General features: G+C 38.4%; 1 protein-coding gene across 3 annotated transcripts; it reads right to left on the bottom strand.

Annotated features, from left to right (window-relative positions):
• Positions 1 to 1391: 1391 nt before the first annotated feature.
• SEL1L2 (SEL1L2 adaptor subunit of SYVN1 ubiquitin ligase) lies at positions 1392 to 54452 on the bottom strand. 3 transcript variants are annotated; one of them, XM_063075235.1, is made up of 17 exons: positions 54388 to 54452; positions 49836 to 49998; positions 32873 to 32926; positions 32379 to 32438; positions 32207 to 32288; positions 30684 to 30838; positions 29995 to 30051; positions 23983 to 24051; positions 23097 to 23174; positions 18905 to 18967; positions 18250 to 18337; positions 15871 to 16019; positions 14558 to 14723; positions 14376 to 14450; positions 9941 to 10113; positions 2088 to 2216; positions 1392 to 1511 (listed from the first exon to the last, which is right to left on the bottom strand). In XM_063075235.1, exons 1-17 carry the CDS (start codon positions 54435 to 54437, stop codon positions 1392 to 1394), a joined length of 1731 nt encoding a protein of 576 aa, XP_062931305.1. In that variant the 5' UTR covers positions 54438 to 54452. The 3 variants fall into 3 exon arrangements, with proteins under 3 accessions (XP_062931305.1, XP_062931313.1, XP_062931296.1); XM_063075243.1 differs by lacking the exons at positions 9941 to 10113; positions 14558 to 14723; XM_063075226.1 differs by lacking the exons at positions 9941 to 10113; positions 14558 to 14723; positions 29995 to 30051 and having other exon boundaries at positions 1392 to 1514; positions 54388 to 54437.
• Between the last annotated feature and the right edge of the window lie 6496 nt (positions 54453 to 60948).

Genomic DNA, 60948 nt, shown 5'->3' with positions numbered 1-60948 from the left:
CCTCACAATTCTCTAACAAGGTAGGAGTTAACCCCATTTTATGAAGGGAAAACAGATTTGGAAAAATTCTGCCCAACATCACAGAGCAACTGAGGGACAGAGCTAGACTTCAAGTCCATGTTGTCTGGTTCCAAACTCTATGCACACCCACCATGTCATTCTACTTTCTGATTATGATTGACATGTGAAATGAACTTTTCTTGTCCCTATGTTGGATTTTTAAGTAGGCGGGCAGAATCTTTTCCTAGTCAAGCACCCAGCATTCTGTCTGGAGAATTCACTTCAGGGCACTGAAGTTACACAGATTGTTGTCAAGGCAGCTGTCCCCCCATTCCAACCTATTTGCCATGTATTATTTAAAGGATATTAAAAGTTACCACTTATGGAGCTCATTCTAGGTGCCAGGCCCTCTGCTACTCCCTTTGTATACATTATCCCATTTAATCTTCATACCCGCTCTCTAAATTAGGTATTATTCTTCCCATCTTGCAGATCAGGAAACTGAGGCTCAAGAAGTCAAATAGCTAGAGCATAGTGCAGCTGGGATTCAAGCCTGGTCCTCAACCTAAGTCATGGGCCGCTTGCACTCTACTTGCCCACCTCTGTCCTGCAGCTCTGGGCCCCTGATCTGCCTGTCAAGGGAGCCAGAAGATCTGGGCCTTTTAGCTTCTGTCCTAGGACACTGGTATCATCCCCCTCTGTGGGTGCTCCAGGGGGGATCCTCCAGGGAGAACAGATTCTGATGCAGGATGAGGGGAGGAATACAATGCTGGAAAGGTCCCAGATGGGTTTGTTCACTGCACAACTCCTAAGGAAGTTTTCATAGAAAGCCCCTCAGGAAGGAGTCCAGGTCAGCCCCATTCCCCGCTTCCAGGCACAGCACGCCACCAGGAGCTGTTGCTCATTAGGGCTACAGGGAGGCCCACAGGGTCTTTCCTCCAAGATCTATTAGTACAAGATGTTTGTGAAGTTTTTGTGTTTATCATCTTCTAAGGAATCTGAACTCCTGTTTTCCCAAAACTCCCGCTTCTCCTCACCTCAGTATGTCTGTAGGAGCCAAGAAACCCATTTTGTCCCCTTGGAGAGGTTGATATAACAGCATGAAAATGAAAAGTCTTTATCTCTAACTCAGGACTAGATCACCAAGATGACAAGTTTGTAACAAAGTCTTAGGTGACTAGTCCCAGGCACCCCCTAAGTGGCCCCCTCAACTAAGCAGGAAGTCTGAAGTGGTTTCTCCAGGATGGGCATAAAGCTTTGTCCATTTTCCATCACAGGCTTGAGTGGGAAATCTGCAGCAGACTCTTGATTTGGATAAGGAAATTCTTTATTTAGCTAAGATATCTTGAAGCAAACTGGTTCCCAAGAGCATGTTTTCTATGACCCAGATCCTATCCATGGTGATTTCTAAGCAAGAAGATCAGCATGGCGATAATTAGTCCAATGACAAATAAATCCCAGTATGGTCCAAGGGTGTTGTCCAATTTCATCCATTTCCATCTCATTGTAAACTGCTGGCAAGAGACAGTCAGTCAAAAAAATCCAAGCCTCCCACTCCACTCAAAACCATCAACTCCACCGACCCTCCCCGCACCATTCGCCTTGCTTCCTTCAGTCTTAGAAGACATAATCTTTGCTAGCTTACGGCTCTCACAGGGGGCTTAACTAGCACCTTTAGAATAACCCCAAGATTTATGACATTTAATTTTTACTTTCTTCAAACTGCAGCTGTTTTTGGTACCACTTGCCACCTGCCATCTGCTTACCAGTCTCACATATTGATGGCAAAAACTATGTTTTGAACAAGTATATATAGTACATGTCACTTAGCTTAAGGCTTTGAACATAGTATGTGCTGAAAAGAATATCTGCCGAATGAGCTCATTGGTTGTACTAGGAAGTATCAACACATACTCAATATAACAAGCAGAATTGCTCTGTATGGTGAGTACTGTAGAAGACTGAATTCCACTTATCAAAGGAAAGCCAGTTCATAAAAGACTCCCCTGGTGGTCCTCATCACTTTGTCCCTAAGAGTTGCTCATTGGAATTTTCAGATATTTGGGACCTATTTGAGGCAAACTTACATTAAAAAACAGGATATCCCGGAGGAAATGCATAGTTTCCAGTTTCATGAGGGCCAAGAATACAGGTATGTGGGCATCTGGACTTGTCTGAGCAGCCATGTCATATAATCTTCTGGCCAGGTGAATGTCCTAGAAATAGAATAGCCCATACTCATTAGGTGCAGATTCTTTAGGGGTTAAGGAAACAGAAACCATTTTTTGAAATATTATAATTTGTATTTGGTAGGCAGAGTGGCCCCCCAGAGATGTTCCTGCTGTCATCCCTGGAACCTGTGAATGTGCCTTGTTCTATGGCAAAGGGGACTTTGCAAATGTAATTAAGATTACAGACCTTGAGACAGAGTATCTTGGATTGCCCAGGCAGACCCCATATAATTATATGAGCCTTTAAACACAGGGTTATCTCAGGGCTGAGGGCAGAAGAAAGACAGATAGATGTGGTGGAAGGAGAAGTCAGCAAAATTCTAAGCATGAGAGGGACTCAATTCACCATTGCTAGAGGGGGGCCACATAGAATGAGAAAGAATTCGGACAGCTAGCAAGGAAATGGGTACTATGGTCCCACAGACTCAGGGAACTGAATTCAGCTAACAACCCAAATGAGCTTGGAAGTGAATTCTTCCCTAAAGCCTCCAGTAAAGAACATGGCTTTGATTTTAGGCTTGTGAGTCTGTATGCAGAGGAGCCAGACAAGTCATATGGACTTTTGACCTATGGAAACTGTGAGATAGTAAATTTGTGTTGTTTTAAGCCACTGAATTTGTGGTTATTTGTTATGGCAGCCACACAAAACCAATACAATCTCCAAAAAGCTTTCTTGGATACCCCTGGACTAGCCCTTAGTTGTGATTGTAATGAAAGGGGCAGAGAACAGCAGATAATAACAGTGCAGTTCCCTAAAACAAATAAAAATACAGATCGTAATAATCATTTAAAATTTATAATTATCTTTATAGTACTCATCATACCTGAAGCTGAGGAACTGGTTTATTTATTTGACTGTCTCCAGGTCCTTGAAGACATGAATTTGAACTATCTGTCTTGCGACTATCCTGGTGCCTAATAAAGTGCCTAGTACATGGCAGGTCTTTGATAACACTTATACAATGAAAGAATAAATTATTTTGGCTCTCAGGTTGCAATTTGATTCCTCAAATAATAAATTACTTTATTTTCAGGGACATTAAACTATGCCATCGCAGATAAAAATTTTTTATTTTTCATCTACTTATAGCTTGTTTTATTTGTTTTATTTTTGTTTTGTTTGCCTAAACAGAGTAATAAAAAAAGGCTAAAGAGCATTGCTTTTTAAGATTGAAGTGTCCTGGGCAGGTCCCAGAATTTTATTTTGCTTGAGTGCCCATCTCATATGTTCAAAAGAAAGGGAAGAAGAGAGATTTTTTTTTTTTACAAATTGTGGTCATCTAAGTATCTTTCCTGCTCCATCATTTAGACTTCAATAGTTGTGAATCCTTGAGGCTTTTACTAAACCTATTTCTTGGGTGGTGTCTTCTCTCAGCTGTGTTCTACTTGTCATTTCTTAAGTTTTTCCAGAGCTTTGTAGTCTGGTAAATTGATTTGTTGGAGAAAGAGGAACGTTCTTGCTTAAAATACTTAAAATTCTGGAGATTGCTTGGAACAAATTTCCTGACAACAGAAAATAGATGTTGTAAAAACTCTAAGTTGTGTCTCTAATTCCAACAAATTTGGTGGGTGTTGGTTTGAAAGCACCCTGCACTGTTATAACTGCCATGTCAACCCCACACGTGATATGCATGTAAACTTGAACAGGACATTCAGGGAGAGGCAGGCTTTGTTATTATCCCAGACATTCATTCTTGTTTGAGGCAGGCAATAGTTATTATTTCTGGAGATACAAGCATCACAATGCAGTCACTTAGTTTATAATAAAAAACAGTGAGAAGTCCGGCCCCGTGGCTCACTCGGGAGAGTGCGGTGCTGGTAGCGCCAAGGCCGCGGGTTCGGATCCTATATAGAAATGGCTGGTGCGCTCACTGGCTGAGCGTGGTGTGGACAACACCGTGCCGAGGGTTGCGATCCCCTTGCCGGTCAAAAACAAAGCAAACAAACAAAACAACAACAACAACAACAAAACAGTGAGAAGTACCACTAAAATGAGACGAGCTCACCCTTGCCCAGGAGATCTCATGATTTGCAGTGGTGTGAAGTGGGATATGAAAGTTTTCCTTTACAATTGCTAGAGAAAGAAATTCTTGAATGCTTCTGGCTGATTAGGGCAACTCAGGGGCCATTAGGGCCATTTGATGATGGCCAGGGTTCATTAAATGAGAAGTCCATTGTATACTTAATCCACTTAGATTTCATTTTTTGGTGGTATGTTTGTATTTATTTTGCTTTAAATTCAGTGATTTAGGTGGTTATACAAACCAATCTGCAGCCTCTTCTTAAATAATGCATTTCTAACTAAAATGTCAGGTGTGCTGGAATACTGCCCAATATTCAGATGTTCAAAATAGCTTCTTTTAATTCAAAAATACAGATTTTTCCAGCAGTAAAGAACATGGCTTAAGAAAACTGTTCAATTACACAATGCAGGAGTTTCTCAGCCTCAAATCTTTGGCTGTTATGAAAAATTTCTTATTCTGAGACAGACCTTGTGAATGGGATGGTAGTTTTGAATAATTTGTTTCTTGTTTTCTTATTATAAATATACCATATATTAATTAGGGGAAACTTCAAAAAAGCTAAGAAAGAAGCCACCCACAATCTCACTATACAAAGATAACTACTGATAATATTTTATATACATTCTTCCAGCATTTTTATATATGTTCATATATATGTACTTTTAATTTAGGAAATTTTTTACTCCACATAAAATTTTGTATTCTGCTTTCTTAACCTAACAATATATCTCAAACAATATGCCATGTCCTAAGATATTTCTCTAGGCTATAATATGACTGGTACTTATTAAATGTGTGCCAGTCACCACTGTCACTTACTCCTCATGACAATTCTAGAGGACAGATGATATGATTAACTCCATTTTGAAGATGAAAATACTGAGGCACAGAGAAAGAGCCACTCACCCAAATTCATATCACCCGTAAGTGGAAGAGCCAGGATTCAAATCCAGATCGTCCGTTTCTAGCCCACTCACTTAACCACTAGGCCATAAAATGCATAGTGGAACAGTGCACTACCACACAATAATATGTAGAACATGGCTTCTATTATGGAGCATTTCGATTGTTTGTAGAGTTTTTGGTTTCGGGGTACAGTAATAAATAAAGCTATATACACATGAAATATTGTTTTGCATACTTCTGACAATTTCACTAGGTGACAGATGTTTATTTCATAAAAGGTTATGACCATTTCTAAGAAGCGTGTGTTCTGTTCAAACATATTTCTGAGAGGGCCACTTAAATACCTAACTTTAACTTATCCTCTTCAGAAGATTATTCCGTTCTGGTGTTTAAAGCTTCTGCTTTAACACTCCATAGGTGGTCAGACCAGACAAACGAGAAATAAAAATGTATTGTTTCATAATTACTTTTATTTTTGACAGATTTATTTATAATTTATCTGGTAGATGTGGTTTTGTTTTCTCTACAAGACCCCAAAACTGTGTTATCTCATAGATATAAATATATATTTGAAACTCATCTCCAAAGGATAATTTTCCCCCACCTCTCGTCTTACTTTAGGGTAGCTTTCCTAGTCATTATCTTTAAACATGCATATTTTCTTCCATTTAAAAAGGTTGTCATATATTTCTCATATTCCATGTTACAAACACATTTTTGAATGGAGGCCAACAGTCCTGATTCCCCACCTGAATTAATTGTTTTCTATTTAACATGTTTATAGTACTTTATTTCTAATTCTTTTCAGGTGTGTGAGCACAAACACATGCTTGCCATTCTGGACATTAGCTATAGCTGTGGACATGTCTCTTCCATAGTGGATTGTGAGCTCCTTGAACACTGTCTTGTTCTTCCTGTATCCCCAGAACCAAGCAGTGCTTCCTGACACAAGACAAGCATTTGGTAAATATTCAAGTGAATAAATAAATGAATAAAAAGCAGAGCCCAGTACCATGGCAGTTTAGAAGTAGATATTTTTTAATCTGGGGGTTCCTCGAAGGATTCATAGAGCAGATGACGTTGGGGCCGTTCTTTGAAAAACAGACTGATTGCCAATGAGCAAAAATATGGTGGAAGATCATTCCAGCAAAAGGGGTGATATGACAAAAGGTCGGGACAATTCAGTTCAAGGTCTCTGAGGGAAAGGGACAAGTAGCCTAGAATATATACAAGGGGAAAGTGGTATGTCCAACCGTTACACTCAAGATAGGTTAGGTCAACCTAACCTATGGGGTGGAAGTCTAAACTTCATTAGGCAATACAAAATAAATAAGATGCTTTTTATTTGCTTCTTTGCATTTTTGGGGTGGTTTTGGTGGGGTGGAGTGGGTAACTATATCAGAGTTACATTTTATCAGGAATAATCTGGTAGTGCTTTGTTAGATGGATTATGTATTAATTAAGGTAATGCTAACATCTGTAACAAACCCCCAAATTTCAGTGGCTAAAACAATTGAAATTTATTTCTCTCTCATTCAGCATTCCAATGTGGTTGTTACTGGTTGGTGGTGAATTTTCTTCATGTGATAATTGAGGGACCCAAGCTCCTTCCGTCATGTGGTTTTGCAGTCCCTAAAGCCTCTGTGTCTTCTGCTACATCCAGTCAACGAAATGGGGAAGAGACTAGGGAGTAGCTCCATCTGCCTTAACCCAGAAATCATGCCCTTGACTTTTACTTCCATGTCATTGCTGAGAACTAGTCACACAATACAAAGGGAGCTGGAAATGAAGTCTCTGACTAGGCACACGCACCCTGCACTGGGGTTTACAAGTCTTTGGTGGACAGAGCCATCTTTGCCACAGATTTAAAGGGAGAACACTAGAATGGAAGACCCCTCAGTAGCCTTTACAACAAGCTGAGGTGAGCAGAAATTCAGAGCTGAATCAGGGTACAGATGGAAGGAGTGGCCAGGAAGGGATGGGCGACAGGTTTTGCTCATGGTTAAATTTCTGAAGTACTTACAAATCAAGGGAAAATTGAAAAAGAGTGACATAACAACTTGTGGGCTGAGTACTTACATTTCTAACTTAAGTCCTCTCCCAATTCCTCCCCACATATTATTTCATGTTCCCAGAACAACGATGCAGTCAGTCCTGGCCCACAGTTTAAGTCAGAGAGCTCACTGAGCTAAGATGCTTCTCAGTGAGGCTACTAGGATAACTCATCTACATCACCCTAGTCCTAACTTCCTTTACTAAAGACAAGTGATAAGAACAATAATATATATTTTTATGTTGATTTATACCTCATTTTATTCCCCAAAGGTCTTAAATGCAGGGTTCACAAAACATAATTCCACACCACCTTCTTTGATTCTCAGAGAAACGTTGGTAGTGATAGTATACTCATCTTTCTCCCTGGTTTGCACAAGGATTAACTAATAAAGAGGATTTCGTAGTGCCTTGTTGAAGAAATGCTTTTAATTACTTGATGACTTAAGTGCTGGGAAGGGCTACTCTCCTAATCTCTTTGCTTTCACTGGGACAAACTTCAGGCTTTTAATTATCAGGATATTCATTTTACAAATTAGAAAAGGTGATAGCTCCTTGTTAATTTGATGATGAGTTGGCAAGATTAATAAACTGTGCTCCCGTGTACTCAGTTATTTTTCTAATTGCTAAACAGAAGAATTAATAAAGACAATGTGCAATGGTCCCTCATTAGCTAAATGTAAAATTCTCATATCCAGGTCTGAGGTTAAGAGCAGCCCCCATTTTTCTACATGTAGAGACTTCCTGTAGGAAAAAATACACCTGCGATTGAGAGAGACTGATCAAAGTGAACCAACAGGAGCTCCTGCAGAAAAGAACAGAAAAGTGGTCAGAGAGAAACTTCAAAGTTTTTTCCTGACTGTATGAAATGTGTTTCTCCACAATTGCTATTTGACATTGTGAAGAAGTGCCTAGGAGAGAAGTCTGTGGTCACTCCAAGGAGAAAAAACAAACCCTCTGACACAGTCGGCCGGCTGGGCAACAGCAGGCAGTGCATCCTCTCCTGCGTTGTTCGCCACGTGTCCTGAGAGGACACCCCTTCCTGTCCCAAGGCAAATGGTCTCACCATGGTGAGGACATGGCTGTCAGGGGGACCAAGTCCTTCTTGAATCACACGTGGTGAGAGAGCTAACAAATGTAACGTATGGAGTGGGGCCACTTTTATCCTTTCTATAGACAATGCTCCTCTCACATTACTATGTTTTGCATGGGGAACGATGAATAAAAGCTTTAATCTTATTGAAGTCTTATTTAGCAGTCGCTCAAATTTCCTTCTGATATAAAGAACAATCATTCCTCACACTGTTTTACTACAAAGCCCTTCCATGAAATAGTTTCAACCTCAAAGCCTTGGGGCAGGGCAGGTATCACTAGTTCTGTTTTACTGACATGGATGAAGGTGGGGAGTGGAGGGGTGGCCAAATACCATCCAAAGAATCATCCAATTTAGCTATTCTATGCAGTCTCATTCTTCCCCCAATTTTATAAACATGGGAAGCTTGCACCTGCTAGTAATGGGGAAACAGACTGGACATTCTTTCTAGTGCTTAGGGTGCCAGAGCTGATAAAAAATGATCAGTCAAAATGCAGGCTGCCAGGGAGGACTGGATGGCAGGGATTTGCACTGCTGGATAATCGGTGCCTGAATAGGAAGCCCCTAGCTGCAGTGGGCACCATTAGCAGTTCTCAGACAGGAAATTCCCTTCCAGCAATTCTCAATTATTAGAACAATGGAAGAAAGATGAGAGCCTAAAAGAGCTGATAATCCCCACATTCTTTGGCTCTAGAAATGCAGTCAGAAATATAAACACTGAACAGAAACAGGCTTGAGCACTGGAATGATTCAATGTGGGGCCTACTCTTTCACCAAAAGCCCTGGGGTCAGACACAGGCCTGGGTTCAAATTCTAGCTCCACCACTGATGAGCACTGCAAGCTTGGCCAAATGACTCACCCTCTCTGCACTACAGTTTTCTGAGGACAATTGTACGGCTTATCTCACTGAGTGGCTGTGTGATTTACATGACATAGTACATATAACACACTTAACCCAACACCTGGCTATTACTATTATTATCATCTAATACACCTTTCTCACTCTGCCAAACTCCATGCCATCTTCTGCCTTAATTATACTCACTGTCTAAGAGATTTATCCAATACCACCTACCAGTGTTAGCTTCCCTTCTTAATGAATATGCCTCATCTCAAGGGTAGTCTTGGGAGGATGAAGATTCACTCTCTTGGGCCTTTTTAGAGTGCTCAATACCATGTCACATACACAGTGGGTACTTCATAAGACATATCTGGATAAATGCCATCTTGGTATCCAGCTCTGGTCTAATTCCACTTTCTCCTTATTTCTGAGAGCTTGAGAGCCAGTGAAAATTTTAATGGAAAAAGGCCTAGAGGTGGAGGAGAAAGGAGGCAGGGCCCATTGGAAAAAGTATGTGCTGGAAAAACAGAAACTTATGAGTCAAATTGACCTAGACTAGATTTCTTCTACTCATTTTTTATGTCCTTGGCATAAATGGAGAAAATAATATCTGTTTCATAGGGTTCACATTAGGGTAAGCAACATGTGTTGGCGTTTTGGGACATAGTAAATATTAAAAGCTTTTCTTATTTCCTCTACATTGGTGACATCAATGAAATGTAACACATTTGTAAATTTTCCCTTCCCACACAGCTGTCATTACTAGGTTTGAATTATTACCAACATAATTACCTTTGCGATACCTAAGCCATGTTCATACATACAGGCCAGATTGAACATGGCTTGTGCGCTGTGGTATTTGTCTGCTGCAATGCTGTAATGTGTGGCTGCTGTTTCATAGTCTTTCTTAGTCCCGTAGCCATAGTAATGGTAATCTCCAATTTTTACTCTAGCAAATGCATTGCCTGGTAGAATTATTAGAAAGAGAAGAATCAGAACTCGATGATTTCTGTATAGTTTCCACTAAGTCAACCTAATGATTTTGTTTCAGTCCTTTATATATATAGGCATTCATATGTGTGTGTGTGTGTGTGTGTGTGTGTATGAAAAAAACACACTCAGAATCCCAGAATCAGGATTAGAAATACTTTATGGAATACAAAATATAACACTGTATATAACAATGCTAGCTGTCTTCATTGTAGGATAATACAAACATTCTTATAGAACAGAAAATTATTAATTTTACTTGTTAAATTCATTGTTTGAAGGTAGGTAACTCTTGGGAAACTGAACCTATCCCTCCCATTCTCAGACTTTACTCCTGAAGCCCTATTCTCCTGCATCACAGTCTCTCCCTCTTTTCCAGATCAATCTCATCAGCTCTTCAAACATGCTCTAGTATCTTCTATGAACAAAAATAAACCCTCTCTTTAGCTTGTGGTGTCTCCTTCTAGCTCATGCCCCATTTCTCTGTTCCTGTTTACACTCAACCTTTTCAAAAGTGTGTTCTACACTCACTGTCTCCAAAGCTTCACGTGCCATGTACTTTTCAACCCACTCCAATCTGGCTTCTGCCCCCTTCCCTGTGAAACTGCTATTTTCAAGGTAGTCGATGACCTCCATACAACCAAATCCATTGACCACTTCTTTGTCCTCAGCTTACTGGGCCTCTGAGGAGCACTGGAGTCACTGGACCCATCTGCCCAAGCACTTTCCTCTCTTGGCGTTGATGGCATTGCATTCTCTTGATTTCCCTCCTACCTCCCAGGCCTCTCCTCCTCACACTCTTGCCTGACTCCCCCTCTACACAATTCCTAAATGTTGAAATGTCAAGAGCTTGTTCCTAAGTGCTTTTTTCATTTCTTCTTTTCCTTCCTTTCTCTTCTCTCTTTTTCCCTCCCCTCCTTTACCACTCTCCTCTATCTCAATTCTTTCTGTAGGTGACCTCGTCTAGTCCATGGCTATCTTTATGTTAAGTATTTCTGAATTTATATCTACAGTCCTGTCTCTCCCTAAGGCCCAACTCTTATAATTGCCTTCTTGATTTCTCTACTTGGATCTCAAAGGTGTGTCAATTGAGTTTTCTTAACACCCTACACCCCTTTGCCCAAACAAAATAATCCATATCTTCCTTATCTCAGTACTTGCACTGTCATTTTCCAGGCCATAAATCTAGGGGAATTGTACCTAACGATTTTTTCCTCACCTCCATCATCTAATTCATCAACAAGTTCTGTTGGTTTTACCTCTAAAACACACCTTTCTCTTGACAACTCCTGCACCACCTAGTTCAAGACTAGAATATTACAATAGCCTTCCAGCTGTCCTTTTATCTCCACTTCTCAATCCACTCTTTATACAACGGCCAGGGTAATCTCTTTAAAATGTGAAATCAAATCATGTTATTACCCTGTGAAAAATCACCCACTTCACTTTGCACTTAGAATAATACCCAGATTTCTTACCTGAACTACAAGCCGTGCCTCACCTGCCTCCTGCCTCCCTAATTTCATTTCATGTCACTTTCTAGACACACAGCCTAATTAATATTTCTTCAACACAACAAGCTTATGCCTGCACAGGATCCTGCATTAAGATTCCTCAAGTCCCTCCACCTGGCATGTTTGGAATTCCTCCAACTCTTCACGTGGCTGGTTTTTCATCATTCAGATTGAGCACAAATGCCACTTCTTCTTAAACACCTTCTCGGACTCCCTGGTCTAAAGCATCCACTCAGCCCCCACCCCAGTAGTTATTTATCGCATTTCCATGTTTTATTTCCTTCACAGCACATATCAGTGTTATTTTATTTGCTTACTATTGTGGTTTATTTTCTCTCTTCCACATGAGGGCAAGAGCTCCATGATGGCAAGAACTTTGAAGCTCTTGATCAATTATATAGTCCCAGAACCTAGAATGGTACTCGATAAATATTTATGGAATGAATGGATAAACATGGTAGGGAACTTTTTAGAAAATGCTTTTTCGATTTAGAATATTACTTTCCAACAAACATGGATATGTCAAATAGAAAAAGGTCACCTGATTTTTTAAGATATGAGATTTCAGTCTTTTGAAGGCTACTTAGGGATGACTGCTAAGGGTCTCCTTGGGGTTCATGTTTCCATGTACTAGGAGAATATTGATTGAAAAAATGAAAGAACACTCCTCTAGGACATCCCTCTCTGTGATGGATGCCAACCCTTCTAGCATAGTTTAGGCTTACTTGGAAAAAGAGAAAGTACCCTTATCACTAAGTGATATAGATCTCCTTCCAAAATTTTCTCCCCATTTAGCCTCGGGCAGTGACTAAAATCCTTTGGAATTTATTCCTTTGGGTACTGAAGTTCTTTTAATTTTCTAGAATCCCCCATTAAAATGTACATACCTCTAAGAGATGTAATACAATGAGCCATCTTTAGTTCTCTCTGAGTAGAGCTAACATTATAAAATCCTTAAGCTGTTAAAGATGTTAGTTATCAGGATTTGCTTCCCAGATGCTGCAAAATGTACAGGTAGCTGGGAGCAAGGCCTTATAGGAATAGTACCCAGGAGAGGGTGGGGAGGCCTGGAGAGGCAGGAGGTCTGTGAAGCCCAAAAGAGCTACCCACTCCATCTCTAATTTTGCCCAAAGCTGCCCTCCTTTGACCCCAAGGTTCCTTCTGGGCCAGAACCACAAAGTGATAGGATACTTCTGTGCGTTTTCAAGCTTTACAAGCTGTAAGCAGGATCCCTGAAGTCTCTGAGAATGGAAGGCAATGAACAAGCTGGTTATCGGGAGGATTTAGCTCCACCCTAATGAGGGGAACTGTTTGGGGGCAGGTGGCAATCCTGATAGGCTCTTGGGGGCATCAATTGACAGTGGAGGGATTTCCACTTTAATTTCCCAGCCACAAAGTTGTAACTGAGTCCTGATAGTTCAGCACCTCTTCATAAACAGTAACTGCTAAAAGAAACAGCAGTAACTAATTGGAAAATTTCATTATTAGATTTTCTAAACCCAGATGAGCCACTCAGCAGCCATATCTTCAGGGACACTTATGCCTGACCTCTCTTGTGACACATTATTTTTAGCAGCTTGACTTCTTTATATTGGGAAAGTCATTTAATATTAATGTACCCTTGTTTTCAATGTCTCTTTGTCTTGGTGCAATTTCCGCACCATTTCCTGGCTTGGAATAAACCTGGATTTATTGCAATTGAGCTGATTTGCCATGGCTGAGAGGTTGCTGGTAGTGTTTCTCCACTCCAGATTAAGTCTTTACTGCATTTTAGAAAACACAGAATTTTTTTTAGGGAATCTCTCACTAAAATTGCATGATGGCTTGCTGCTGCATCACCAGCTCAGCTGGGTCTGAGAAGGCACCACTCGGAGAGTAGGCACTCCACTGCTTCATATTAGCATCGGTTGAGAATCATTTTTTATTCTATTCACTTCCTGTGAAAAGGGATGATTCAGTCTTAGCATGAGACAATCTTAAGAAACCTAATTGGAAACAAAACTGCTCTCTCATTGCAGGGAGTTCCTCACCTATTCAAATGTGATAGCTTTGCAGTATTTCTCTGCTTTTAATAACATGATTTTAGGAGAAAACATAGATGAAACGTAGTGATTCAAATGCCACCTGCTAATGCTTTTCCCATCAATGGTATCTTATATTCCTTATCAAATGTGATCCTGATTAGTGGGACATGGAAACTCTGGGACAGAGGAGAGGACCTTGCCATTTATCTTTGTTTTATTTTTTCTTGTTTTTTTGATTCTAACACACTAATGGTTACAGTAAAGATCTGGAATTTGTGGTAATTATCAATGTCATGTTTTAAAGCCATCAAATAAGTCTTAGATACACAGGAAATTTTGTCTATAAATTGAAAAGTAGGTCACATCTCTGATTAGTTCAGTAAACAACTCAGCAGTTGAGTGACTAAAGCCAGACTAGGAAAACTGGTTTCTTAAGTAAAATTGTCATATTTCAAAAAACTCTTCTGGTGCCATGGAGACAGAGCCATAAAAAAAATTCCTTGAGAATAATAAAGAAAATAAATTCCTGGAAACAACCTCTAACTAAAGACTGACCCTAACATCAGTATAGTTTAAATGCCATCTACTTGATATTCTGCAACTTTCTGCCTATGTGCCCAAGACCATAGCTAATGCAAATCAGATGAATAATCATGGACAGGGACCAGGTATGTGCTTATTTTTATCTAGGTTCTATACCTTGAATGGCAGCTCGATTCCATAGGAGAAGTGCCATTGGATACATCTTCTCTTTTTCAAGGATTTTAGCCTTCTCTAGAAAAAGGAGACATTTCATTAGGAAGGCTTAAAATGCCTCTGTAGTAATGTTATATATGCAGGTATATGATTGAAGAATTGCAGAGAATTTTAACCTATCTTACTAGATTCCAAAATGAGTGCTGAATTGCTCTGAGCTACTTCATACCCCATTTCTGCAAGCAGTGCATACTGAACAAGAGAAGAATCTACATCACCATCCTTATAGGCAAAGTAAGCTGTCAGGAACTTCTCATCCCAGGGGCCTAGTTCACAGACAACTTTGTAAAGCTGTATATGGGAAAAGAAATCAAGCAGATTAGTTAGGCAATATACTTCATCCCAGGTAAATGATAAATGAAATCAGTCTTCAGCTCCTGCTGGCTGGTTAGTCAAGGATTTTAGGTCTAAAGCATGGCTTTTGCAAATTATTTAGCATGAATAGTTAATAGCTTTCATAGGCACAAAGGTTACAAGTGTATTTTTTGTCTTGAATGAAACTTCCTCAGGCTTATTTTAGATTTGTATAATAAACTTTCCAGACTTAGAGGCTATTTGGCATGACAAAAATGTATCGACTTCTGGATTTGTTCTTTTTTTTTTTTAAAGGCCTTCTGGGCATTGCTCCTCTGCAAGGGTAAGTTATAAGGCCACAGCTGATGTGGAAAGGAGAACATGAAGGGAAGACAGTGCCTGAGGGTGTAGGTGACAAAACTGCGAGGGAGGTGTGCAAAGCTCAATGGGGACTAATGTCAACTTAGCTGAATAGCCCTTATGTAACCAAGAGAGGTTAGCCATACATAATTCATTAGGAAGTTGGCAAAGGAGCAAATCTAAAGATAGATTATTAACTGGCAGCTTTTGAAATGAGTTTCAGAGGGACCAGATTGCAACATGGAGGTATTTATATTGGTGCAGCGGATGTGTTTTATAAATCAATGAAGGGCATTAAGGTCCTAAAAGCATTCCTTTGAAAAGTGCATCGCTGGCTGCTGGCTCTGACTGAAAGAATCCACTTTCTCAATTGTCATCCAAATCATCAAAAACCTAAGGACCCTGCTTTCTGGGAAGAAGTGGGCTATGTTTTCTAGGCTAAATCAAGCCTTTCGTTTCCCAAGTAGCAACTCCCAGTCCCACTAGAAGTGCCAAATTGCTCTGATGATTTGATTGAAGGCTGAAACAGAGCTCCTTAACTGAATTCTGAGGCAAGCTCAGAACTTGATAAAAAGCCAAATACAAGAGAGGAAGGATTATTTCTCTTTTTCTCTTTCCCAATCCAAGTTACATCACTGCTTTTTACTCTCTGGCAAATGCCAGTGTTTGATTGCCAACTGGAAGAAAAGAGGTACTATCTGTAAAATTAAAGGCACCAACAATTTAAGGACAGTATCACGTCCTTTGTGTGATGAATGAAAATTAAAGACAGTCCAGTATTTACCTCCACGGCGGTTCTGCAGGATCTTAACACTCCTGTTCCTGTCGCATACATCTCGGCCAGATAATACATGGCAAGGGGCTGCCCACTCTGAGATGCCAAGTAAAAATATTTGAAGGCAAGTTTATAATCCTTCCATACTCCAGAGCCAGCTGAAAATTAAAATTGTTTTGAGCCACTCCTTGTTTATTTTATTTTTTACATTATAATCTATGGATAGTGGTCATAGTGATGCCTGCTATTTTAAATGGGAGGGAAAAGCCATCCAAAAGTCAAGCTTCTCTAAATCCACTATTGGAAAGGGTGAGGGGGCTGAGTTTGGTTGTAAGTAAGAATATGGAAATTAATGTTCTCATGGAAAACTGAAGAAGAAGGACTGTTTGGTCTCATGAAAATATCTACTCAATATGGCATAACTAAAGTTAATGAAAAGGAGACCAAGCAGTGGTCTCTGAGGACCAGAGCCCCACTAGGATGCATCTCGCCATCCCTGACACCCTCCCACACCAGGAGACAGCCATAGCCATGGAGTATGGAACAGGAAATCTCAGCTCCAGGAAGCCCAGCTCTGACCCGACTCATGCTTGGAGCAAGGAGCTGCATTTAGTGCCAGGGCAGAGAAGTGGCAGACTCCCAGCAGCCGGGATTCTTGTCCTGGCTCTCTCGTTACTCCTCTTGTGAGTCAGGCACATCTAGGCACTTCATCTCCAAAAGGATGGAGCTTTCCCAAAATGGCCCTTCGATTTCCTTCCAGCTCTAACATTTCATGGCCTCTAGAGGCAGTGCCACATAGTGATTAAGAGCAAAGGCTCTGGAGGCGTATTGCTTGAGTTTGAATCCCAGCTCCACTAACTGAGTGATGTCTGACCTCGATATGGCTCAATTTTAAACTGTGTGATACCCCAGTCACGTGGAGAGGACTAAATGACTTAAAACATACAAAGACTTAATATACGTGAGCCATTATTACTCTTATTCTAGAAGCTTGAGGAATTGGACTTGGAATAAACTAGAAGAATAAGACCATCTTAGGCAAACCTCAGCCGCCTAGGATAGTGCAAAACAGGCCCTCCTGCTTGGCCACTGTGGAAAATGCCAGCCCTCTTGGCCACATTTGACCTCCCTGATGATGCAGTCTGCTGCTGCCCTGGCTCCACTTGTGACATGAAGGACTGGTGGGGATGCTCAGGTTTGTTCAGATCTCCCGTTTACTTGTCTTGGCCACTCCCCTCTCAGTCTCCACCGATATTACAAATCTTTAAGACTTTCTGAGGCCTCCTACACCAACCACTTTACCTTTGCTCTCAGAAGGCAACTTTGTACCTACTAGATTACTGAGGAAAACTTTACATTGTCTTTCCCCACTTGCCTCTCTTCCCATCCCCCCATATGTACCTCTGCACTATCCTTTCCTCCCTCCCACCAGTCTTGAAGCTGAGAAATCCCACCTCTCTGCCATGGCTAATGAGGCCTCCACCTACCTGGGCCCAATCAGATCCTAATGTCACTGACTTTTTCCAGAACCTCTTTTCAACAATTATAATTTTGCTCAGGTCTTTCAGCATGTTAAAAACAACTCCCTCTTGGTTCTTGGTTCCACTCATGCTGCAAATTCATCTCTCTCCTTCCCTTTAAAGGCACACTTTCTGAAAGAGTATTTTTACTTATCTGCTTCCACACCTTCCATTCACACCTTAACCCATTGTCATCTGGCTTCCACCCCAACCAATCCAATGACCTCGCCAACATTCTCCGTGTTGCCAAGTCTCATGGATACTTGGTCCTTTCTTACTTTTTTGTTTTTTTTAACCAGGCTTCTCACTGCATTTCACAGAGGTGCTTATTCATTCACTCTCCCTAGAAAGTTCTACATCCTTGGCTCCCTTAAGATCATGTTTCTTTCCTATTCCTCAGCCAATGCCTTTTCATTCGTCTTGGTGACCGCTCCTCCCGTGCCTATTCTTTCAATACAGCATGGAGTATCATGATTTCTGACCATGTCCCTCCTTCCTCTCACATGCTCTCTCCTTACCCTTTGGGACCTCAACTATTCTTAATCAACACCTGTACTTTGATCCCTCCCAAATCTTTCCCTCCAAGTTTGACCTTTCTTGTGAGTTTCAGACTTGGGTACCTGTATTGGATATCACAAGCATCTCAAACTCAACCTTGTCAAAGGTGAGCTTCCTGACTCTGCACCTCCCTGTCCCCTCCCCCAGCTGGTGTCTTTTTCTTTAGTCTTCTTCAAATCCCTCTTCAAATTGCTGCCTGAATGTTCTATCTAAACCACTCACACTAACCCTTTGATTTTTGTTATAAAAGGAGTAAACATAGTAATGCATAAGTCATTCTAAATAAAGCAGCCATATTTGCAGCACTTACAGTAGTATATGAAGCCTAACTGGAACTGTGCATTGGGCCACCCTTTTTCTGCAGCTTTCTGAAAGTATTTAAGTGCTTCGGTATAATTCTGCAAGACAATTAATTACACTCTATTACTCAAAGGTGTATGTGTAACTCCATGGTAACAATTGCCTTACTATTTTTTTTTTTTTAAGAATATAAACAGTGCCCTATCAGATTTAGGCTAGTTAATATAGTTCAAAAATACTATGTAATTTATTTCATTACTTTATTAGCTTCTTTTAGGAAATAATTATCTCATTTTCACCATAAATTATGTCTTTTTATACACTGACAGTAGGTTTTGTTAGATATGGGGAAGGTCACTCAGAGGTTAAACTAAGAAGACAAATTTCTCTATCAATAAAATCCTCAGAGGACAGATGACTTCTAAGGTTACTTTGAATCTATGATCCTGAGATATAATTAGAATTGCTATTCTTGTCACAAGCTTGTTCTTCTATGTGTCTTTGGGAAAAATTTCACTGGATTATTTTATTCTCTATTATCTGCTGTAATAGTTTGGCAAACCAGGTAACAGAGATTAATTCCTTTAAATCATTGAGCGACAGTGAATTTTACCCTATAAATTGCTAGAAACATGTTGAAGAGATAATGAAATTTTTTAACTTACCACAGGAACTCCTTTTCCATAAAAATAAAGAAGACCAAGTCCATGAAGACCAATCGCATTGCCCTAGAAGAGTTTTTAAAATCCAAGTAAAGGCCCAGAAGAATTCATATTACTGCAAAATCATTCAAAATATTTGAAATGTATTCAGTAAGCGATTAATCAAGACAGGTTAACCAGGCAGTTGGCAGGTTATTTCGACCCTCATTAGGATCTTCTTTCAACCTTCATAACCCCCCTGACTAAAAAATGTTTTAAAAGAGGGAAATGAAAGTCAAATGTCTTCTCCATTCTTACATTCAGCACTTATGAGTATTTAGTACTCTCTTTGCATGTGATTCCATAATAGGCACCAGGCAGAGTTGGGAGGTAAAAGGTAAAAGATGAATAAATCATGATTCCTTCCTTGGAGAGCTCACAGGTTAATGGACTCTGAGCAATTTCAAAGGGGTAAGTCAGACCTCTTAAAGTCATGTCACATGTGGTAAGTCCTAAAGTAGAAATAGATTGAGAGTATGTATTGCAGGCGCCCAGAACAGGCACACTCAACTGCCTAGCTGAGGCTAGGAACTGAAGGGGACTGAGTTCTCAGGGGTAGCCAAATTTAAGCGAGGTCTTGAAGGATGTGCAGTAGTTTTCCAGAAGGGGGAAGTCTATCCAGACACTTGTTGCCTAAATTGGTCAAAGGAGATTGACATAAGTGGCCCAATAATATTTTAGAGATTCTCTGTGGATTTCAGTCCAGCCACTGCAGATAGTAAAGCGTTGTTGGGGTATGTTTCTTTATTTAAATTTGACTGCTTGTAACACCACCAATGTTTTCTTTTCCACGTGATGCTAAATTAATTACCATGTGTTTTTCTGGTTAATATTCTGAATACTCTAAGGAAGGGAGTATTTAGCATATTTAGTATTTAGCAAGTGGTTTAAATGTATTGAGGATGAGCACATCAATCCTGGGTACAGAATGAACCTTGAAAGTGGCTTCCTCAACTAGAAAACTCACTTTATCTCTGCAGCCACCGTCACGCATTTCACCTGCTAGTGACTGAGTAAGGGGCCATGACTGGCCACTTGGCTTTCATTCAGCCGACCTGCAGATTTGTCTTACAGTTTATAGTATTTCTTCAGAAACTCAAGTTCTGACAGAAAGCTCTCCAAATTTCTTCTCACCACCTACATTTAGTTATTGTGGATATAGCCACGGTAGCTCTCAGTGACACGGGAATAGCACATAATAGAGAAAGCATATTTCGAAAACTGTTTCAAGACTCCAAATTTTGAGCCTATGCATATCAAAGGACTGTTATTGTAGGAGTTCTTAAGGGCAGTCCATCTGTGTTTAAAACAGGGACATAACTGCTCCTCTGTTCCCCTTTCTCTCCTGCCCACAACCACCTGTGATCCTAGGAGTCTTGGGTAACTTTGCTCTGGGAGTAGTAAGGCCCAGTGTAGCAAAAGTGGCATAGTCTAGTGAGTCTGTTTTCTAATTAGCCTCATTTAGATGTTGAGAAAATGGAAGGGAAAGGAAGGGAATGGAAATGCGAGGAGGGAAGGCAGAAGGGAGAGAAGGAGAAAGGTTTAATAGCAGGGACAAATTCCTTTCCTTCTCTAACAGAGTACTTGGGAAGCCCAGTCTCATTGGACTACTCACCAACTATTTAAGACCCAGAGCACCTAGTTAGGACTTTCCAGTCAGGAAAGGCCAACTCAGATACCTCCAGGAGCCGTGTAAGAAGTACACTGAGCCAGGTGATGGAGAGAGTGGTAGACACCATGGCAGACCAGAGAGTCCCTGTTCCATCTGAAGGCGGCAGCAGCTCTTCAGCTACTCTACTCCGTCTGGTTGTTGCCACGTGGAAAGGCAGTCCTGTGTGGCCAGCTCTTGCCATTTTCCAAGAAAAGCTGGATGTCTAGATTTTGATGTGAAGTTTACTGATTTTTAAAACACCTCTGGGCCAAACAAAATATATGTGTAACCAATCACTTTGGTTAACTGACATAAACCTAGGGAACAGATGATCATTTATGTGACAAATATTTAATGAACCCCTGCTGTGGACTAGAACCCTTGCCCTCCTACAACTGAGGAGACATGGCCTTCAAGCAGTAGGAGAAAATTCCCAGCAATAGAGAGTGATTGCAGAGCAAGCTAGAAAGGGGAAGAGATTATATGAGCCAAGAGGGGAAGGGGCAGCTTTGTGCAGGGAGAGAGGATTGAGCTCTGCTCTGGGGGATGAGTAGGACTTAGAAGGGGGGACTGCAGGAAGGGAGGGGGTGTGACAAAAGTATGGAGATGGGGATGGGCCTGATGTGTTCAGAGGTGTGAGAAAGAGATCCAGAGGAATATGGTCCAATATGGGCTCAATGTAACAAAGGGTAACTGTCCTTGTTTCTAAGTAATTAAGACAAAAAGGTTATAAAATCTATAGCTCTGTATCCTGGTACTTCTATAACTTAAGAACAAATTTTAAAAGCAGTAGGTTTTTTTTTTTTTTTAAAGTAGTAAGAATATGGGTGAGAAATCTGACAAATTATCCAGGCAATGATCAAGGAGTATGTATGTGGCTGTGTCTACCTAATGCCATTCAGAATAATTACTTTAAATACAATTTCAGATTTCCTTTGTAAAGGAAGGTAGCTCAGGTTTAGAATGTGAGTAGCCCAGATCACTGCTGGTTACACTGTCCTGAATAGCCTGGGAGCTGTGTTAATTTGTACACCCTACTTCCTGGCCTTATTCCTTTGAGCTGACAAATCAGTGTTATTTGCCAGATTCTAAGAGATTTTCCTCTTACCCTAATCTCTTTTTTCAGTGTGCTCGTCCTTGTCATCCTAATCTAATGGTACTCCAGATAACTGTCTCGCTGAGCAACAATTTCATATAAATTACAAGGGAGAGAAACCTAGTACTAGCCTTCTCAGTAATTTACAACACAATAGCAGCAGCTATGAGGTGCTAGTCATTTATAAATAGGCTCCTAAAGCAGCATGTAGGCTTTTAAAAACTGAGAACAGTTAAATATAGCCCCCTACTTGAGCACATCTTTACTGCCAGTGTTTCAGAATGAGACTGTAAGACAACAAAATATTTCCTACTGTGCAGGGATAGAAAGTTTATCAAAAGGGCCGGCCCGTGGCTCACTTGGGAGAGCGTGGTGCTGACAACAGCAAGTGAAGGGTTAAGATCCCCTTACTGGTCATCTTTTAAAAAAAAAAGAAAAAAAAAGTTATCAAGGCCATTGACAAACATTAGGCTGAGGAGTGTTGGGATGAGGAGATTCTTTATGCGTTAAAAGGGTTGAGAGTAGTCTGTTAAGTTTTATCTGACAGATAACAGCCTCACTGAGCCTGGGAACAAAGGAAGACTTCAACAGCAGGAGTGATATTATACTATTTCTATATCTCCTCACAGATCCAATCCATCCTGCCTTGCATATGCTTCGAAGATCACTCTCCTTAACTGGCCCCAGACTGCAAAAGATAATAGTTGACACTCAGCACTTACTATGTGCCAGGCACTGCTTTAAGTACTTAACAGTATGAGGCACACATATATTAACTCCCTTAATCTTGACAACAACAATATCAGGCAAATCTACTTCTTATTTTCCCATTTTACGGATGGGAAAATTGAGGCACAGAGAGGTTAAGTAATTTGCCCATGGTCACACAGCTAGTAAGTTGCAGGGCTGGCATTCAAGCTGGGGGTTCTGTCTTCAGAACTACGTTCTCAATCACCTTGCCCTGGCCACCTGCCTGACAACCTCCTACCTGGGCCATGGGGAGCTCTGGCCTTTGGTAGGATCCAACTGGTAAAAACTTGTCCTGAACTTACAGTTATTGATTGAGTTCTCCCTTCCTCTGTCCTCATCTCTTTTATTTCCTGTTCTTAAATTAGATGGCCTCATCTACTGTCAAGGGAGGGGAAAGTTGAGCTTCCGTCTGACCCCCTGCTGTCCCCTGTTAGGGCAGCACAAGTCACTGCCATTTTTCACCTACCTAGAAGACAAGACGTATCTCCCCCCACCCCAACCCCATATTTTATTGTCAAAGAGATTGTGTCCAGGCCACAAAACTCCTTCCAGGCCCATTATCTGGGCATGGAATTTTGAAGTCAACTCTTTAGCACCAGTCTACATGTAATAAAAGCCGGTTATTTTTATGTGCTTATAGCAATGGGTTGAGGACATACCTTACTGGCTGCCATAGAAAAGTATTTGAAGGCAGTAGCATTATTTTGCGGTACAGCTGCATTCCCCTCTAAATACATCTAGGGAAAAAAATGAAAAGAAACTGTAAAAAAACAAAGGAATTGGAAGGTGATGCATATGTTTTAAAACAAAATAGAGGTAATGGTTGCACGACATTGTGAATGTAGTAAATGCCACTGAATGGTATGCTTTAAATGGTTAATTTTATGTTATTCAAATTTTACCTCAATTTAAAGAAAAACAAAAACTAGGTATACAATCTACTACATACATTCTGGAGTGATCTTTTCTGAGGGCAAAGAAATGGATCCTATTTGTGTTTTCTTATGTTTCTTGCATCTAAATTTACTGTATGTAGCACTTCTGGAAGCAGGGCACTCGTCCCCATGGTTACTGATGCAAATTGGCTGAAGGGAGCCAAGGGCAGCACTCAGGGAGTGTGTGGTCGTTGAAGGACAGAGAAAGAACATGCCTTTCCAGAGGAACCCTCCACAAAGGCTTCTCAGCCGTCATAGGCGACCTCCCACCAGAGGTGGCATAAGGACAGACTTTGGTCAGCCTGGAGCTAGTTCTCATTCCAGGGGTGAAGAAAAGAGGCACCTGATTGGGTTGAGGCCTGCACAACTAGCCCGAATGGCTCACCTGCTACGTGTCTGGGGCGGAAGAGGGGGGAGCAGAGGAGAGGGGAGCAGAAATCATATGCAACCTCAGGTTGTAACTCTCAGGTTGCAGCTGGATGTCTCCCTCAGCTGCTTCCATGAAAGAGGTCTGCAGTCCTGTCACCATACACTGGGTTCAATTAGCTGGTACCATTAATTTCTTATTTTTTCAAGCAATGAAAACTATTGATCAAGATGAAGCATGTACCTTTCCTATAAATGCCATGGCATTTGCACTCCCAGCCTTTGCTGCCTTTAAGAAGTAGTATAATGCTTTCTGGAGAGAAAAGAAACAGTATTATTGCCAGTTACAAATAAATCCTCAAAATGGCTTTTTGAACCAAACTTTATTTTATTTGATATGCATTCAAAAAATATCTCTGCAATGCCCACTTTGTTCAGGCACTATTCCAAGTGCTACTGTAACCATAAACCTGAAGAGTGGGAGAATATATATATATATATATATCACATATGTAATTTTAAAAAGTGAGGACTTATTTCTCACATTTGAAAAGGCATGGTGGGCATGTGGCTTTGTAGGGAGAGATGACTCCCAGTGATAGAGCTAAATAGCCCATTATTTTGAAAAAGTAAGCTTTTATGTCAACAATTTGTGCTTATTTTATAAGAGAGTTTGTACTACAGTTGGCAGAATTGGATATGCAGCACCCTAATGCTCATAAGGCAGAGTAAGACCGGACACACCTGAATGCCTGCTGAGACCAGGTCTTTCTGCATAGGTGAGCTTCAAGATAATTCCTTCTAAATCAGATTGAAGGAGGCCAGCAAAGCCTCTGATTTTGTCTAAGTCACAACACTAAATGAAGCTCTCAGTCTGCAACACATTAGGGCTGACCTTGTTGCCTTGCTGCCACATTCCCTAAGCCTCATCTTGACCTTCTAGAAAGTTTCCTCAGAAACCACATAGAGTAATAAAAGAAATCAGTCTCAGGAATGAGACACAAAGACCCTCTTCAAAATGTCTTACTAGGACACAACTCTTCCGCTCTTTAAAAAGTCTTGAGTAGATTGATGTGCAAGGATCTGCCTCGTCCCAAAGAGAAGAACATGTTTCAGGAAGAAATGCGGTAGTTACTTCTATGAAAATTTGCTCCAGCAATATTGCCAACTCATTTGAGATCCATGCCCTTGTTACTGAAGTTGGTCTGCCTTGTGGACATAAGTACAAAAGCCACCAATGCTGCACCTCATCGTCTTCCCATCTCTTCTAATATTTGTTTATCCCTTCGAAAATTTGATTGAAACATGCTGTATGTATGGTAGTATGTTAGGTATCAGTGGTGATTCATAGATGAACAAAATAACAGTCCCTACATCTGCTCCCTAATAATGTTGCTGAGAATAAAGGAATATACATAAACAGAAATAAGATAGTAGGTGCTAGGTGAGATAAAAGGAACACCAAAAAGAATCGGAAGGATACAGAAAAAGAGAAATTGTATCCAGGTCTCTAATAAGTGTTTTCCAACCCTTTTCTTACTTAATCTTCACAATACCACCATAAGGAAGGTATTATTAATAACCGATCCTATTTAGTGATACTCAGAGTCATGTAACTAATACTAGAGTCCCGTAAGCAGCCTGAATCTAATTCTCATGTGCTTGGCACTCTGCCTCCATGATATAAACAGGAGGGCTAAAATGATAGCAGCTCCACTAGAGATGGAGATGAGTCACCTACAGTACAGAGGCTCAGGGAATTACATGAGCAAGGATGATGGGAGATGGGAATGTCCAAAGTGTGTTCAAGAAATAGTAATCACTTCAGTATGGCTGAAATAGAATATCTAAAAGGTAAGACTTGCAAAAATAAGAAGGGGCTATATTATAAACAGTCTTGAATACCAGGCTAAGGATTTTCATTTTATTTGGTTTATTTTATTTTTCAGAAAATAGATGCCATTGGAGATTTGTGAGCATTAGGAAATCTTGAAGATCAAATGTCTGGAATAATCTTAGTGTCAGTTGAACAGGAGAAAATTATAGCAATATATAATTTACCAAATTAGAGAGTATATAAAGGTATTTCTTATGAATACCTCTATGAAATATGTCCCTAGGTAACTGTATAACTTACACAAATCACGTTATCTCCTGGTCTTGGTTTCCTCATTCAGATTATCCTCCTCTGTGCGCTCAGGGCACCCTCTAATGTTCCTTTTGTGGCATTCATTCATGGATCTAATTGTCTCGTTGTGCTTATAAAATTGCTTATTTTGTCTCCTTCATAGTTGAATCCTCTCTACTTTGCATATTGTCTGCCATGTGTTAGTCACTCAGGAAATATTTCAGGAATGAATGAATGAATGTTTACAAATCTCTAAAACAAGGGGGCTGCACTTTAAATTTTATGGGTCCTTCCAGCTATAGTATTGTAATTCTATAAAGTTATTTTCAAAGTCCAGCTTAGTAATTTGGCTCTCAAATATCTTGCAGTTGGGAGTTCTGAAAAAAAGTTTCCTTCTGGGAGACTAGATCTGAGCTTTCAAAAGGAAATAATCTATTCCCCAGAAGTAAATAAAACTGAAATTTCCCCCACCCTTCCACATAATGAACCCATAAAGACAAAAAGGAATTGAGGCTCCCTCTTTCACACTGCTCCACTGTCACGGCTGACTTGGCATTTCAATTCTCCCTTCTTTCGTTTTAAATTTACCTGCCCTTAATGCTATTGCTTTAATTGTATAAACATTTGTTAAGCACTGTGTGACAGTACCATACAAGCTACTTTGATGGATATACGTGAGCCACTCTGAGTTCTTGCTCAGAATCAACATCAAGTATCCATCAATCCATCCGTTTATCCATCCATCCTCATTCAGATATTTACTGAGCACCTATTATCATATTTCACTGATTCTAAGATGTATATCTCCACCCATACATCTTAATTAGGCCATTTCTTATTCTCAATGGCATATTATAATTTATATTATTAGTTTTTTCTTTCTCAGTAGAACACAAAATAATGGTGTGTCTTACACATGATGGTGGCTTAGGATAAAATGTATGTCCCAGGCATTATACTAAGTGAAGTTTTATTATTTAAACCTCTCTCTTTTTTTTAATGAGCACGATTTTTCATTGGCTCTAAGAAAATCCCGAGTTTAATTAATTTGTAACATCTCCACTAGAATGAAATGCCAAGAAAAAGTGTTGTTCTAAAAACACTTATGGACACTTCTTTTATCCCAGGCTTTGTAAATCATCCTGAAAAGGAATGATATTAGCTCTTTTCTTTTTAAATGCTGGCAGGATAGACAAAGTGGTTTAATTTACATATATGAAATTATTCCGCTGCCAGGTTTAATTTAATTATGTTTTATCCACTTTAATATGCACCCAAACACCACACTTTCCTAATCCAATTGATTCTGAGCCTGTATATATTTAGAAATGCAAATTATAATAAAAGTTATGTGTATAAAATTCAGGATAATGCAATCAAGAACTGCATATATAGTACTTTTCAATAATTGAGAATTTGGTCAGGGGAGGGTGAAAATGTTGCCTGTGACGACAACACATGAGAGCGATTAATTCAACCAAACAGAGAGGAGAAAAAGAAAGGCAAGCAAGCTAGTTATTTCCAGTTATTTTGATATTTAATTTGCTGGGCAGTAAACTGGGGCATCATATTTTAAAAGATTCTTATACTAATAATTTCTTCGGGTGGACTGAGACATTAGCATACTGGCTCACGTGGTGGTTTTCGGGCTGAGGAGCGACTCAAAATGTTTAGGATGCCAGCACTCATTCATTCATTCAATAAATATTTACCGAGTAACTCATGTGTACCAGGCACTACTCTGAGTACATAGTGGTGAGCAGGACAGACAAGAACTTACATTCCATTGTGGGGAGACAATAACAAGTAAAGATCAACATAATGCAGGGAATTATATGGGGTGTGAGGAAAATAAACCCAACGTGATGGGATAAGTGACGGAACAGTAGAGTTGATCAAGAAAATCCTCTCTGAGAAGGTGAGACTTGAAGGATGAGAAGCCAGAAGTGGGGAGAGCTACAGTAAAAGGCTTTCAGAAATCGGGTTTATCTTTTTATCTTCTGTTTCCCTAGTATATCTCCCCTGCCACTCCGAGCTGATTCTGGTGCAACTCAACTACTATAAGTTGCAAAAATGACCACAATATTTTGCAGCTCTGGCCATTGAGAGGAGAAGTTTATTTCCCTACCCTCTGAGTCTTACCAGCCTTGTGACTTGCTTTGGCCAAAAGAATGTGGCAGAAGTGATTTGTGAGTTCTGAACCTAGGCCTCAAGAGAATTATGCTCTTGTGTTCTTAGGATCTTTGACTGCTGTGTGAAGAGCCTGGGCCAGTTGGCTGGAGGATGAAACCACGTGGAGAGAGGCCCCAGTCATTCTAGCTATCACAGATGAAGCCATCATAAGCCAGCCAGCTCTGGCCAATACTCCAGCTAACTGTAGAGGCATGAACAAGACCAGCTAAGATTCACTGAGCCTGGCTCAGACCGGAATTTCTCAGCTGATTATAGCCAAAATTGCTAACCTGCCAAAGTCATGCATTGAATAAATGGTTGTTGTTTTAAGCCACCTACATTTGGAAGCACTGTGTTATGCAGACTAAGCTAACTGATTCATAAGCCCTCTGCCCGGATGCAGGCAAGAAACAGAGCATGCTCAGGGTCCTTGGGCAGGAACCAAGAAAAGTCCCTTCAACCTGGAAGCAGGCAAGAGAGCATGCCTGGGGCCTTAAGGCAGGAGCTGAGGGTACCATCCCAAGGAGCACATTGAAAACACCATTTCTATGTGGGTGGCCTACCACAGCTGCTGCCACAGGCACAGCTGCCACAAAAGTGGCTTGATGCCACAGCAGTAGCCACAACTACCATTCAGGCAGCCAGCCAGACACTCAACTACACTTACACAAGGAGAGTCACCAGTGGAGACCAGAAAAAGAAGAGGACATCTCTCTCCTCGAAGCCCACTCCAGAGTAATAGAAGAAGCAACTGCTCTACCAGGTGACCAGACATCAATGTAGATACTAGAAATACGAAAACCAAAGAAAATATGACAGCACCAAAAGAATACAGTAATTCTCAAATACAAGACCCTATAGTGCAGGAAACCCTTGAAATGACTTTAAAGGAATTCTGAGCAACAGTCTTAAGGAAAGTCACTGAGATAGGAGAACTCTCGGTTAGACAACACAATGAAACAAGAAAAAAATCCAGGGTATGAAGGAGGAAATTTAGAAAGAGATTAATATCTTAAAAAAGAATGTAGCATTTTAATATAGGTGTTTACAAGAATAAATTTTCCTCTAAGCACTGCATCAGCCCTACAGCTTATAAATTTTAATGTGTTGCACTTTGATTTTTATCTCAAGGTACTCTCTAATTTCCCTGTGATATTTCTTTTTACCCATTGTTTATTTAAGAGAGCATTGTTTAATTTCCACACTTTAGTGAATTTTCTAAATTTCCTTCTATTATTATGGTCAGAGAACATATTTTGTATGATCTTAGTCTTTTAAAATGTATTAAGACTTGTTTTGTGGCCAAAAATAAAAAATAAATAATTAAAAAACAACAAAAAAGAACTCATCTGGCATCTTACTGAGGAAGATCCTGTGTAGGTCAAGTTTATTTGCTTTTTTCTCCACTATAAATTTAAATTGTTACTAATTCTTCTAAACTCACTGGGATAAAGTAAGCAAAATGATTGAAAGGAGGTTTGCAGATTTTTAACGATATTTAACATATTATTAATTATATTAAAAGCAGTCTGTCCTCTGATCTAGTCAAATGGGAATGAAGTTGGCCCTCAGGCTCCTTAGCAGGAAACTCACAAGTGGGCTTTCTGAAGCTGGCCTCTGAGGAAGGGAAATTTGCAAGCCCAGCAATCATATCCTCCTCTCCTAAGCCCAGCCCAGCAGCTCCTGTGGGTGTGAAAAGGCTAGGTTCTGTTGTAACAGGAATACCACCGTGCCCCGACTGCTCCTCAGAAGCCCCTGTCCCTCTGTACTTGAAGGCAAGTAGGAAAAGGCTCCCTCTGGTGAACTATGTTCTTCCTAAGAAGTTGGAAACAAGTCTGACCAAGGAAGCAACAGTAGTCTTTCCTACCTCTGCCTCTCTCCCTTTTCACTAAGCCACCAGCCTGCCTCACCACTATCCTTCCCACCCCATATGACTAAATCTTGAGATTGACTTACATAGTAATCCTGATCTAGGCCTTTTCTTCCATTTAGATATAATTGTCCAAGAGACACCTAGGAAAGATAAATTTTGAAAATGATTTTAGCAGCAGTATTAATTTAAATGAAGAAAAGGAAACATTGACTTGGGGATTTTACTATACCATGCTGATTCAGTTTTGTGTCGTGAAAGAAGCAGGGAAAAGTTCCAGACTATATCATTTAATGGGTTATTGGTTGCTGTTGGGCATATGGCTTCCTCAGTGGCAGGAAGCCAGCCTGCTATTATACAGCCACACGCAAACACACAAGCCTAGGGACCTCAACTCTTGGCTCTTAAAGGTCACATAAATGCTGTCCCATTCCTAAAGACATTCTGGATCCTTGTCCCATCCTGGATTCTTGTAGAAGTTCATCGGATGGTGCTTTTTTCTATAATTAAAATCTAGGTTTGTTTTAAAAAAATAATATTTTAGAAAGAAATGCAAAAAACTATTTGCTATTATTATGGCAACTTGTTTTCCAGTACAGTAGGCCACAAGCTCTGCAAGTGGCAGGGAACAAAACAGACTTAGGGCAAAGAGAAGGGGGTGCCTCTTCCCTTCCTTATTCAGTGGGGGGCATTGTTAGTTCCTCTAGGACTCAGAGAAAACCAAGCCCTTTGTAATTTGCATGTTCTAAAACTCAGTCTCATGTGTATACATTACTTGTATCTGAACATCTCCTCTTTCTGCCAAAAATGTATAGTATTGGTATAAGTCCCAATCCAAAATCTCACTGTGAGAACTCAGATTTTCAGGTCCTTCAGTTAGTCTCACTTTTTCCACTGGAATACCTTCACTTTTTTCCAATTCGTCAGCAACTGTGAATAGAAACAAGCCACAGAACTGTTAGAAAACCCAGGCTGCAAGAGGTAATAGTCAACTCAGAGAAAACACTGCACAGAAATTTCGTTTATTAACAGAGGGGGAAGATCCGCAGAAAATAGAAATTTGTTGATTTTTGTTTATTTGGTTTTGAGAAAAGTGCAAGAAACCTGGATATTCTTTGTAACCCATGTAAATATTGTATCAAAATATAACAGACTACTGAAGATTTTGGGCAAACAGTTTTAAGGAAAGAGGAGAGATTTTAGGAGCAGACAACTGATTCCCTCCACATTGACTTTTTCTGGGTTTGAAACTATAATATAAGATTAAAGCTGCTCTTCAATTATCTCCCATGGATAGTCTGAAAATAAATAGAAAGATAAATGTGCTTGAATGCACCTAATAAGGTTTTCAGTTTGAAATATATACATAGTAATTCTAGTTTTGTTAAGCATATGAAATGAACTTGTTATATATATGATCTTAAATTCAAAAGTAGTTTTTTTCCTCTTTATTTCTTTTCTCAGATGCTAATAGTGCCAAAGATACGTGTTCAGATGTTATTTGTTTATTTTTTTTTTTTTTTGATTGGTAAGGGGATCTTAACCCTTGACATGGTGTTGTCAGCACCACGCTCTCCCAAGTGAGCCAACCGACCATCCCTATATAGGGATCCGAACCCATGGCCTTGGTATTATCAGCACCGCACTCTCCCAAGTGAGCCACGGGCTGGCCCCAGATGTTATTCTGATTACAGAAATTAACCAAATAGACTTTATTCACTTATCGGAAGCCTTTTATTTAAAGCCCTATTATGCATTCTGGTTCAGTGATGTCGCAAGATGAAATGTTACATAAAACTTTGAAAGCAGTTTTAGCAACATACCTTAGCATCACACTGTTCTTTTGCAGACAAAAGATAGAGTAATAGGATATGATTGCTTAAATTGTTCTCAAGTGTAGTGATAGATATCTCCAATATATGTACCTTACATTCATTTCTTTAGAACCTTTTAACAAGTCATCTTATATGCAAAATGTTAGATTTAGAAGACTGCTTAATATTTATTGGAGCTATATTCAAACTGTCAGTTTAAGGAAAGAACATCACAAGAATAAGTAAAACAGAATTGTTTGGAGATATATACAAGTATTAACAAAAACAAAACATGAGTACAATCTTTTAAAATTTTTGAAAAGTAACTATAAAGGAAACAGAAACTCTGTATTAAGGAACTGTATCATAACAGATGTTAAAAGCATAGACATATTTTTATAAATTTATGTCAACTGGTATCAAATTATTTTTTAATTGCTTGATAAGTCTGCTTATTTTAAAATAAATTATGTGGATTACTCACTATAATCTGCCACTTTCTTGTAATGATTTAGGGCAACTTCACAATTCTGTAGAACATTGATTCCTGACAAATATCTGTATCCCTAAAACACAAGCATATATATTCTTAATATTCAGACAATGCTGTATTTATAGTACATGAATTTGGTTCCAAGAATATTTAATGTACAAACCAAAATCATCTGGGACATCATGCTTCCTCCAGCACTTCCAAAGGTGTAATATATCAGTGCCTAAAGTAACAATAAAAATTATATTGGTCACCTTAATTTGAAACTCAAACCAACCATTGCTTTCTTACTCTTAGCTCAGCAATGACCCCTGAGCTACTCCAAAATAAATTCCAAATTTTACTCTTTTCCTCTTTAAAGGTGACTGCTGTTTTTTGGAGTTTTAACAAGCTCTGGAGTCTGGTAAGGGCATTATATATGACAGCTCATTTAAACATTATAAAATCCCTGTGAAGCACGTACTATCTACCTTCAATGAAAAACCTGAAATATAAGACTTTAGGAGCCTGTGGTAGAAGAACACAAATTTCTCTGACTATTGAGCCAGTGTTTTTAACCACCACACTAGAAAGAGCCCCTTTAAAGAGCAGTCTGTCTATTCAACACCGCTTTTAAAGAAATCAGTTTTGTTCCATAAAAATATAGAATGATCTTACCTTGGCTTGATCATATTCCATTCCTATTCCATAAGAAGACAAAAATCCTAATGCCTAAAGTGCAAAAGAAAAAACAAAACCCAATAAATAAATTTATTTCCTAATTATTCTTATTTATACTGAGATATTTTAAACCTCTGCTTCATAATAACTTGTATTGTTAATTTATTTCTTATGCCATAACAAAGTGCCTTTCTACATTTTTGTTAAGACTGCAAGAATTTGAGAAAGGTCACAATAGTGGGAAGTTTGTATAATATATGTGAAAATAGGCTAATTCTTACTTTAGTATAAATTATAATAATAAAATACTGTAGACCAATGGCATTTACGTGTTTTCCTTTCTTGGAAATGACACTTTTTTCTTCAGTATTTTAAAATTTGAAATTGGATATTTTTCTTTCTATTTTTAAATAAAATGTGACAGCTGTGAAATATTCAAACAGTAAGTAATGTATTAAATAAAAAGTAAAAGCCTGATCACACAGCAAGATGGCAGAATAGGAAACCCCAGATATCATTTCCCCACTGACTTAGCAACTGTATAGAGTCCAAAACGCCTTCATGAGAACTCCAGAAATTAGTTAAGATGTCATAGTACACCAGATAAGACCGAAGCCAAGAACAATCCATTGAAATAAGTAAGAAAAGCCATTTAATTTCATTCACAATTACCCTTCTCCAAGCCAACACGCCGCCTGAGAAGACTGTACGTGGAAGCTGAGAATGAATATAGAGAAAATCTGGGGATGTTTACTGATAAACACCATGACACATGCAAAACTGAGTGATCAGAGTAGCTAGAAAGACAATGGTGAGCCCAAGCCCAAGGCTACTTCTTGAATGATCAAATGTCCAACAAAGGCCCAATGACAGAATGGCTAAAGTCAAGGACAGCTGAACATTAGTGGCTGCCTTGGATTGAATGTCCCCCCAAAACTTAATCTCTACTGTACCTGTTGAGGGTGGGAAATCCTATTATGGTAATTGAAAGTGGGACCTTGAAGAGGTGATTAGATTGTCAGGACCATACCTTCAGGAATGGATTGATTCATTCTTGGAATAATGGGAGTAGTTCTGGTGGCTTTAAAAGGAGAGCATGTGAGAGTCTCTTTCTCTCTGCTCTGCCATTCCACCATGTCACAGTCACCACCAAGGCCTTCACCAGATGTGTTCCCTGGACTTTGGACTTCCCAGCCTCTAAAACTGTAAGCAATAAATTTCATTTTCTTTATAAATTACCCAGTTCCAAGTATTTTGTTAAAAGTAACAGAAATGGACTAAGACATTGGCACAATCCAATTTAACACTGGCATGATGAATGCCAACAAAAACTGCCATATGGTGTGTGATACTGACCCACTCTCTTAAACTTGCAGGGTTCTCCAGGGTGACTGTTGATACAGGGGTAGAATAAGCTGACAACAGCAGCTGCTGTCCTGCAACAGGTAGAGGCCCATCAGGTGCAGATGGTGGCAAGTATTTCCCCAGGGGAAAGGGGGAGCTGCAGCAAGTTGAGCACCATCACCAAGGTGAGGACAAGCCCAACTATATGAGCTTGATGATTTCCCAATATTTAAATATTTTTGATGAGAGAAATGGTGATATTAACAAATGTGATTTTTTTGGTATTATATAATAAACTGTGTCAAATTTGGAAGATCTACACAACTCAGTAAACAAATATTTTCTAAATGCCTAATGCATGATGTTATGAAATCATATACATGTAAAAAAAAATCCATTCAAAATGCAAGACAGACCAATAGATCTTAATTAATAGATTAGGAAAAGTTTATTGATATGATTTCAGATTCCACATTGCAACTAGCCTTTGCAAAATAATCACTTGTTGAGTTTTGGCATAGAGTGAAAGAATATTCACAATTATCTGAAAAAGCTATTAAAATACTCTTCCCTTTTCTAACTACATATTTGTGCTTAGCCAGATTTTCTTATATGTTTCAATCAAAACAACATATCACAGCAGATTGAACATAGAATCAGACATGATTCTAAGTCAGACTTTAAAGAGATTTGAAAGAATGTAAAACAATTCTACTCGTTAAGTTTTTGCAAAATGTTGTTATTCTTATACAAAAGTTAATTTGTATGTGAAGGCTGCACATTATACCACCCCAAAATATGCCGCTTTGGCGTAAGGATTATTTTGAGCCAAAGGCACTTTTAAAAAAACAGCAGGTAAGAGAGGATGCTCTGACCCTCCCCTTCTTCTTTCTGAAAGCAGGAGATAAAACCCTTGTATGGAAGATGTCTTTGCTATACCAGAAGGAAAATAACAGTCTTATATTCAAGGGTGGGAGGTTGAGACTGAGAAAATTCTGTACAAACAGACCTTGTTAAAATAATTCTTACTGTCCTTTAGCCTCCCCACATAGTTTGGTTACTTTTCCACAATTACCTCTCTTTGTTCAATCTAATATAAAAGCATTTAGGTTTTACCACTTCTCTGGGTCTTCATTTCCTTATGAGGGCTCCCATGTCACATAAAACTTGTATTAAAATAAATTTGTATTCTTTTTTCCTTTTAATCTATCTTACGTTACTTGAAGTCTCAGGCTCAGGCAAAAACCCTAAAAGGGATGCCTATTGTGTTTACCTGTTATGTATAAATGTGGCTATTTATTTCAGTTAAATACTCTTGGTTTACTAACTTTTAAAATCAGAAACAAATATTAAATTTTATTACTTTCCTTTCAGCATGTATTTAAATTATTTATATTTTTTCTTATTAGCATTTTCATATAATTCACTTAACCAGCATTTACTAAGCAGGTTATGGCATGTACTGTTCTCTGCACTGCAGATATAGGAATTAATAAGATAATTAAAGCCCCAAGGAGTTTACATTCTAGTAAAGGGAGAGGACAATAAAATAAACCAATATACAGTAATGATAAGTACTGTCTTAGTCTGTTTGGTGCTGCTACAAAAAAATACCTGAAACGAGGTAATTTATAAAGAACAAAAATTTATTTCTCATGGCTCTGGAGGCTGGGAAGTCCAAGATCAAGGCATCAGCAGGTCCGGTGAGGGTCTGGTCTCTGGCACCTTCAACTCTGTGTCACCTGGAGGGGAGGAACACTGTGTCCTCACGTGGCTTAAGGCAGAAGGGCAAAAGGAATGAATTCCCTCTGTCAAGTCCTTTTATAAGGGTACCTAATCCCATTGACAGCACCCTCATAACATAATCACCTCCTAAAGGCCTCAACTCTTAGTAGTGTTGCATAGGCCATCAACTTTCAACATGAATCTTGGAGGGGACACAAACATTCAAACCATACCAAGTACCACGAATAAAAATGAAGGAAGATAAGGAGCTGGGAAATGATAGGTTGCTATTTTACTGAGATTAAGATACAGAAATGTATTCTTAATATTGAATTATCTTAATATTTCTGGTTAAAAAACTACTTAATTATGTTTAATACTTAACAATTTGCTAAAATTTTATTTCGCATTCTTATAGCAGTATTAACAAAAAAAATCTGCCTATTTTAATTCTTCCTCAGTATTATTATTAAGGTATTTGAGAATAATTTTTACAGGTTTTCTTTTTTAAAAATGATTTGCATAATAGATGATGATTTGATAGAATTTTATAGTAAAACCATCTGGATTTAATGTCTTTGGAGAGACTTTGACATTTCAATTTGTTCCATAGTTATAGGTATAGTCAGGTTTCAATCTCATTGATGTAAGTGTGCTCCTTGAGGGTACTACAAAATGTTCATGGAAAAATTGAATTATATGATAATACAAATCTTTCCATGAACTTTTTGAAGAACTTTTATATAATACCCTAGAGAAGTTTGCTATTGTCTAGGAAAATTCTTTCTTTCATCTAGATTTTAATGTATTCACATAAAGTTGAATACAATACTGTCTCACAATTGTTTAACTTTCTTTGAATCTGTGATTTTATTATTTATTCTGTTTTGTGCATTTGTTATTTGTTTTTTATTCTTAATAAGAGTGGCCAGAGTTTTGTCCCCATTATTGGGAGCATTTTAAAGAACTACCTTTTGATCTTATTTATGAAAAAAATTATTTTTTGTTTTCTAATTCATTGATTCCTGTTTTTTATATTGCTAATCCTTTTGTCCTACCTTTATTTCATTTTGCTCTTCTTTTTAGCTTTTTGAAATGTCCATTTAAGTTTCTTTCTTATTAAAACAACTTTTAAAGCTGCATATTTTCCTTTGCATCTGGCTTCAGCAATAACTTTTGAGATTTTCTGTGAAACTACCTTGGTCATAGCTGTTCATGCTTCATTACTTCAGTGGAGTCATCTGCATTGTTGGTCCTACACGTGTTGAGTTGAGTTTAATTGACATATACAATGTCCAAAATGATTACATTGAGATTTGACATTAAATATTTTGTGTACTCTGGAAAGCATGGAAACAGAGCAGGAGTGAGCAAATTTTATATTAATGAAGCTGTTGGGAAAACAGAATAGTTTGGTCCGACCCCCTTGCCTCAGGTCTGGTTGGGTGTAGTGCAGCACATTCATTGTAAACAAATCGTGCATGTGGGTGGAGTTAGTGCATGTGCGCACCAATGTATCTTTTTAGTTTTGCTGCTATTCTTTTGTTCTTGAGAGAGTTTGTGAAGCAGCACTGGATGAGAGAGCTTGTGTCTAAAAGTAGAGTATATTTACTTTGCTGGCAGCTGCTCAATTTTTCTTTGGACTTTGTCAGTAGCAGTTGAGTTTCTGAGTTTCTCTTCAGACTGCCTAGCTCTGAGACCTGTGTGTGCTGAATAAAGACAAATCTTTCTTCAACCAAGGCTCCAAGGACCTTTCTTCTGATTACCTAGCACGTAGACCTGTGTGTGAAGGGTTTGTGATCCAGTCTGGACAATGGGCTTGAGGGGTCTGTGACCTCTATACCCAGCCCTAGCCCAACAATTGGCATAGTCGTTGCAGTATTATGGGCAGGTAAAAGAGCTCTACAGAAGCAAATATCCATTTGTTGGAGAAAGGACCACAGTTCTATATTTTCTTGCAAAGCAATAACCAAGTTAATAAAAAATCAACAATATCCAAAAGTAGATGAAACTGTGTTCATTTTTGTTACTAAATTATGTACAAACAGATTGGCTGTCACAAGCTGAGCTTTGCATCTGAAGGCAGGAAAAATTGCCAAATCCCTAGGAATAGGTGAAAAACTAATGAACTAAGACAGACTATTGTGAACAATTTATGCTTCACCAAGGACTATGATTAAGTGTCCAACATCAAACATTGTCAGAAACTTTTTGCTGGCTTTGAACTGAATTTTCAGCAACAAGTGATTCAATTGAGGAAAAATGAAAGTATGACCTTAGTCAAATAGAAAAGTGTCAGCATCAATAGTTGCAGAATGAGTCAGCAGTTTGGAAGAAAATCCTGGAGAGAATAGTGGAGCATTCCCTTAAGAAATGCAGCACCACCGACACGCAATGGTACAGGGAATAACATCGTGTTAGAATAAAACAGACATAAACTATTTTAATTTGAAACCTGATTCACTTGGACTCTGAATGAGAAAAATTTTAGGAACACCATAACTAACTTATTTAACTTATATTTACCTTTTTACGTAACCACAGACTGATATATGATAAAAATCTATGTCTAAAATAAATAAGTAAAGCCACTACAGAAAACAGTACGGAGGTTCCTCAAAAAATTAAAAATAGCACTCCCATATGATCCAGCAATTCCACTACTGGGTATATATCCAAAGGAAATAAAATCTGCATATCAAAGATATATCTGCACACCCATGTTTACTGCAGCACTATTCACAATTGCCACAGTATGGAGTCAACCTAAGTGTCCATTGACAGATGAAGAAAGAAAGAAAATGTGGTTTATTTACACAAGAGAATACTATTCAGCCATAAAAAAGAATAAAATTCTGTCACTTGTAACAACATGGATGAAATTGGAGGTATTTATGTTAAGTGAAGTGAGCCAGGTACACAAAGACAAATATCTCATGATTTCACTCATTTGTGGACTCTAGAAAAGTTGATCTCACAGAAGTAAAGAGTAGAGGTTTTTTGGTTTTTGTTTTCTTTTTAAATATAAAGATGACCGGTAAGGGGATCTTAACCCTTGACTTGGTGTTGTCAGCACCACGCTCTCCCAAGTGAGCCAACTGGCCATCCCTATATAGGGATCTGAACCTGTGACTTGGTGTTATCAGCACCGCACTCTCCCGAGTGAGCCACTGGCCAGCCCTAAGAGTAGAGTTTTGATAGCCAGAGGCTGGCAGGGGTACGAGGGAGGGAGGATGGGGAGATGTTGTCAATGGGTACAAAGTTACAGTTAAATTTGAGAGATAAGTTCTTGAGTTTTGATACACAATGGGATGACTATGGTTAACAATAGTATATATTTAGAAATAGCAAGAAGAGAGGATATTGAATTATCTTACCACTAATAAATGACAAATATCTGAGGTGATAGATATGTCAATTACCCTGATTTGGCTATTACACATTGTGTACATGTATTGAAATGTCACACTGTTCCCCCAAAATATGTACAATTATGTCAATTAAAAGTAAATATAAAAAATAAATATTAAACATAGAATTACCATATGACCCAGCCATTTCACACACACACACACACAAACATAATCTCCAAAAAAAAAAAAACTTGAAAACAGGTACAAATACTTGTACATAAATGTTCAGAGCAGCACTATTCACAATAGCCAAAAAGTGGAAACAACTCAGATGTTCTTCTACTGATAAATGGGCAAATGAGGTATATCCATACAACAGAATATTATTCAACCATAAAACATTAAGTACTGTTCCATGCTATAATATGGGTGAATACAGAAAGCATTATGCTGTATAAAAAGGAAGACATGCAAAAAATCACATATTATGTGATTCCATTGATATGAAGTACCAAGAATAGGTATATCCACAGAGACACAAAAGAGATTAGTGGTTACCAGGGGCTAGGTTTACGGATAATATGGAGGGACTACTTACAAGATAAGGGTTTTCTCCAGGGGCAGTGAGATGTTTTAGAACTATGTAGAAGTTGTCGTTGCATAACAATGTGAATGTACTAAGTGCCTCTGAATTGTAATAAGAAACCATTGTTTGATACCATGACAGCATTTATATAATAATTATATAGCTTACATTTAAAAACTATGTCACTTACAGTCAAAAGTATCTTAAAGTGGGTAAAATATGGGTTATCATATCTACCACATTTTCCTTTTTTCTAAGTCTAGCAACCCTGAAAAATAGAGCTTGCTCAATACAACTTGTTCTCAGTGAATTCGTGATGCTTGACAAATAATACTGCTTTATTTTATGGAATGTTTATAAACAAACATTTTGAAAATATGGTGGGGAACCTTACCCATTAAACTCACCAACACTATCTATGATTGGCAGAATTTGACAGGCTCCAGACCTTGTGCCTCAATTCCTGCCCTCATCAGTACTCAAAAATCACTGACAAGTTGGCAGTAACATCATTTGTAAGTTCTCTCAGTATCCAGAGATGGAATTGGATTGATCCAAGAGATTTAAACTCCCTGTAAACAGGTTTTTGTTGCACTCTGCTTCATGTGCTTTTAAGAAAAGTGCATTTTACCCTTTTAATTCTGAATATAAGTACCTTTGTTACAGTTACTATGGATGCATAACAGATTAACCCAAAATTTAGCAGCATAGAAAGAAAACATTTATTATGCTTGAGTTGTGTGGGTTAGGAATTTAGATCGTGTACAGAGGGGATGGCTTGTCTCTGATCTAAGATATGGGGGCCTTATTTGGAAAACTCAAAGGCTGGAGGCTGGGGTCATCTGAAGGCTTGCTCATGGACATGGCTGGCAGTTGATGCTAGCTGTTGGCTGAGACCTTAGTGGAGGCTAATGGCCAGAACACCTATACGTGGCCTCTCAAGTAGTGTGGGACACCCTGAGAGAGCCAGAGCTGTATCCTTTTATGACTTAGCCTTGGAAATGGTGAAACATCACTTCCACCAGTCTCTGTTGACTGAAATAGTCACATGTCCACCCAGGTACAAGGGGAGTGGAAATGGACTCCACTCTGATGTTATGGGCTAATGTTCTGAACTAGCATGTGGTATTGGAAATATTGCTATGGCCTTTTGGAGAAAAATTGCCACAATTCTCAACAAAAGCTAGAAGAGTGTGGAAATATTCCACTTCCTCTTGGTTATTAATCTAGAGGTCTAGCCCCTATTCCATCTACTTTTTCTTTTTATCACAGAATATTTCAAACATATAAAAGTAAAGAGAGTAATAATGAACGCATGGTATCCATCACCCAATTTCATTCTCCATTATCAACTTGTGGCCTACCTCGATTCATTTACAGCCATACCAGTTTTCCCCAGCCAACCAGTTTATTTTGAAGCAAATCTTAGACAAGATACATTTTATTCATAAATATTTCAATATGTAACTCTAAAAGAAAAGGCCTTTATTATTATTTTTTTTTTATTTTAATTTTTTTCAAAAGATGACCGGCAAGGGGATCTTAACCCTTGACTTGGTGTGGTCAGCACCACGCTCACCCAGTGAGCGAACCGGCCATCCGTATATGGGATCCGAACCCGGGGCCTTGGCGTTATTAGCACCGCACTCTCCCGAGTGAGCCACGGGCCGGCCCAGAAAAGGCCTTTAAAAAACATAACCATAATACTATTATCTATCTAAAACCATTAACAATAATTACTTAATATCATCAGTTAATATCTATATTTGCCCAAACGCCTTATAAATCTTCTTTATCTTTCTTCTTCTTTTTCTAATCCTAATTCTAGTTCTCTTTTTCCTTCTCCTCCTCCTCCTCATTTATAGTTTGTTTGACTTGGCATCCAAATTCTGTTAATACATTGCAATTGGGTGGCATGTCTTTTAAGTCTTTTTTTAAACTGTTAAGTTTCTTATTCATCTCTATTCTTCTTGTATTTTTTGGTTGGAAAAAAGAAATAAAAACAGATCATTTGTCCTGCAGAGTTCCTGTTAGTCTGAATTTTGCTGATTGTAACACTGTATTTTCTGTAAATTGGCAGGTAGACTTAGAAGCTTGATCAAACAGTGTCATTTGTTTGACAAGACTATCTCATGGAAAGTGTTATATTTTCCATCAGGAGGTACGTAATATCTTGTCTCTGCTTTGTGATGTCAGCAGCCACTGATGACCATTGTTTAGGTCCATTGATTCATCAGGGGTAGCAAATTGATGACATTCTAATTCTGTTATTCCTTCTTCATTTATCATCTGGAATAATTCTATAAAGAAAAGTTTCTCTTATCACCTACACTCTGAGGTATACTTTGTATAGAATAGACAAGATAAATACTTGATTCTTTCCCTTTATCCATTTTCAAAAAATATGAGTTGGTTCTTTAATATCCCCCAAGGTGATTAATAAGTGTGGTTCCTAAGTATCATTATGAATGAATGGATTTAAATATATTTTAGATGTTTCAGTTTGGTCTTTATTCATTTTGGTGCTTGATTATTTCATCTTTAGCCAGCAGGAGCCTATCTGAGTTGGCTCCTCAGTCCCTTGGTCATGACCTTAGTATTTTCTGACAGCTTCCTTCCTATCAGGACAAGACATTTCAAGATCATCTTGCACATTTCTTGCCCCACACCTGGAATTTGACATTTTCTGAAGATGCTTGTTCCTTTTTAGTGGAGGAAGACTTCTGTTTTTTACTTTAAACATAATTCTTTTGGAGGAGAGGGTTAATATCTAAATTTAACTTTTTTATATTTTTATCAAACTAGTAGATTTACATGTATTAATCTGAATGGTTCTAAGAGCTTACAGTATAAGCATCAATGCCCTGCTCCTCTCCAGGCCACTCTTTATTCTTCTCTTCATAGACAACCACTTTAATTATTTTAGTTGTTTTCTTCTGATAATTACCATCATTACAACTCCAGATAAGTTGTGATGACTTGCTGTTCCTTAATTTATATATTTTATACATTATCTATAGATTCGCTATGATAGATGATGAGTTAGGTCATTTGCCTCACTTCTCACTTTTCCTCCTCAACCCTCCTCTCAATAGAATCATAACACTATTTTTTGTCAGAACATAATTGTAAAGGTCTGTGTGGTGTTTCTGATATTTCAAAGTTCTATTAATTTGGAATTTTATCATTCCTGTCACCGTTCTTAGAATTTCATTCCACATTCTTATGTATGTCATTGGTAATAAGCCTTTCTATCCTTCATGTTAACAACAATCTGGTCTCAGTTATTCAACTTACCAATTAATGAAGTATTTGAAGAGCTCAGAATCATGGGCAGAATCCTGTGGACTATTGCCAGAAACCTGCTTTCACCTTGACATCAATCCTTTACGTTTACCACTTTCCATCTACCATTATCAAGCCACATTTATATTTTTTCATCTAGCTTGTGAAAACATCACGTGAGACTTTGTAAAATGTCTCCCTAAAATCAAGACACATCAGTGTCTAACTCAATCAAAACAGAAATGAATAATTTCTTAAACTTTTTATTACAATTACAAGGACAAAGAATTGTTACTTTTTAAACTAGGAAATTGACTGCAGAGTTCACTTCCCCAAAGCATAATAGCTCCAGCATGTGATTTATAAGCATAATTTGTGTCATTTACTTAATCCATACACCGAAAATTAAAAAAAAACAAAGCAAAACAAAACAAAACCCTTCCATGATTCTGCTAATTCCTCTTTAGCCTCAAAGGTTCCTTTTTTAGGAAAGTTGACCATAAAGGCTGTTATTACAAATGGATGGCGTCTGGAATCCTGGTACTCCTCTGACCCTTGTAATGTATATTTAAAATGGCTAAATTGGCTCTGTTTAAAGATGTCTCTAGCCAATATTAGATTTTTATTTTTCTTGCAACTTGACCATTTTTGATTCTGCTCAGTTTAGAATCCTGTTTATGCAGAAACTTTGACAGGAAACAAATATACTGACCTTTATATAAGAAAATGAAAATACTGTTTTATTCAGTTAGGATTGTATTTTAGGATGCTTTCACCAACAGTGTATCATTTTGTGCAGAGCCCAGCACACTTTTTGGCCTGCTCATCCTGGAGAAATCTGTGAGCTAATGAAGTCATGAAGTGGATTGTGTGGGAGTTAAATTTCCATTCTTGGACTGGGGAGGGGAGTGTTCCTCTGTATAGAGCTCACTTTGAAAAGTAATGACTAACACCGTGATTTTACCAGCCGCAAATAACCAACCCCAAATCACGCTTCCTCTCTTTAGCAGAAAAATGACAATGGGTAATTTCGAATTAATTCTCTTGAGGGCTCAACTTTCATTTTATCTTTTTTTTTTTTTTTAATATTATTATTATTTTTATACTGCTCAAAGCATGCCAGGGCATAATGGGAAGTCAAAAAGTGTTATGGGCTGTCTTGTAGTAAATATGCTGTGTTCTATTCCTTTGCTGTTGGGCATTGTCATCTAACAGCTTTACGATAAACAGTTTTTAGTATTCGGTATTTTTCTGAGATAAGGGTGAGATGAAATGAGATGGATTATAGAATGATTACATCTTAATCCAGAAAAGAGAAATGCTGTGAGCCGAAAGAGAATCTACATAATAGTGATGGCATCAATGACACTTTCAGTGGTTTTTAAAGGTCAAGCTCAGCAAATTAGTTTGTTTATGAGACTTGATTCTGAACTTAATCATTGTGCATGGTTTTTAAGAGAGTGTTACAGTAGCTGGGATTTGAATGGAAAGAGTTAAGTGTGAAGGATATTTTATTATACTTCAAAGTAAATTACTCAGGTTCCATAATAACAATTTAAAATTAAATAGTCCTCCTTTTACTTTTTATATAAAAAATTGTTACAGGAGAAAAAAGATTAAGCAATTTTCCTTTAATTATCGTATGAGGCTTGAAAGCACCTGTATTCGTTACTTTTAGCTCAAATTGCATACCAAAGTGTGAATCAACCCTAATGAACAACTCGGATACTGTCTGTACTCTTTATACAAAAAAAGCATTAACATCAAGAAGAAATGTTCTACACGGATAATCCTAGAATTACCAAAGTGTTCATTAGGTTGATACTAAAACAATTGTTTTTTTCAGTAGTAGCACCATGATAATAACTATAGTCCCTCTATGAAACACTTCTGTAATACAAATCTGAAATAAATGAAGAATATGTGGAATCTTTGCTATAGAGATAGAATTACTCTAGAATTGCAAAACATGGTAAAACATGCAGTCACTCATATTTTTCTCCTTTAAATATCAATTTATGGTTACTTTTACATGATGGAAATGGATTTTCTTATAATCCATAGAAAAACTATTTTGAGTTATGTGTCCAAGGAAGTATACACATCTAAGTTAAACAATTTTTTCTGATATCAAAGGGAATACATACCATGAATAGAAAATTTTGAGGAAAAAACAGAAAAATATTTTAAAAAATAAAATAATAGCCATAAATAGTACCAACACTTAGAGACCACCACCATTAAATTAAGCTGTAAGGTTAATACAATGTGAATAGCTCATTTCTTGATTCTTAAAGCAAATGAGGTTTAATCCTACTTTCTTTTTTGGCAAACTAACAGACACCTTTCCTATTGAGAACAGTTCATCAATATCAAGAAAACAGTGATTCTTTCTAATTCTAAATTTCTACTTCCTAGAGGAGAATCAGAGAAATGAAAAATATATAACTTATCTACCTCCAGCATGATAAAGTACAATATCCTACAGGACAACGTCTAGGGAATAATTGTTTGAAATTTCCTCAGTTTCCACCATTTTTATGAAGACCACTCTATTGATTAATAGTTCTCACTATGTGGAAGGTAGAAGTTAATTGAAAATCAATTCAACGGACCCTGTTTCTAACCTTAATTGCTTTGCCCTTATCCAGATTTCCTTCAGTTTATTTGGATTTTTGCTAGTTGAACTATTCAAGGTGCATAAAAAGAAATAATCACGCCTCCTTTCTTCTATACAGCTTCCCTCTGAACATGGCCTGAAATCACATTTCTTCCCCCAACCCTCTGAATGCCATTTTATAATATGAGTTCTTATCTTTTTTGCTCTTTGTTAAACTGGGTACCTAATTCTCGCCTAGAACTCTGGTACCCCAGGCTCCTCCCATCTATTCTATTTCAGTCTTTCTGATTGTTCTTCCCTTTCCACCCAGAGATGGTAGGTGTCCTAATTTTCTCTCACACACACATCTACCTCTCTCTATCTCTATCCTTATCTCTATCTCTTTCATTATCATTTTCACATTTCTGTTTCTATGTTGTCCTCACAGTTCCCCACAATATTTCCAACAGTGCAGGAAGGATTTCTTTATCAGGCTGGCACAAACAGTTCAAGAAGAAAGGTGGTCACCTGGCTAGCCCTATTAGAGAGCTGTGATCAATATGGCCTGTGGCCAGCACGGTCCCAGCAATCAGCCATTGAACATTAAGCATTGTTTGTGGCTTAGAATCTCTTTAACTAGTTCTTTGTAGAAGGAAATGAATCGACTGCAGGAGAACTTGCCGTTAGAAACAGATTTTCCTATAGTGATGACAGGGATGATAGTTAAAGTATAGAATTAAGTCCAGCAAAGCATTAGAATTGAATCCTGCTGTAGTGCTGGAGCAGAGTCCTGGGGGATCCCTGCTTATCCAGATGTTAACACTATGGTTGTTTTGTGGGAGGGGAGCCTGAGTGAGGACTAAGGGAGTCTAGCACAAAGGGGCTTGAGCAGAGAGAGACTTTTTACCAATCAAAATTGTAGCATTTCAGTATTTCAATAAACAGTATGGCTGAAATTTGCAAACCAAGCCAATGTCAGCCTTTTTGGTTAAAGTTGTCCTCACCCACTTTCTGTCTTCTGGTCCTCCTTGGGACCAAACACACATATATTAGAGAGATATTCCCATTTTACATATGAGGAAATTGAGACTCAGAGGACAAGTCATAGGGGCCAGTGTTGGAGCTAAGGAGGTTAAGCCAGGACTGACTGACCCCAAAGACAAAGCTGTTGAGACTAAAATTTTTACACAGCAGTATTCATTAATGTTCCTTAATATTTGCTAAGGGCTCTTGCAGATATTATTTAGCTCTTACAGCAACCTTGTGAAATAATGTAAACATTATTATCAATCCTTTTATCAGGTTTGGGAAACCTGAGTTCTGGAGAAGTAACTTCTTCAGGGATGCCAAAAGAATGAACAAAAGATGGAAGCGCTATTAGGTTGTAGAATCTGGAATCACATAAGATCAAACCTTCTAACTTGGGAACCCCATGCTACCCTGCAGTCTGTAACTATCTTTTTCCTAGAACGCTGTTCCAACAATGCCTGCGTCTCTTTATGAAAATGGCTGGGATCACACGTGGCCAGTTGTCATGCATTTAAAGTTGATCCCCCTGGCACTGGGTTAGCACTTGGCCAATTACATTCTCCCACATGATTCTCCTTGAAACCAATAACAGGAAATTGATGGTCAATTAACTGGAATTAGAGGGTAGTCTGTGTTCACACAATAACCACACTAACTAGAGTAACGCTAACTACATGTAACTGACTAGATGTAACAACACTAACTAGAGTGGAACTCCAACTTCAGCTCTTAAATCCATATGTTTTATATACCATTCACGTTTACTTGGAATTTCTTTTCTAGGAATAATATTTTGAGCTTGTATCAAATGCTTTATTTAAACACTGACAAGTAAAATCTGTGATATTGCCTTTATCCAACATTCTAGACTGAGTGATAAATGTTCCTTGAAGCATTCTTTACCTGCCCCAGGCAGAATTACCCTCTTCTGTGCCTGAAGCACTTTTTACATACCTTATCTATAGTGCACCTATATTGTGCTGCAGTTATTTGTTTATATTTCAGAAGGACTTTGACCTTGTAAACTTTTTCTCCCCATCAATTAGACTATGTTTGGCACATAGTAGATGTTCTAAGAAACAATTGTTCACTTAATTAATTTAGATATCAACTAAAAATAAAGTACGGTTTACGAGTTTGGAAAGGAATCAGGTGATATCCATTTTAGTGGTGTGGAAGTGATGGTTACATTTGGTCTGTCTTGGAACTTTATATTTTTGATTAACCAAATATGGGGAATGGAAGTTTAACAACTCATATTTTATTAGAACATTTCCAAACATGCTTATTGCATTGTCTTATATGTAATTGCAAGAAAAGTTCCCTGGGGTAAAACTAATATTCAACAACTTAATTAATCAAAATTATATGGATCTTTGATCTTAAAATTATGTGGATATTATGGATCTTAAATTAATTAAAATTATATGGATCACCAAATGATGATGTTAATCTGTATATATTTACTTGGAAATATGTCTATAATATATTGTCAAGTGAATAAAGACCAGGTTAGGAAGCACCAATAGAGTCTCATTTTTGTAAAAAAATCATTCCATACACTCATAGTAAAAATTCTAGAATAGTAATAGTGACAGTAATAGCATTACTTATATCCTCCTCCAGTCTAACTGAAATTTTGTGCCCTTTAACCCATATCTCCCCAGTTCCCCTCTCTCCCCTGTATCCTGTCTTTGTAATGAATGATTACAATGTTCCACGTATGGAATAAGTGCCTTCACACACAGACCTTGCTTTCAGTGGGAGTCCTTGTAGCAGTTCATACAGTCCTTCAAGAACCATCATCTATGGTCCTTCAGAAAATAGCTCAGATGCAAGGAGATGAGACCCATGTTGGGTGGGTGCAGGAGCTACCCTGACAAAAAAGCTTCATTCCACATGTAACAACCTCACAGGTGTAGTATCTAGAGTCCCCTTAAGGAGTCCTACCACCATCGTGTATTTATAGCTCATTATCATTTCTACCAATCCAAAGGCAGTTTGCCATCAGAGTTCATTTCTATCATAAGCAATGCTAGCTAAAAACGTAATTAGAATTTTATTCTTATCAGATTACCAGGGAAACTAGAGAGTGAACCAAAGTTCAAATTCTCATGCAGAAGAAGGAGGAAAGGTTTCGTTAAGTATTTATCCAATAAGAAAGTGGCAGAGTGAATTCACACTTAGGTCTGTCTGACTCCAAAGTCTGGCTTCTGCACGTTACTGGATGGTAACAAAATGATTTCTAGGGGGGAAGCTTTCAGATAACTTTACTTTCTTCTTCATACTTTCTGAATTCTCAGATTTTTTGTTAGTGGGCATGGATTTCTTCTGCAATCAGAAAAAAAGTGTTTTTATGAAAAGGACTATAGCAACATGAAAACATGCTTTTGCTATAATATTAAGCGAAAGTAGCCAGAAACAAAATATGTGCACTCACATTGTGGTTAGGATGATGTAGAGAGATGCACACACAAAAAAAGCCAAGCAAACATACCAAGCAGCCCTAACAGTCTTTGAGTCAGAATGGTTTGGCTTGTGAAGGGCTTTTTTCCCCCCTCTTTTACAGATTCCCTAAGAAATGGTTATGTTATTCTTGGAATAAAATGGAATACATTTATTAAAATAGAAAAGGAATTACATTTAGCTTATACAATATTCAAAATGTAAAAATCAGGCAGACATGTCACTCTAAGATAATAGATTTAGTTTCCTGTTTCTTGATATAAGTGAATAAAATCTAACTGTGTTAGGGGTTCAGAAGTTCTAAATTATCTCAAAACACGTCAGACATGGAAGAAAGAATGGTGGATTAGTGAACAGTTCTGTTCTGTTCCTGCGAGTCACCCGTGGAGCTAGAACAATTCACCCAGATGTTCCTGCCCTGCCAGCATTATTTCAGTGCATTACGGTGACCTCTCTAGGTCTGGCTTCATGTGTAGAGTGGGGATATTATTGCTCAACTCCTTTCACATGTTATTTATCTATAGTTACTTCAGGATGTAGCTATTTAAGTTTTCATTTTCTTTCAGAACTCACGGTTTGGGCTTCATACGATCCTTCTTTAGCCAAGGACTCATATAATTGGATAGCTGCTGTTATGTTTTGCATGCCAAAGTTTCCAAATAGCAAAGCGTCAGCCATTTTCTCCATAGCTTTCAAGTTTCCCATGTCAGCTGCTTTGGCAAAGAGTGTGTAGGCTCTGTTTCAAGAACATGAAGTCAGAAGTTCAATTTTCAAAAATGAAGTTTTCCATTCCCTCTTTCATACGGCTTCTCTCTAACAAGTAGGACCCAGTTGTCATTGCTATTAATAATACAGTTTAGCTGAAGTCCATTCCATCTCTAGACCAGTAGATTTTTTCCAACTATACATCAGTCTAAGATTATAATTTCAAAGATAGCTGGCAAATAATGTAGCTACTAAAAAGAAGAAATGTATAGGATACATCATGCTTCAAGCTGTACACCAAGTGAAGTGAAAAATTGAGGCATTTACCCTAAAATAGTCAACTCTTCCATGGCCACCCCCTTTTTTTATGAAAATGTTTCATAAAATTAATTCTGAAAAATATAAAAATAATCAAAAGTGAATATCACATTGAGGAAATTACAATCATAAAAATGATGGTCCCTTCATATTCCAAAATAATTTTGTAAAACAGAACATATTCTTCAACACAGCAAAGCCAGATAATAACCAGACAAAACCTTCGTGGCGAGGGCTCTAGAGCCTGACCGTGTGGGTTCAAATCCTGGCCCCACCACTTATTAGTGGAGAACTCCAGGCAAGTTACTTAAATTCTCTGTGCCTCTCTCATCTATGGAATTGGGATAATAATAGCACTTACTTCATAGGGTTGCTGTGAAGATTAAATGAGATAATCCATGTGAAGTGCTTGGCATAGTACCTGGTATAGAGTAAATACTCAATAAATTTAGCTATTATTAGGACTATTGCAGTGATTCTAAAGTGTTATAGCATGGTAGTTGTTCTCCTGTAATTAGGTGGTAAATGTTGTGTTAGTGATTAAAAATATAGATGCCATAGGATTACCTTACATTGCATTTTCTGCATCCCAGTCAGAAATCATGGGGATCTGATCTGTATAACAAGTACTGATGGAGAATCTCACAAGGTCAAAACATGTGTCAGAGACACAAGAGTATTGTCTTTGGGATTTATTCTTACTTTTATAATTTCCTTTTTGGTAGTAGCAAGACCAGAAAGTATTAACCTCTACCTGTGACCTTGAGTCAAATACTTGTACAGGAAAAAAACACACAAATCTACTATTGCTTCCAACTCAGAAGTATCAGGAGACTCAACTTTATGTATAGCCTATCCATTCTGATGCTAAAATAAGCTGCTTTTGGGAAAAGGCTGGAGCAGAATGGGCTGAGCAGAAATGGCCTCGGCAGAAATGGCCTCAAACAGAGAAACATCCTGGTAGGCAATAGATTCCTGGATGTCAAAATACAGGGTCAGTATTCCAGTGGAACAAAAAGAGGTAGGAAACTGGAAACCAGGAAGCCAAGAAAGAAATTAACCATGTTCAAAGCAAGCTGAGATTCTGGAGGCTGAAAGGTAAACAACAAGGTAGAAGGTCTTGAAGGTCGACAAAGGCAAATGTCTGGGGACCAGGGGGAGGCAACAGAAAGACAGCCTGACATCAGGCTCACCCTCAGGCCCTTCTGTCACATGATTTGCTGCTGTAACTACATAGCCTGCTGGGATGAGAAGGTCACCAACACCGACCAGCGCAGAGAAACCTGACAGGGGCTGCTGGGGCATCCCATAGTGTATCCAATATATTGTCTCTGGTTCCAGAGGGCAGCAACAGGCTGCAAAACAAATCCTTCTGGATGTCTTTGATCCCAAGGACAGGATGGGCACATGGATTCTGTGTCAGGAAAATCCAAGGTGATATATAGGAAATACTAGAAGCAGGATCCAGGGCTGGGGAAAGTTGCTGGTAGGTTAAGTGAGATTAAGATATGGCCTGCAATCCCCAAAAGAAAAAAAAAAGTGGGAGAAACTGGGCATCAGGGACAGATTCCAACAAGAAAATTCTGTTAGGTGTCTAGATCATCTCTGAAAGATCTGGCAGTGGATACTACCATGGGTGCAGGGCGAGGAGGGGCTAAATTCTCCTCCAGGGCACATCAGAAACTTGATGTGGGGCAGATTATCTACAAAACTTCTTTGCTGATGGGGAGTGATTCTTAATGAGGGACCAGCCCTGGCTGTCACTGAGGCTTCCTGATTCCCTCAGACAAGTTTGTTTTCTCTGACACATGCTTGCATAACATCTGTACTTTTAACCACATTGACTTGGCCAACAATTCTCCTGACTCATACGCAAGAAGATGCTGAATGAATGAATGAATTGGTCCAGGACGTGGGTGTGGAAGAGCCAAAACAACTAGTATCTTCTATCTTTTGCAAACCCCACCCTGGAAAGTGGCAAAGCAAAGAGGGGGTAGGATAGAGGAATAAATGGGAAGGAAATGATTCCTCTTTGGTTAGTAGGGTATGCATTCATGTTTCTCTCCAACTACGTGAAACTTAGGTATAGCCATACAGGTGTGACTGACTTAAGGAGAGAAGGAGCCATCCTGCTAACATAAGGGGTTTAATTCAGCTTGTCCACAAACTTCTGGGATCTCCTGCACATTTGGTTTCAGTTCTCCATTGCTACCAATTTAGAAGAGTCAGGACACTCAGCTCTATGTACCTGTTGATGTATCTATGCTGCTATGAAAACAAGCTGCTCTCCTGTCACCCCTGGGCAAGGACTGAAGCAGGACAGTCTGCGTAAGAGTAGCCTGAGACTGAGTGACACCCGGGTAGACATAAAGGTTCCTGCGCTGATGGATGATCTAATATTAGGACTGGGTTTTCTCCCTGATCTTTAAGCCAAAGAGGAAGGCTTCCTCAAGGTTAAGTGGATAGTTACTTGGGACCTTCTAAGAGTGTTTTTGTCCCATCAGACTGACTCCAGGATTTTTCTGGACTTGATGGAGCACACCTAATGGGCCCCTCATCTACTTGGGCCACTGTGTTGTAGGCAGAGCTTGTCTGACATCTCAGGGACCAGCCCCTTCTCAGAACTCCATTGTTCTCTCAGCTAGCTAAGCTGGGTTGTATTTTGGGGCCTGATTTTACCCCATCCTCATCATGACAGCCCCAAAGGACATTCAATGTGAGACTCAGGTTTTGCTGGGGATGGTTTCCTTTACTCTTAGAAAGGGCTTCTGATTCAACTCCCGCTAGAGAGAGGAACAACTCCCTCACTTCCTTCTCCTTTTCACTTTGGAAGAATTACAGAATCTTTCTGACTTTCCATTTCCTCTTCTCTAATATGGGGATAGTAATCTATGTCTCACAGCATCACTGTGAGCAATGAATAATATTTCCCATGTCAAGTACTAGAATAATAACTAGCACAAAGTAGGTCCTTGATAAATGAAAGTGGTTGATGTTATAATCAGGATCATAGTTGAGTGCCCTTCATCCTCCATAATCTATAGGCTTCGGGTTGTAAGAAAGAACTCATGGACTCTGCTGCTGCTTTGTCTTGGCTGGCTACCACTGCTCTGGGAGGCTTCCCCAGGGCTGGTGTTCCTATTCTGCATGAGACCAAGAGATGTCTCCTTGTTGGGGGTTCAGGGTCCAATTTTCCATTATTGGTTCAGAACACCCTTGCCGTCTTTGCCCCCATAACTTCCACTTACCAATTAGAAGGCTAGAGATAAAAATAACCAACACATAACTCCTGGTTAGTATGTGTCAGGCACTGTTCTTAGAGCTTGATTGTATTAGCCAGGGCACAAAGAAGTCTAGTAACTTGCCCAGGATTACACAGCTAGTAAACGATAGAGCTAGGATTTGATCCCAGGGTTTTAACTAGATCCTTGAGGAGTGACCTCAAGTTGTGCCCCTCTACTGATGGGGAGAAGATATTTCTGCCTCCTCTTTAGACAAGGTAGACAAGTGAAAAGAGGAACAGTGGATGCAGAGTAAGAAAATGTAGCCACAGTCTGGTCACCTCCCAGCTGTGTATCTGTGGCCACCTTACTTTAATATCTTTGAATCTCTGTTCCCAACATTTTAAAGGGGAAAAATGAAGCTCTTCTTACTTCATAAGACTATTTTGGGGATAAAATTGAATCACATACATGAAAGTGCTTTGGAAACCATAAGGTGCTGTACAAATACTCAGATAGGCAGAATAAAGTATTCTAAAACAGCAACAGCTCTAATTCAAATAACACATTTTGTTTTACTTGAAATATATAATAAATTAAAGCCAAAACAATATTTTTGCTTGAGTGCTCAGTTCAGTGCCTTGATTTTGCATTTCACTTGATGTATAAAGACCCCAATCTCAAATAGTTTTCCTGTTTGTTTAGGGTGATAATTTGTGGGATTCTTTAACTGCCACTCAATCCTTTTAAAAAGAAAAGTTTATGGACAAATAAGCATATTCGTTATCCCAGTAAACTTTTAATGAAAAACTGGATTTTGAATTGTTCTTTTTTCTTAACTTGGAAATTTAACTTGGTAATGTAACTGGATAAAGACTTACTCTGCTTTTTGTTTTTGGCTTTTGGACTGCTGGAGAATATTGGCTCCCATCTTAAATAGCTGATCTCCTTCATCTGTGAAATTTTTCTTTGCTTGCTTTTTTACTGTGTATGGACAAAGAAAAAATAAAAACAATATTACTTCTATGTTTTATATTTAAAAAAATAATGTGCTGGCATATTAGTTTGAGTTTTGCTCTACTTATTTTTTTATCCTCTGCATTTCAAGATCCCTTATTGTTATTCCTTAGCTCAAGAGCATCAATGTGTCAGAAGGCAGAAGATGCCTTCAAAAATACCCTCTTTCTGTCTTTTATGAAAGGGTCTGGAGGGTGGAGGAGATGAGAGAGATGCTTCTGATGGTAAGAGAAAGAGAGATGTTCCCATCCTAGGAAAAGTGATGCAAGGTTCTAGAAGCAGAAGGCAGGGGTTGACTTCTAAACCATAGAGGCAAGATTGTGGGCACCAGGCTCTCAGCACTGGCTGGCAATGCCTCCTTGCCTGAGCATGGTCCATAAACCTTAGGTCCATAAGATTCCTAGAAAATATGAGGACACAGGCAACCAGCATCTTCAAGATGACTAGCATGCACTTATGAGCAGAGGAGGGAATCTTCTTGAAAATTTTGTTCTGCCTAAGGTTTCTCCTCATCCCAAGAACTTTTCTAAGACTTGGGAGAAGGAACAGAGTACCAATAATAATTTGCCTTGAGGAATGAAAGCTCAAGGAAAGTAAAGAAATGGAATTTTACCTGCTACAATAATGATATTTTCCAAACATTTATATAACATTTCACAATTTTCAAAACATTATCATCAATATACATAGACGGGGGAAGCTGGTTGGAGGAAGAGTCAGACTTATAACTCCTCCACCACCCCCAAACACACAAAGCCTTCCACAACATCACAGTGCCTCTTATAGTCCATTACAACATTCAGTGAAATCTCTGGTTAGGAGAACCACACCTGAAGCTATTTCAAAGGAAAGGCATTAGGGATTTGATGTCTCATTAACAAGACCACAAAAAACACATGGCTCTTGTTTTTCTTCATCCTGACAAGCTATCAGAGTTGTCCACTTCTAATTTAAACTAAAAATAAATAAATAAATAAGTTAATAAATAAATAAATTAATTAATTAATTAAAATTAAAATTTAGAAAAATTTAAAAATTAAAATTATAATTTAAAACTAAAATAAAATTCAAACTAAAACTAAAAAAAATTTTTTTTAAATTAACTTAAAAGCCAATTTAATTTTTTTTTAATGCTTCAAGTTATGCAATCAATTTAGTAACACTAGACACATTAAGCATCTCATTTCTGGTTTGAGTTATATGTTACCAATACTAATGATTAAAGGGGGAAAGATAATGGATAACACCTACTAATCTGTGAGTGAAATAGTAATTGCTCCTATTAACATGCTTTCAAAGAGGGAGAGTAAATTTTGAAAGGTTGACTCTGTATGAATATACTAATACACGTGAGAAGTGATCTACCACCACAAATTTCTACCCATGGCTTTTCCTTTTATTTGTAACTGTTTTTTGGCTCCCCAAATGTATTGAAATACAAATTTGCTTCACTATAAGAGTCTCAGTTATCAGATAAAATTATCTTAATGATGTTTTAATTTCCTTCTTATGGTTTAACAATTCCCAAATTTGGGGAAAGCATAGTCAGGAAATGTTTTGAGATCATTCTGGTCTTGATATAAAGGATCTTCCTGAGTCTGGAGTCCTCTGAGAAGCCCACCAGTGGGTGCCTGTTGTTCTTCTCTGATAGGAGCTGTAACCTTACTTGAGAAAGTGTTGGGGTTGAACCTCAGGAATAAAGAGGGCAGAGCACTATTTAAGATAGCAGCAAGTATGGAAGAACGATCCAGCTAGATGAATTTATATTTCATTGTTAGTCAGAGACACAGTTTGTAGAAAGATCTTGGCATTCTATGACTTTTTAACCATGGATTTTCAGTTAAAATTTATTCCGTTTAAATTGCTTGTTCTTTCAGTAAAATTCCGTAACTAAACTCTCATTCTGATTCTCCCTATCTGCCTTTTTAACATACCACTTCTGGCCCAGAAGTCATGAGTTGTGTGCCTGAGGGTATTTTTCAGGATTATTGGAATTAGCTTGGCCCAACACAAACTGGGATAGACTGGTTGATCCCACAGACCTTTCTACTGAACTTACGCCAACGTCCAAAAACTCCACCTCCAGATCCTGCCATTTTCTGAACATGTGGAGACATGCAGATGGCTTGTGCCTGTACAAATCCTCACCACACCCCTGACCACTTCACCATAGATATACCATCTATCCCACTGTGGGCAAGATGAATCTGAGATACATATCTCCCATCTTCTCACATGGCTGCCTTGTGAACAAGCCTTTTTTTCTCTACTGCAAAGACCAGTGTTTCAAAAATTGGCTTCCATTGTGCATGGGCAAGCAAATTACGTTCAATAACTACTTCCTCATTCTTATTAGCATTACTCCATATCTAACTTGGATGCTGTTATGGGCTGAATTGTGTTGCCATAAATTCATATGTTGAAGCCCTAATCCCCAATATCTCAGAATGTAACCTCATTTGGAGATAGCATCTTTAAAGAGATAATTAAGTTAAAATGAAGCTATTAGGGTGGGGCCCTAATTCAATATGATTGGCATCCTTTAAGAAGAGGAGCAGCTACCAGGGATACATGTACACAGAGAAAAGACCACATGAGGACATAGTGAGAAGGTAGCTATGTAGAAGCCAAGGAGAGGCTCAGAATGAAACCAACCCTTCCAATACCTTGATCTAGGACTTCTGGCCTCCAGAACTGTGAGAAAATAATCTTTGTTATTTTAGCCACTTAGTCTATGATATTTTGTTATGGCAGCTCTAGGAAACTAATAGAGATGTTCTCTCTGGATTGAGCATCTGCCTCTCCTCCCTGTTGGAAGGGATGCACCTAAACGCAGCTTTCTATCAGATCAGGGGCTACCTTCTAAATGCAGGAGGGACTGTAATTTCTCATGAGCCTTCAAGGTCTCCAGGTGTTGAACGTCTGACCTTCCCAGACAGCTGGATGCCCACCTCTGACAAGGACACTTCTCATGATCACACTCTAAGTAGACAGTGTAGCAGATAGACTTTCCAGGTGTCCATCAATTCCTGGACCCAGCTCACCTCTTTGTGGGATGATGAGAGAACTAGGGATCTATGCCTTCACTTGCTGATCCTTGAATTGTAACTTTTCCTAATCAAGTTTATTCCTTAATCCATATCACTTGTCATTGTGGAATTCATGAAGAATCCTCTTGTTCAATAATGACTAGAAGCAAATCTTTAGACAAAAAGGACCCGCTTGCTCATTTCAGATATTAATGAGAAAGAAGAGAGCTAAGGACAATTTGTTCTCTCTCATTCATTCATTTACTTGTTCATTCAATTGGTATGTACTGAATACCTACTATGTGTTAGACATAGTGATAAATATTGTGATTAACAAGATGATTGAGACACTGTCTCAGCCTGGCAGTGGAGACAGATTTGTTTATATAAAATTACAATGCCATGTGGATCATTCTCCAAGATAGATCACATATTAGGTCACAAATCAAGTCTCAATAAATTCAAAAAAATTGGAATTATCCCATGTATCTTCTCAGACCACAATGGATTAAAACTAGAAATTAATAACAAACAAAACTCTGGAAACTATACAAACACATGGAAATTAAACAGCATTCTACTTAATGACATATGGGTCCAAGAAGAAATCAAGCAGGAAATCAAAAAGTTTATTGAAACTAATGAAAACAATGATACATCATACCAAAACCTGTGGGATACTGCAAAAGCAGTATTGAGGGGAAAATTTATTGCATTAAATGCTCACTTCAGAAGAATGGAAAGATGGCAAGTGAACAACCTAATACTTCACCTTAAAGAACTAGAAAAACAAGAACAATCCAATCCTAAAGTTAGCAGACGGAAAGAAATCATTAAGATCAGAGCAGAACTGAATGAAATTGAAAACCAAAAAACAATTCAAAAGATCAACGAATCAAAAAGTTGGTTTTTTGAAAAGATAAATAAAATTGACAAACCATTAGCATGGCTAACAAAAAAAAGAAGAGAGAAGACTCAAATAACAAAAATTAGAAATGAAAAAGGCGATATTACAACTGATTCATCTGAAATACAAGGAATCATTCGAGACTACTATAAACAACTATACGCCAACAAATTTGAAAATCTGGAGGAAATGGATAAATTTCTGGACACACACAAGCTCCCAAAACTGAACCGTGAAGACGTAGAAAATTTGAACAGACCAATAACAATAAAGGAGATTGAAGCTGTTATCAGAAGGCTCCCAACAAAGAAAAGCCCAGGACCAGATGGATTCACAGCAGAATTTTACCAAACATTCAAAGAGGAATTGACACCGATTCTTTACAAACTATTCCAAAAGATTGAAACGGACGCAAATCTCCCAAACTCATTCTTTGAAGCAAACATCATCCTGATACCAAAACCAGGTAAAGATATAACCAAAAAAGAAAACTACAGGCCGATATCCTTGATGAATATAGATGCAAAAATCCTCATTAAAATACTAGCAAACAGAATACAGCAACACATACGAAAAATTATTCATCACGATCAAGTGGGATTCATCCCAGGGATGCAAGGTTGGTTCAACATACGCAAATCAATAAATGTGATACACCATATTAATAAACTCAAACACAAGGACCATATGATCATCTCTATAGATGCTGAAAAAGCATTTGATAAAGTTCAGCACTCATTCATGACAAAGACCCTCTATAAGTTAGGTATAGAGGGAAAGTATCTCAACATAATTAAAGCCATATATGCCAAACCCACTGCCAATATCATCCTGAATGGGGAAAAGCTGAAAGCTTTTCCTTTAAGAACAGGCACTAGACAAGGATGCCCACTCTCACCACTCCTATTCAACATAGTGTTGGAAGTACTAGCCAGAGCAATCAGAGAAGAGAAGGAAATAAAGGGCATCCAGATTGGAAAAGATGAAGTCAAACTGTCCCTGTTTGCAGATGACATGATCCTATATATCGAACAGCCTAAAACCTCTATAAAAAAACTGTTGGAATTGATAAATGATTTCAGCACAGTAGCAGGATACAAAATCAACACACAAAAATCAGTAGCATTTCTTTTCTCCAATAGTGAACATGCAGAAGGAGAAATCAAGAAAGCCTGCCCATTTACAATAGCCACCAAAAAAATAAAATACTTAGGAATTGAGTTAACCAAGGAGGTGAAAAATCTCTATAATGAGAACTACAAACCACTGCTGAGAGAAATTAGAGAGGATACAAGAAGATGGAAAGATATCCCATGCTCATGGATTGGAAGAATCAACATAGTGAAAATGTCCATACTACCCAAAGTGATATACAAATTCAATGCAATCCCCATCAAAATTCCAAAGACATTTCTCTCAGAAATGGAAAAAACTATTCAGACATTTATATGGAACAATAAAAGACCACGAATAGCCAAAGCAATGCTCAGCAAAAAAAATAAAGCTGGAGGCATAACACTACCTGACTTTAAGCTATACTACAAAGCTATAATAACCAAAACAGTATGGTACTGGCATAAAAACAGACACACTGACCAATGGAATAGAATAGAGAATCCAGAAATCAATCCTCACACTTACTGCCATCTGATCTTTGACAAAGGCACCAAGCCTATTCACTGGGGAAGGGACTGCCTCTTCAGCAAGTGGTGCTGGGATAACTGGATATCGTTATGCAGGAGAATGAAACTAGATCCATACCTCTCACCATATACTAAAATCAACTCAAAATGGATTAAGGATTTAAATATACACCCTGAGACAATAAAACTTCTTAAAGAAAACATAGGGGAAACACTTCAGGAAATAGGACTGGGCACAGACTTCATGAATACGACCCCAAAAGCACGGGCAACCAAAGGAAAAATAAACAAATGGGATTATATCAAACTAAAAAGCTTCTGCACAGCAAAAGAAACAATTAAAAGAGTTAAAAGACAACCAACAGAGTGGGAGAAAATATTTGCAAAATATACATCTGACAAAGGATTAATATCCAGAATATATAAGGAACTCAAACAACTTTACAAGAAGAAAACAAGCAACCCAATTAAAAAATGGGCAAAAGAGCTAAGTAGGCATTTCTCTAAGGAAGATATCCAAATGGCCAACAGACATATGAAAAAATGCTCAACATCACTCAGCATCCGGGAAATGCAAATCAAAACCACATTGAGATACCATCTAACCCCAGTTAGGATGGCTAAAATCCAAAAGACTATGAACGATAAATGCTGGCGAGGCTGCGGAGAAAAAGGAACTCTCATACATTGTTGGTGGGACTGCCAAATGGTGCAGCCTCTATGGAAAATGGTATGGAGGTTCCTTAAACAATTGCAAATAGATCTACCATACGACCCAGCCATCCCACTGTTGGGAATATACCCAGAGGAATGGAAATCATCAAGTCGAAGGTATACCTGTTCCCC

This window comes from Cynocephalus volans, chromosome 1 (genome assembly GCF_027409185.1).
Source record: "Cynocephalus volans isolate mCynVol1 chromosome 1, mCynVol1.pri, whole genome shotgun sequence".
NCBI lineage: Eukaryota > Metazoa > Chordata > Mammalia > Dermoptera > Cynocephalidae > Cynocephalus > Cynocephalus volans.
This window is presented reverse-complemented; position numbering and strand designations above follow the sequence as displayed.

What these genes read in the sequence shown, in the direction of transcription:
- SEL1L2 (XM_063075235.1), bottom strand. Translation starts at nt 54,437, where the DNA reads ATGGGAGCCAATATTCTCCAGCAGTCCAAAAGCCAAAAACAAAAAGCA. An exon ending in CAAGAAAGTGGCAGATTATA is followed by an intron (nt 30,839 to 32,206) that starts GTGAGTAATCCA and finishes TTCTATTCACAG; the next exon opens with TTGCTGACGAATTGGAAAAA. An exon ending in CCATGGCATTTATAGGAAAG is followed by an intron (nt 23,175 to 23,982) that starts GTACATGCTTCA and finishes TTTTTTCCCTAG; the next exon opens with ATGTATTTAGAGGGGAATGC.